We start from the raw sequence: 69,413 nt of genomic DNA on the forward strand, positions 1-69,413 counted from the left end.
GCCGGCAGTCAAAATATGCACTTTTTTTTGAAAGTCAGGCTTCCTACATGTCAGATATCCATTCAGACCTTAATGCCGATGGTTTTCCCGCCTCCAGTGAGTCTGAACTCGGCGTGGAAGGAGCTGGTGCAGCGCCGCCCTCCGTCCAGCCTGATCTCTGGCCAGCTGCTCTCCTCCGTTCTCACCCAGATCGTCACCTGCCTGCTCTTCCAGGTGACGACCTTCCTCCTGGTGAAGCAGCAGAGCTGGTACGAGACGTGGACGCCCCAGTCGGAGTGAGTCTTCCGGCTTCAGCCAGTCGTCTCAGCCTGCCGAGCTCCGTCCGTCGCTCCTTTGAAGGAACCTGAAAGTTACTTCCTCTTCTGTATTGTTCAGTTTCTCCCTTTAGGGGGAGCCACAGCAGATCGTTTGTCCCTTTCTCCCTTTCGTGACATCAACCATCTTCACGTCCTTCTCTGGATCCGAGAACTCTGCGGTTCTGCCTTTTTTTTCTCCTCCTGCCTGTCGCCTTCTCTGCATGCGCACGCCAACATTCTCTCCTCTCTCGCTTGATTTGAAAACCACCTTTAAACCACTGCCTGCATCTCAACTTGTCCTTTAGCTTCAGGGATTCAATTAAACATACTATCAAATTACATACAACTAAATTAATTACAATACAATTAAAAAGCAACATATTTCTTCATCAAGCAAGTTTTTATTTTTATTCCTGCTGTCAATTTGCGTATTTTTTGATGAACACAATCAGTCTAAAGGAGCATGTAGGGGAATGTGTGCCATTCTCTTATTTGCCTTGCCTATAGAAACCAACCTGGCCTGTGTATGATGATTTTTTTTTTCTTTCCATCTCTCTCCATCACCCCCCCCACCCCCCCCCCCCCCACCCCGCCCTTGTAGTGCCTGCAACATTTCCGGTCCCACGAGCAATGAGACCTATGTTGACCACAAGAACATCCGGAACTACGAGAACACCTCCCTCTTCTACGTCTCGGCCTTCCAGTATTTGGCCGTGGCCATCGTTTTCTCCAAGGGGAAGCCCTTCAGACAGCCCAGCTACAAGAGCTGTGAGTGTCGTTCGCTGGACCCAATAACGCTCTTCCCCCTCCTGATCCCGCTGCTTATTACACAAGAAGCAGGTCCTGCATTTTCCTCTTTTCAAATTATTTCCCAAAAACAATCTACAGTCTGTCTGTTCTCTGCAAGAATTCTCCAGAAATCAACAAGTTCTGAAACTCTTCATTTAGTAAGGTCACAAACAGCACTGATAGATCATTAGCATGTAGTTAATGACCTAACCCTCAGCCGGCTGTTTGCTCTGCCCCGTTTTGGTCTCCTTCCAAACATATTGAAGGTTCAGCACGGCGGCACTTTCAGCAGGAAGATGAAGTCAAAGGTCTTAATTATTTTGAATGAAAACACTGACGTTTCTTTTCTCTTTCATTTCAACAGGGCCATTCTTGGTCTTGTGCGTGTTTCTGTACACGTTCCTCCTCCTTGTACTCCTCGTCCCACTTGATGCTGTCGAGAACTTCCTGCAGGTCTCTTGATTCTGTTGTTAATTCAAGTGTTCTCACCTGTGACTGGACAAACAGTCACTGTCAGGAGATTGCATGATTGGAAAAGTGTGTGTGTGTGTGTGTGTGTGTTCCTCTGCCCTCTGTCAGATTGTGTGTGTTCCCCGCGACTGGCGCGTGACTCTGGTCCTCATTGTCCTCGGCAACACTGCTGTGTCTTTCATGCTGGAGGTGAGTCTAGCAGCCGTCACGCTCGTGTCTGAGTGACCTTCTCCTCATGCAGTGTGCACGTGTGTTCTTTTTCCTCTGCCACCGTCGTCGCTGCATCGCCGCCTTTTCAATGAAACCTCTGAATCTCCTGTTTTTCGCCCCAAGTGATTTTGTGCATTTGTGTGGCTGCAGCCCAATCGCACAATCAGCTGACTGACTTCCCCTCCCACTGAAATCTCCCCCTTAGATTGTGATTGTTGACATCATCTTGTGGAGGCTAGTTTTCAGAGACGATCCGGGGCTCCGTGGCCCCTCAGAGTCTCCTGCTGCTGGGGCACCGCAGGTTAGAGAGCTTCGCCTTCACTCTTTTCAACAACTTTCCACTCGCTGTCTGACTTCACAGATGGCAGGGGATGATTTTTTGATTGTCCGGCTTGTTGGCCTTTTTCTTCTTCTCAATTTGTGTCTTCTGTATGTCGGTAAATAATCAATTTAATGGAACTAGAGCACAAATCTCTTATTTAACTACATTTATTTGCTTGTTCTGATTTATCCTGTGTGTTTTCACCATTCATTTGCAGGCAACATCCTCATTAAAACAAACAAACATGCAAATACAGACAGAAAAGAGGAAAGAGGATATTAATAAAACATCTCTGCAAATACTGCAGTCTGACACTTTATTCCTGGTGTCGCCTGATTTTGTTGATGTTTTTCCAGTTGGCCAATGACCGCTGGGCCTCATCCTTCCTGTCCTGGTTGTTCTGCCAGAGGAGCAGGCCCCCCAGGGCGCGCTACATGCACCTGGACCTGGAGCTAAAGGAAGATGCCGACTGGCCCCCTCAACCTGCCACTGTCACCTACGCTGTTGATCCGCAATCTCACACAAACTCCTTTTGAGCCTGGTACGAGCAGCGACGCGTTGTTTCAGCTGCCCAGTTAATGCTAACAAGCGTCCTTCTTCTTAAATCAATGCTACTCATTATATGCCAAAGTGTGAAAATAACTTGGCCTTTTGTTGTCTTGCAGCCGCCGCTAGAAATCAGAGTTTCAGGCTTAACACAATGCTCAAAACTGAAAGAAAATCGTCACGATGATAATAATAATGATAATCATAGTGATAAAGCGTGCAAGATGTGAAACGACAGAGATGAGCTGCAGGTCTGTGTTGGACACGTCACTTTGCATGACGCGGCTGCACATTGAAGACAAGCCGGGTACCAGAGGAATCTTTCACTGTGACTTAGAACATTCGGCCTCCTGCTGCTGCTGAAATCTAGGGATGCATCAAGAGACGGAGCCGTGATTTTTCACAGCAGAGTGCAGCAGCTTGTGCTGTTTGTAAGGCTGAAGCTGCCTCGGCGGCCGCCTGTCTGCTGCTTTATGATCGAAACTCTTCCTGTGGAAGAAGGAAATAGAAAATGCTGCATCTCATGTTCCAGAATTGTGTTGTTGCATCCCGTGTGTGTGTGCCTGTGTCTGTGTGTGTGTGTGTGTGCAAGTGCGGTTAAAGAAAGCGTGGTTGTGTTGTAACTGCCTGTTGTCTTTTTGTTCTATTTTCTCATGACATGACTCTTAATGGATGAAATATTTTTAAAAGGGAATTAAAGGTCCTGTAAACAATTGATAACAGCTGCTTTTATTAATTAAATCAATCAGTGGTGAAAAATTCATGCTTTCCACTGTGATGCTTTATTTTTCTCTAACGTGTTGTACAGATTTTGTATTTGTATTTTTAAATGTCAACAATCTGACAGTTTTTGCGATTTAAACTCACTTTTTCTAACAGTGAGAATGTTCGGAAAATGTTTCTTGCAAAGGAAAGAAAGAAAATTTGCAACCCATCTTGTTTTCGTGCTCATTTCTCCTGCTAAGACAAAAGTGTTTCTGCTGCGCGGCTGTTTGCTCTGCAGAACTCCCCATTACATTCCCCAATAAATCAGTATATGGAGGCACTCTTGCGTGCTTCGTGGGGGGCTGACCCTGGTCACACTCGTTCGGCTGGGACTTACTGATCAATTACGGGCTTTCCCAGCCTCCTCGCTGCCTGGCATATGGGCGCTTAAAGGCGCAAGTGTGGTGGAGAAAGAAGGGTATCATTTCATGTGGAGATCAGGGCCTATAGGCAGTGAATAGCTGGATTTAGGGGGGACTGTGAATGAGCGGAGGGGCTCCTCGCTTGTACCCCGAAGAATGGGATCTCCCACAGATCAGGGAAGAGCCTTTTTGGGAATATTCATGATGAGGACGAGGTGGCATCATGAATACATGCGTGTCTCCCCGACTCGCACGGATCATCTTATCGGTAAACAGGGGATGTGCGCGCGGCTTGTTGGCTCTGCGTGTTTGCCGTGTCGTGTCGTGCCGTGTCGAGTCGTGGATAGTGTTGCCTCTCCACAAAGCAATATGGGTTTTTGTGTACACTCCGCTGTATTCCCATTGTACGGCGCGGAGCAACAGATGGAGGCTGGCGGAGAGACATAAAGACGCTAAAACACACAGCCTTTCTTCCTCACAGCCAGCACCTCGCTCCAAAAGATTTTCTCAAGCTTGCCCTCAGACGTGTGCTATTTCACACATTTCTGGACTCGCTCGCCTCTTTCTTTCACCCATACGTTTCTTTTACTCGGGGCTCTGAATCGCGCACTTTCAAAGTTCGACCCCGTTGCGCCCGCGCTTTTGTTTTGCGTTTCTTTATCCGGCAACGGTCCCCCCGCGACGGGAAGACCCAAGTCCGCTCGGAATAAATCGCGGACTTAACAACCGCGATTACACACCCTTCGTCGGCGCCAGAAGTTGTCGTTTTCGGCGCTGCTCTCAGCAAAAAAAACACGTTTTCACGCATATTCTTCGCTCGGCCGCCGCTTCTCTGAAGGGCCGCCGGACGCTGGATGAGGCCCTGATCTTGATTAATAGTCGGGACACAAGGCCCGACCTGATGCTCACTTGCGGTCGGCCTTATTTTACGGGAGACACAATGGCACCCACGTCTGCTGAAAGGTCCCTGACCCACCAGACGGTCACAAAGCCCTCTGTCCTCCCTTCTGTCCCCCGAGCATGGACTCCTTCCTCGGGGCCTCGGTGGCATCCGCGTCCCCCTCGTCCTTTATCAGCTCCTCCCCGGGCCTGAATGGGCTCTGTGGTTGGTCAATAAATTCAGTGATTCAGGGGGTGGACAGTTGCAGCCGTGTTAACGTTTGTTCACAGCCTTGTCGGAGGGACGGGCCCCGCCCTGCCGCTCTTTGTCTGCTGTGGTCCCTCAACAGGTTAGAAGTCAATGGATGGCCTTGTGCGGAGGTGGCGGGGGCATGGATGGAGCCGCCTCTCACACGGCGTTCACACAGGGGGAGGACGGGCCCGGATCACTGTGACACTTGTTAGTGTGGGGCCGCGCAGCGTTGCGTCTCCGGCTTCTCTGGTTCTTACCTTCCAGCGTGATATTCACTGCTCTTTTTCTTCTGGTTTCTTTCAAACTAAAGGTGGAGGCTGCCAGGTTTATCGCCAGGGGGTAAGACGATCTGCTAGCGGAGGCCTTGGGGCCGCAGCGCTGAAAGGAAGAGGAAACCCACAAGTGTATCGTACAATCTCAGTTTACAGATTCAAAGATTGACAATAAAATGGAGGTCAAGTTGTCGCCCAAAGGTAAAGCCAGGCCCCTCAAACGTGCTGCGCCGCGGGAGCTAACCTGGAGACGCCACACTGTTGCCGATCACGGGGGCCACAGCATGGGAACAGTCGCAGTGGGGAGAAGGGGGAAAAAAAGAGACACAGAGAGCCATAGATAGAGAAACACACAAACAGAGGAGGGCTTTAAGCAGACAGAGAGCAGCGGACAGAAAAAGACACACAGAGGCTGAGGAGGGACTTAGAGCGGCGGCTGAAGCCGAACTGTCATGAGAAGATGAGAGTTGCCATGGCCACCCAGGAGCCACCCGGCAAGCATGTGAGCAGGGGAGGTTTCGGGGGGCCAGAGGCCTGGGCTCGGCCTCGCTGGATCACATGCGCTAACCAGGGATTATGTGCATAAGTGATGAGCGCTAAGCCGGCAGGTGAAGAAGGGAGGCCCTGGGACAAGAAGCGCACCATCCCTCAGGACAGCTCCCCCTCGCAAAAAAAAAAAAAATCTGGGGGGAACTTTTTTTTTCTCTTCCCCCTTCCCAAGTGAGGCTGATCTGCCGTGTGAAGGGGACTCAGCCAGAGGTCCTCGAGTGCTGAAAGGGCATCCCCCAGGCTGCTTTCAGCGCCTAAGTGGCCAAAACGCCGGTCTTGTGAGTCATCTTGAGTGGCAAGAATGGGCCATCTTCACATTCATAAATCCCAGTGCAAACACACTTGTGGATATGGACTAAGCATGGATGAGGATGAGGACCACATGGCAGCATGTCAGCAGGACTCTTTTCTTTTCTTTTTTTTCTTTTTTTTTTTACAAGCTTCTGGCTCACCGCGGGAGTAAAAGCCAACTTTTTTTCCAAGCCCTGTTTTAACCTGTCGGGAAGCAAGAAAAAAAAATCTAGTTTAGCTGCTGCCCAAAGTTAACAACGCGGCATCTTTGTGCAGCGGAGCCTCATCGCTTGCGAGTGAAGGGATCAACAGGTTCCCGGGTTGTTTTTGCCACAAGGCACCGACGGCTCATAATGTCCGTGGCTTTACAGGAATGTGTTTGAACCCCGGACGGCACAAAAGAAATTCCCATGGTCAATGGACAGAAAGTACACAGTTAACCAGCAGCCTCCTGCCCCTCCCCGACACCTTTTCAAGACGATAGTATCCCTCCACATATTAACATGTAAATACACTTAGATACTCTGACAATGCACTGAAATGCATATAATCTACATGCTAACTAGTGCTTTAAAGCGCCTGGGCTGCTGAATGTGGCTCGGCGAACACTTTCATGTCGGGGGGTTTTAAAAATTAAATGTGAGGCCTCTCTTAGAAAACCTTAAAAGCCTCCACACACACACACACACACACACACACACACACACACACACACACACAAACACACACGCACCCTTTTTTTCAATTTGATGTGCAGGAAGGCGATGACTGGCTTTCCTTTTCAAAGTGCAGTGGACCTGGAGTTCAATAAGACTTTGCTCTCGTTGCCTTTGCGCTGCCCTCTATCTCTTTTTTTCGAGGTGACAGATGGCAGGTCGCCCCTCCCACCTCCACCCCCTCCCCCCACCCAGCCTGCTGGAGGTGTACTGACTCGGAATAGGCTTACTTGAAACCTCCTCAGGTTGTTGTTGACAAACACGAGCCCAGATGAGTCGGCTAATCCCCCCCCCCCCCCCCGTTACCCCCCCCTTGTCGCTGCATAAACAGGTCTGAATGCGCTAGGGGTGGCAAAAAAAACAAAACAACGAACCTCTGTCTCCAGCCGTCTCTCATCTCCAGCGGGGTTTAATCTGACGCCCGCCGTTCAAATTCAACCATATTTTTGATTCAGCTTGTCGCCATGGTTACCAGTTATTTCCCATCTTCGACCACCCCCCTTCCCTCACCCCCATCCCAGCCTCCCCCCATAGCTCCTCTTGCTCCATTGATACCCACAGCCCCCCCCCCCCCACACACACACACACACACACCCCTCACCCCTTCTCTCTCCCCCTTTCTTTTTGTCTCCCCCCCAAAAAAAAACAAAGCACGGAGTGAATGCGCTCTGAGGTAGGTAAATGTATTCAGTGACATCAGCCAGGACGAGTCTATTCTGCCGGATTCCTGTACCACTTGTTTCCAGCCTTGTCTGGGGGCCGGACACTCTGTTGGCTCCATTGTCCCGCGTGTATTCCACACAGGCCTGCAATTAATGGAGGCCTTGTCTAAGGCTCCTGGAGCAGAAACTGCTGTTGAGGAGGGGGACAAAAGGCGAGCAGAGCTGGGTAGTTGAGAAGGGGGGGGGCGTAGGAGTTGCTATGGGAGGAGGGACACCCCCTCCACCCATCACCCCCCCATCTCAAAAAGACGGAGGGAGGAAGGGAGAGATGGAGGGATGGAGAAAGTGAGCCGAGGGCTGGATGAGATGTTTTAAGTGATCCCTTCTGTCTGCGCCCTCCCCTCCGTTCCCGGGACGTTGTTTTCAGAGGAGCCAGTTGAAAGGGAAGCCTCGTACCGTTTGATGACCACGGGCCGCTGATGGTCATTTCACTGCCTGCGCCACCGAGGAGACGGCCGGCTAGATAGAGGGGGATGGAGGCGGAGAGCAGCGCTCAGGCCAGGTGAAGCAGCAACCAGAGGAAATGAGAACGCTACGTCTGAGAGGCGTTACTACGTTATAAAAGTGCAGGAGCAGATAAAGCATTGGGGAAAAAAAACAGAATGTCTCTTGATTCATAGATTTCAGTGATGGATTGTCACTGACTCTGAACCCCTGCTGGCTGCCTAAAGCCTCCGTGCCTTGAGTTGCCTGCCCAGCACTTTTTGCACACCTCTTCAGTTCAGCTCCATAAGTCCTGTATCATTACATCCATACATAATAACTTCCATTTATATAGCGCCTTTCAAGGAAGCCAAGGTCGCTTTACAAGGTAAAGTAAAAAAACAAACAAAAAACAACAACAACAAAACAAAACTTAGCAAAACAGGAAGGGACCTAAGCTCATCATTTCTTGAGGTAAAGCCAGGGAGAAAAGCTTTTTGAGTTGGACTTGAAACTGTCCAGAGTCGGGGAGTTACGGACTGATGGCGCTGTGCCTGCAGATGTTCCCCAAAAAGAGGATTTTTGCCACCATCCCCATCAAGGGTCTCTTCGTTTTGGTGGTAACTTTGGAAGGGAAGACTCAATGTTCTCTGCCACCAGCTGCATGTGGCTGCTGACAAATATCACAAGTCAAACATCTCAACGGGCTCCCACAGTCGGCAGCCATCACACAGATGCACATCTGTGTGGGTTTTTTTTTTGGTCAGAATTCATGCAAGTGCAGAATGGCTCCGACAAAATTGGGAAACCAAGTCTGTTGTCACATAAGTCCCCCTAAGCTGCTGTCTTTTATTCACTTAGGTCACATCTGCTTGAATGATAAATAATCAAATCTAATCTTCCTTCATCTTACACTTTAAACAATTTTTTTGTTTTACTTTACAATACATAAATAGCTTGAACTAGTCTTTGAAATGATTTGTTTTTCAGTCTCAGCTCCCGATAAATAATCTCTTCCACCCCCTTTCACTGCTGTTCAGTTTCTTTTCTGGTGCCTCAAAAATGATTCAACTTCTCCTTATTTAATGTTCTTTATTATTGCATTTAGTGTTATTATTACATTTGCATTTAGGAAATGCAACGATGAACATCCTTTTACCACAATGTGTTGTTTTGAACTTTCTTTCATTTTGCACCATTTTTTTCAGTTTCTTCTCCTGCTCTTTTTTCCCCCTCTTTCTCAGTTTTTCCTTATCAGTCACATGCTGGACTTTGATAGCTCTCCAAGCCGCCCTTCTCCTCTCACTCCCTTCCCCGCATTCCCACACTGATAGAGATCAGGGTCGAGCTATAAACCTCATGTCCTCATCGCGTTGCCCACAATAAAGGGTTGTTTGTGGCAGAGCAGCAGGCTCTCTGAAAACACTGCTGATAGGATGTAATTTATTGTTGGATGGCCTCTTTCTGCAGAGACGCTGCTGTGAGCGCAACCTCAGGCTCTCTAAAAGGAGCGTCTTGTTAGAATCCATTCCGTCCAGTTGGAAGATTAACGGACGACGGTCAAGAGGTCTGCTTGAGACAGGAAGAGCATTTATTAGATTGAAGCTAATAAAGAAGTGAAGAAAATTAAAAGTCAAAGGGAGAAAAGCCTGGGCTAAGAAGTCAAATTTGTTTTGGGCTGCATTTTAACGTTGATTTCGCTGGTGCTTGAAGTCGTCTTCATGTGGAGAGAAAAAAATACTGACCTTGCTTCTGGGGTCATTTCACCTCAGAGGATTTAGGAGCTTTACTGAAAGCATCTGAAGTCTATCAGGGAGGATAGAGGCATCCTCTGGTCAACCTGGAGCAGACTGGGGTGTCAGTCAGTATGTACAAATCAATCTAGCAGGCAGGGCCAAGCATAAAGGTGAATCTTAAAGTCTCTACCTAGATGTAATTTTTGTTTTAATGTAAAAGAGCTTAAGCTTAGTGTAAAACTGTGAAATGGATAGTAAAAAAAAAAACGGCAATCTGGAAAAATAAATAAGTCACAAGACCTGAAAATGTATAAACATCTATGACATAAAAAACAAAAACATTTTTTTCAAGATCCATACATGCGTTATACTTTGTTGCTCATATTCAAAACACCTTATACATAGTACTTACCACATTGCTCATAAGGTAAAGAACAAAATAATGCTTTGAATAAATACTTTTTCATGAAAAAAAAACTATATACGACTATATACAGATGTCTATATACAGCAAAAAAATCTTTACAGTGGACTGCTGTAGTTTCACTTTACATTTTTGCATTTTTACTTTTTATTGTAATCACCTTTATTTGTTTCAGTTAAAGTAGTGAAAGGAATGTGGACTGTAACCGAGGCCAAAGCGATGAACCACATCCAATTTCTGCTTGAAAAAGCAGAGTTCATAATGTTTTTTTGTCAATGGAAATACGATTTTGTTTCCATAGAATAAAAACATTGTTGTAAAAACTAGCGCAAATGTAAAATTTTGAGTTAAGGAAGCGTGCCTTCTTAATCCATCTTGAAAACAACAATTTGGTGTGTGAATGAACTCTTTTAAATCCGTTTTCTCCCTCATCTTGCTGAGACGCTCAGAGGTAATCTGAGTTCAAGGCACAACGTCACGGTGCATCTGAAATTTTCCTCTTCAGTGGACATGAGGCCTGGAGTCAGTCAGTGGAGCGATGCAGCACACCCGACCCCTGAAGAGGTGAGTGTCTGCGTCTCACTTCTATCAATTGTTTTTGTGCATTAACATTTTTTGCCGTCACAGTTCATTTGCATGGTGACCATTTAAAACAAATAAGTAAAAAAAACAAAAAACGGATTTACGTTTATTTATATGAAGGAATGAATCTGAAAAATGTAAGTAAAGGGATAAAATTATGATAATTATTGTTTAAATTAAATATTGTTGTTGTTGTTATAAATTATCCGTCAAACTCCAAATTGCACAACTTGTCAAAGACCTGCTGCATGGCTTCGCCTTTCTTTTCTTCTCTTTTCTTTTTTTCTTTTCTTTACTTGCCTCTTCTTCTTTCTTTTTTTTCCACTGTGACCGCTCCGCGCGGTTCTGTTTTGTCTTTCCAAGCGCCTCCGGTCGTCCTCACGTCGTAGCCAATGAGAGCGCCGCTCCGTGCCATCTTCCCGCCCCTCGAACCGTCTACCGCGGTGCCATTGGCCAAGCGAACTGACGCCTCTGGAAACTCGCCCACGAGCCGCTCGCGTGCAGCTCTGTCCCACGCATAAAAGTGAGAAGCTGGCGCGAGGGCCGAAGAGAGCGTCTCGGCGGGAGGGAGAGAGAGGGAGCAGGTCACATGACCATTGACGGCTGCTCGCAGCACCGCACTGGAATTATTGCCGTTATCATTGTTTTTTGTATAATCGCGGGTCCTGCGTTTAATTTATGAACCCTGCTTGTAGGGATTCCTTTTTAATTGTGACGCATTGACGTGAAGATGCCCGCCGGAACTGTTGAGAGAGCTTCCCCATCCGCCGTGGCCGCCACCCCGGCAGCTGGGGAGTCCGCACCGCAGAGACCCCGCACAATGACAGAAAGCAGAAAGGTGAGCAATTCAAATCAATAAATACAAATATATAAATGATGGACAGACAGACAGATAGATAAAGTGAATTGCTATTTTGCCATTTTAATAACTAGATGTTGATATTGTCCAAATAACTAATTAACTTTAAATAACTAAACTAAACTTCTGTTCCGTTTCAGTCCTCCAAACCCATCATGGAGAAGCGGAGACGTGCGCGCATCAACGAGAGCCTGGGCCAGCTGAAGACTCTCATCATGGATGCACTCAAGAAAGATGTAAGGATACAACACATCTCCAACACAACAACTAATTCAAAAGAAAGGACCTAGAATTCCTGGTAAAGTTTCAGACAAGACTTGAATGACTTTTTGTTGTTGTCGTTCTGCTAGAGCTCAAGGCACTCAAAGCTGGAAAAGGCCGACATCCTGGAGATGACCGTGAAGCACCTGAGGAACCTGCAGAGGCTTCAGATGACTGGTGAGGGAATTAAAATGATGATGATGTATACTTTTCATGTTGCATACTTGCTGAAAATCACACTTAGATAGATAGATAGATAGACAGATAGATAGATAGACAGATAGACAGACAGACAGATAGATAGACAGATAGACAGATAGACAGACAGACAGATAGATAGATAGATAGATAGATAGATAGATAGATAGATAGATACTTCATTGATCTCCAGGAGAAAATCAAAGATGGTTCACAAAACAAACTAATGAGGGCAAACAGAACAACAAACACAACCAAACTGAAACTGATGCTGATGCACTGGTGATCATATTTGGATCTCCAGCTTTCAAGTTCCCACGGCCTGACGTCCTCCACCACCATCTCACAGAACATCCACCAAACATTGTCTTTTTTTTTGTTGTGTTGCTCAGCAAAATGATTTCTTTTCCATCTTTGCAGCGGCCGTGAGCGTGGACCCGTCCTTCCTGAGCAAATACAGAGCCGGGTTCAGCGAGTGTGCGGGAGAGGTCACCCGCTTCCTGTCCACGTGCGACGGCGTCAACTTGGACACCAGGACTCGCCTCCTCAGCCACCTGGCGGCCTGTGTCACCCAGATCAGCGGCGCCAACCTCTACACGCCTCACCCGGCCCAGAGCGGCACCCGGGTCCCAGCGGCCTGCCCTCCTCCACCACAGGGGCCTCGCAAAAGCGGCTCGGCGGTGCACTTCTCCTCCTCCTCCTGCTCCTCCTCCTCCACACTGGACGCCGTCAAGCCCTACAATACCGCCGCCGGCTTCCAGGTCGTCCCCACGCCCGACGGACACTTTGCGTTTCTGGTCCCCAGCGCGGCTCTGGTGCCGCTGGGCGGCCACAACGGCCCTCACACGTCCCCTCTGGTGGCCCCTCTGGTGGCCTCGGACTCCGTGTGGAGGCCGTGGTGAAGGAGGCCGAGCTCCACGAGACTCCGAACTGTTGCACCGCGATTTTTTTGTACATTTTGTAAATGTTTGATAACTTGAAGGGGGACCTTGTCTTCTCTGTGTGTTTGTACAAGATTGTTGCATCGCTGGGATTTTTTTCTTCCACTGGAAAAACTGAAGAGAAAGCCTTAAAAAGCACTGTATTTTTTGAGATTAATAAAGCATTTTTTTTTTTAAAAAAATGATGCTCAAAGGAACATTTGCTGCAGTGCCTTTCTTTCTTTTGTCAGGCTGACTTCAATTGTGAGAGATTGTATTTCAACTCAGATGTTGACTAACGTATAAGAAAGAAAAAACAAGTGAGTAAAATTAGCCCTAGTTCCTGTTCGTCCCAACCATCTGCTCATCCCCTTTAAAATGACAACAGACCTACTGTCTCCCAGGATGTGAATATTCCAGTAGCGATGGGAGAGACCTCAGAGACCAAGTGAGCAGCTTGTGTAGAGATGACTTGACTACTGCCACACAGTCACAGTCTTCTGCAAGACGATGTTGCGAGGTAAAGCTAAGAGCAGGCAGACAGCTTGAATAACAACAACACAACTATAGATTAAAGGCCACATGAGATGATTTAGTGGAGTTCAATTCTCAAGACATATATATGTGTGTGTGTATACAGGTATATACATATTGCTAATCCTTGTTTGAATGAAGGATTCATTCTTGTATTAATCTGTGTTCTCTGGTGTCCAGCTTGACTCCTCCTCTATGAGGCGACATGACACGTCCACACTTTCTAGCTGGTTTTGTGAATATAAATGCCCCTCCCCCTTCCCATCACCCCACCTCCCAATCTATTCTGACTTCATCAAACTCAAAACACACATATGTATTCATGTCATGTCATGGCATTCCAAGTCATGCCACCGGATCCATTTAAAAACTCTGCACGCTGGTCCTTTAAATTCCCGTACGTGTGAAAAGTGTGACGAATCGCAAAGCGACCCTCGATGACAGAAGCGCTCGTTGTGCACAAAGGCCCGTCAGCAGCGGCGGCGTAGAGTCAGCGCGGGCCAGCATGCGTCCTGAGCGTGGTGCTCGCCCAGCAGGACGCCAGCAGAGCGTGACCAGAGGTCACAGGTGCCTCTCTTTCACACTCTGCAGCCCCAGCAGCGTGTTGCCTCCAATCTGGCAACCCGTCAACAGAACCTGGCAGCCCGTCAGCGGAAGACGGGGCCTCCCTTTGACGGCGTCACACAGTGGCACCTCCAGAGGCTAACACACCCACACAGTCCTTAACTAGTGGGTTGATCTTAATTTAATATTCATGGAATTTGCAAGATTAGGTCTGAAATAAGCGCAGAAATGAGAGCAGCAGAAGCCACATTGTTATTGTTGTTGTCATTGTTTTTTTCCAGGCTTCTGCTGAGAGAGAGTGTGATTAATCGCTGCTTCAGCACATGCTCATTTTTTTTCCCGTAGCTCTGCGAGGAGAAAAACACCAAACACGTTTTTTCGCTTGTGCCGTGTGTAAGAGGAATCACAGGATGGCCCACTCTAAAACGTATTAATTCTCCTCGCTTTGTGCAAATGATACAGTCAATTAAGTTTACATCTCTGTTTTGGCACAGCCAAGAGTGGCCTGGCAGCGAGGACGAACGTGAAACAAAGACAGACCCCCCCACCCCTCCTCCTGCGGGCGCATCCTCTAAGAAGAGCCCCCGAAACATAAAAACAAAGCCGGGCCCCTTGGAGGCTCAATGGCTCCTCTCTTTGTGCCACTCTCCATCTTCATAAAGGGCCTTCCCCTTGTTTATCCAGGAAGAGGTTTAATGGCAGGGGGGGTTGGTGGTGAGGTGCCAGTGCTGGGGGACCATGCTGTCACATTCACCGTGTCTAAAGAAGGCTTATTGTTGGCTCCGTTCCCAAAGGTCCTGCTCTTAAAGGCTTTCTGGAGAACTCCTCTGACCGGGCCGCTCTCTCTTTGGAGACGAGGGGCTGTGAAGTGCTAACAGGTTGTTTATCACCGATGGAGAATTTGGCTCCAATGCAGAAGTGGCAAACAGAAGACAGTCGGTGTGCTCCAGATCGCAGAATTAGTTTTGCATCTTGACGCGGCACATTTTAGTGCCGCACACCTAGACTCTCAGCAGGGCCTAGAGCTGCTGCTGCTTCTAAACCCACTTTCGCCTCCCCATCTTCTTCTTCTTCTTCTTCTTCTTCTTCTTCTTCTTCTTCTTCTTCTGATTGAACTTTATTGATCACAAATTGGGAAACTACACTGTTGCAGCAGTCAAAAATCAATACAAAAAGTAAAATAAAATAAACTATACAGTAGTTACAGTTTACAGTTAAAAGTGGTTAAACTATACAGTAGTTACAAGAAATACAATAAAATATAAAAAATCCAATCGATCAATGTACAACAAATCAGGGGCAGATGTGCAAAAGACAGTCAAAGATGTGCAAAGGCTGGGATAAGCCAGGCTTTATAAACCATTTGTGCATTATTTGCCATTGAGTCCAGTTAAAAAGTCCAGAATGCTATCTGTCACAGAGGGGGGAAGAGTTGTACAAGGTGATGGCTCTCGGTAGGAAGGATCTTCTGAAGCGATCCTTCATACAACGCAGCTACCTCAGTCTTTTGGAGAAGACGCTCCGCTGTCTGTCAAGAGTGTGGTGGAGACCACCACCGCCTCAAAGGTCTCCTGACTGCAGCCAATGACAGAGCCAGCTTTCTTGATACGTTTGTTCAGTCTGCCAGTGTCACTGGCTGAGATGCTGCCACCCCAGCAGAATACAGAAGAGAAGAGAGTGCTGGCCATGACAGACTGGTAAAAGATCTCCAGCATCTTGCTGCACACATTGAAGGATCTCAGTTTCCTCAGGAAATAGAGTCTGCTGCAACCCTTCTTCTACACAGCCGTGCTGTTGACCCTCCAGTTCAGTTGGTTGTCGATGGTCACACCCAGGTATTTGTACTCCTCAACCAACTCCACATGCCTGTCCCAGATGCGCAGGGGTTTCAGAGTTTTTCCCTTCCTCCGGAAGTCAATCACCATCTCCTTGGTCTTTTCCACGTTAAGCAGCAGGTGATTGTCCCCAGTCCACTCCACAAATCTATCCGCCAGCCCTCTGTACTCCTCCTCCTGTCCACCATTAATACAGCCAACAACAGCAGAGTCATCAAAAAACTTCTGGAGATAGCATGACTCTGTGTTGTACTTGAAGCCACTAGTGTATTTGGGGTCTTTGGCACCAACATCATGCAATATTCAAAGTCACTTAAATAGCCTTACTTCCTCATTTTGATGCTCAGTTTGAACTTAAACCAGTAGTGCTAACTGTGTAAGCCTGTACTTGCAGTAAAATGCAGTTTTATCATGTATAGGCAACTGAGTTGCTGCCATGTGCCTGGCTACCTGTGTATTTGCAATAACATACAGTTGAACAGGTGTACCTAATGAGATGGCCAGTGAGTGTGTTCTTTTATGCACAGTGACAATTCACTTCAAATGTATGAATGTTCTGTAAACTGAAATATGTAATAGCCTTATTGTAAATGAAAATGTCCATCTTTGGGATCTTCTTCTTCCTCTTCTCTACTACCACTATTACAAAAATTTTCACAGCAAAGATGACGATTTGTCACATTCAAACCAAACGTACACCATGTTAGCTTTCCCGCGAACGTTATCAAACTGAATTGATAATGGCCATTTGTTTGTTTATACCGGGGTTGCTTAAAGATTTAAAAAAATATATATATAACAAATTGATAATGAACTCTGCCACCATTTGGATGTTTGGATATTTGCTAGGTCTGCATCAACAAGTTGCTAAAGGAGGAGCTTAAAAAATCCATGCAAAGTCCTTGGCCTGTTTTGAGCGCACGGGTTTTCCGGTGCATTGTTACACTCCAATCACCCACCCAAAATAATAAGCCAACATTTTTGCTTGGAAGCTGTAACACACTCTGTGACAAAGTGCTTACGCAATCTGGAGCACACCTAAAATGTGCTGCTGCTCCTGCTGCTGTAAACCACAATGACCCTCCTCCTCTTCCTCCTCCTTCCGGATGGAAGCCCCACTTTGATGCCATGTTTTCCCAAACCTTGCAGAGCACAGAGCCGTAAACAGGGAGCAGGGCAGGGCCTTGGTCTGATTGATGGCCTCCCCTCACAAACATTAGTGACGGCGCTGACAGGTGCCCCCCCCTGCCCCCCCCAAGGCCCCCTTGGCACCCTCTCGCACCCCCTCCGAAGCTCCCCAACACAAAGTCCCTCTCACCGGAAACGTTCACCGCCTCCGCCTCTGCGGGTGAATCGTCGTGGTATTGTTCCTGGAGGTTGTTGTTGTGCTGGACGGGGGAAGCGGTGGGTGTGGTGGTGGTGGTGGTGGTGGGGGGGGTTCCGAGTGGTCGGCGGTGGCGGTTCACATCAAGGCTAATGAATGGATCATGCACTCAACATCACTGGTGAATGGACAATGCTCGGGGTGCCTTCACTCTTTGATTTAGCTGGTTGTTTGTGCAAAACTGTGCAAGGCGCGCCGGTGGAAGTGCAGCTTCCGGGGGAGGGGACGCCGTACAGGCGTGTCACCCTAACAGTAGAAGAGGAGGATTTACGCTTTTGGGACACACAGAGGGAGATAATGGTGTGGTCATTAAAAGCCGACAACTCTGCCGGGGCAGCGTCGCGAGTCCTCGCGCCTCAAAGGGTGTGTTGTCTTAACCGGCGAGGCCTTGAATCCAGCGCTTGTTTCCTTTGAGGTGATCGGCCATATGCTTCTGAGAAGCCTGCAGAAAACACTTTTTTACCACAGGTGTCTGTTGGTTGTTTACCAAAATGAGCCCATTTAAAGGCAACATCTTGACTCATGAAGTCTGTTGCTAATAAGAGCGTGGTGAGGGGAGATAACTGTGTGTGTGTGTGCTGACCAAAATATTTGAAAATGGTCGTTTTCGAATTTGGAATTTGGAATTTGGAAGTTTAGAGAGAAAAAGAAATTGCCCTTCCACCAGAGGTGGCAAAAGTATTCCCATTCTGTACTGTAAGTAAAAGTACAATATATAGTATTGTAGTATACAATATATACTATATTAGTATAAAAAATAAATACAAAAATCAGAGAACTGATAATTGACTGAAACGTAATAAAAAGCTGTCAGAAAAAGAAACACTGAAGTAAAGTACAGATACCTAAAGGATCTATTTAAGTACAGTAACAAAGTATTTGTACGTCGTTACATCCCACCTCTTCCTGCCGCCATGTGGATGGTTAGTTATTTGCATCAGTCGCGACCAACATCATACTAAGTTCTTGGACTATTTTGAGTGCATGGGTTTTACAGCGCAACTCAATCATGTTGTTGTCTATCAAAATGACCCCATTTAAGGCAATGTTTTGGCCTGATAAGATCAATTCTACAATTCAACCTAAAGCAACAACAGCTACTTGAGGGGAGATAAATGTATGAATCTTGAATACTGAAAATAGTTTTAGCCAAAAACGTCAAATTTAGAAAGTTCCTGGTTTTTTCATCTTTAACATAGAGTTTGATCTTTCAACCACTTTCCTCGCTTATTCATAAACTTGGACTTGTCGCACTTTGACTCAATTCTCTAGATTCGGCATGTGAATGATGCTGCTCGGCGTCTGTGTTTTACTCAGCCACTGCTTGTTAACGCCACTTAAGCAGCCTCTATCGCAACACAATGGCCTCTTGAGATATTATTTCTTTCACCCCGGCGTTTTAAGTGTGAGAGTTCCCCCCCTTCAATTGCCTTGCATCGAGAAACTGGTGGGATTTGTGCTCACGCCTTGTGCAGAATGAAGAGCTTGCATGCATAATAATAATAAAAAAAATCCCTGAAAAACAAAAGGAGAAGCACTCCATGGGAGACCCGCAGCGCCGTGGGTCCTCATTCGCCCTCCATAATTGTCAAGTGATGATAAGGAGCTTATAGCCTCTTGTTATCCACCGACTGGAACAAGCAAAACAAAAGCCGGCCGATGGTGACGTGAAAAAGATTACCATTCCTGTGACACCTCCGCGTCCACTTAACACCCACGTCAGGTCAGCTGTTCATAATTTGGTCAGCAACACCAATTTGGCCTCCACCCAGGGGTCTGGGTGCGCTCAGGGGTAAATATTGACCCTTGTTTGTAAGCAAGACTCTTATTTTGAACGCACAAAATGGCCCATTTGTGTTGTAGAGTTGTTTGGGTCATTGTGTCATGGAGGATGGATGTCGCCCCCTCGCCGGCTCCGAGGGGGGATCTAATAGACACCTGTCAGCTTCACCACAGCCACTGCTGCTCGTTGCTTAACGAGGGACCGCATTTGTTTCAAGGTCCCACATCACACCCAGTTTGATTTTATGTTTTCCATGTCTGGTAGAGCTCTTTTGCACTATTTATTATCAGAAAAAATATAGGTCTACAGAAGGAAGCATAATTAGCTCTCTGTTTACAGCCCCCCATTAAAATGCTTTGTGTGCCTCCTGCTGAGTCTGGTGCTGCGTGGAACCGTTGACATGGTTGGAAGGGGGCAAAAATAAAGAAATCTGGTCTCAGAGGCAGGCTGGGGCGTTTGTTGTTACTAAGCTGGGAGGAACTGTTGTCTGCCCTGTGTGACATCACAAAGGGTACTCGTTTCCAGAACAGCGTGTTTCACCAATCTCCTGATAAATGTAGTGAGCAAAAGAAGGATGGACTTTTCTCATTTCTGTGTGATATAGAGGATGTATGATTCGCGACAGCGCTGGTGCTTGTGTGCTTAATCTGCGGGATGGTCCAAAATGATTTAACATCTTCGGATCAGAGCTCTGCTCTTGAATTCTCACCCCAGGCACTGGGTCTTCCATGACCTCTAGTCTTTGTCCCGTTTGTGCGTGACCTGCCCTCAGCACCGCCTTCCTCACCGTCCCATCTAAACTCTGTGGGAACACCACCACCACCACCAGGGCTTTGTGTTGTCTTGGGCATTTTGTGCGCCAGCAGATAATGTCTGCTCCCCTCCTACTTTGGCTTTCCCCCATCCTACTGCAGCGTGTCTGTTGTTAGCAGTCGGGTGAGATGTGACAGTGGTGGTGGTGTCGAGTCTCCTCATGGTACCTGAGTCACACCGTGCTGCTGTTAGTTTGCTGTTTTGATTTTTTTCTTTGGGCACTCATTGGCGGTGATGGATGCTGAAAGGCCATCTGTGTTGTAGATAACTCTATTAACTGTGGAGATGCTGCCCTGGTGGTGCTCATATCTGCAGACAGGTCAATGGGACTGGTCAGTGCTAAAATTAAAAATAAATAAATAAAATGACAAAAAAGAAACATTGCTTCAGATAAAAATACTATTATTGGTGTGGCAAAAATACAAAAAAGCTCCAGAAAGTACTTTTAACTCTGTATGAAAAAGAAATTAATTTAAACTGTGAAAAACAAATCCCTCTAAGTTTATAGATCCAGAATTTCATAAATTGTGTTTTTACACTGCTGTAATTTGTTTGTGTTTAAGTTGTTCTAGTCTCTGAAAAGCTACCAGATAACACAAGTAAACAATTTAGAAACTAATTTAATACTCATTTAATTTAAATTAGAATGTAGTTGTGCGGTGCTGTAATCAAACAAGTAGTCACTTAACAACTTCCATATGCCTCAGCGATTGTTCGCTAACAGTCTCGTCACAGGAAAGAGTCCTTCCCGTGGTTCTGGTCAAGTGAGGATTACCTCCAAAATGAGGACATCCCTCCAAACTTTGGAAGTAAGACTTTTTTTGTCATGTGCATTGTGACAGACTCGGACAGAAGACCCAATCGACCCCCTGCCCTTTGCCCCTTATTAACCCCGGGTTAGAGTGCTGTATTCAAGGTGTAGCCATCTGTGTGCCTGGCTGTGTCAAGGCTTCCCTCCTCCCTCACTCTTTATCATCCTTGCCAGTGTTCCGGGGCGCTCAACTGATCAGTGCAGGACTTTTAAATCCCTGACATGGCAGAACAGCTCAACACCACCACCATCCTCCACATATTTAATACCTATATTTGCTTTGTTTTCTTCCTTTTTTTTAAAACCTATGTTGGATTTATTCACCTTTACCTTTACAGCGGGGGCCTTTTCCTTGAGTGCCTTCAAGGAAATATCGATGAGGACTTGTTTAAAATGGCAAAATATAAATAAATCACAATCTGATATATAAAAGTACATATACTATATTAATTAGGCATGCATATTTGTATTTGCATAAGCAGACAACATTGTATTAAAGTTTGTCTATCAGAACACTGGGTGTGAAATCTCTCTTACTGACAGCCTGGCCACTGTGTTCTGAGTGGCTTCTTCTGTGAAGAGTCAGATCTTTTGGCTCTTTGTTTTACCACTTCCAACTTCTCTAATTCTGTTCTTTAACTTGTCATTTGTGTGTGCGCACACAAATCACTTTAATCATTTGACATATTCGCAACACTGAAGAGTAACAGAACTTTTTTTTTCCAGTCGGCCTACTACTAAATTGCTTTTGCTAATTGTGTTCATTGCATTTACAGCATTGACCATTGTTATCTATGTCTCTACGATATCTACATAGTGGAGAGAGATATCTTAATCTAATGAAATAAATTTAAAATGTGAGTAGATCTTGGTGTTCATCGCAGCCTCACCGCTCTTAATGAAAACAGTATTATGTTTTGTAATTCCTTCTCTCCTGGAAGGTGTTTCACTCCTGAGTCGTCAGCAGGTGGTGATCAAACAGAGAGAGGTCATGTGACTCGTGACAGATTTTTCAGATGGGAGATGATTTGTGATGTTCCACCCTTTCTATCGTAGTGACCAGCCAAAGACAGTCCATGCCACGCCACGATCAAATGTTTTGTTGGCATAATTTCCAGCGCAGGCAGATTTCCAGGAGTGTGACTTTGAGCGCACAATGTGTGGAAAGTGGTAGAGAGAATTTTGTTAAACTTGGGACAATGTTTTTATGGGAGGTTTACTTCTGGCCTTGAAGCCGTTTTACAACCCTGCCCTGAAGACTGGCCTCCCTGTCCAGTCAACCAGTCAGCAGAACAGTCAGCAGCAGCTTGATTGGCAGGTCAGTCAAACGCACGCTAGGATACATTTCCTTCTGCCACAGAATTTCACAAATATTCCTGAAGAGAACCGCTTCAGTTATTTCTTTTTAAAGGTGTAATGTCATCGAGCGTTTTATCGTAAATATCTGCCTGCCTCTGTTCCTGTTTTCCACCTTTGCCTATCAGTCCGAGGTCAATTGAACCCTCTAAATTGTCCGTAGGTGTGCATGTGAGTGTGAATGGTCGTCTGTGTCTATGTGGCCCTGCGATGAACTGGCGACTTGTCCAGGGTGTCACCCTGCCTTCACCCTAAGACAGCTGGGATAGGCTCCAGCAGACCCCGTGACCCTGAGCTCAGGAAGAAGAGGGTATAGAAAATGAATTAATGAATTAATGAATGCCTATGAGTCCCCTCTAGCGGCAGAGCAGCGGAACTGCAATGTTCTCACGTCAATACAGAAGTGAAGCCTAGATTCGACACACTTATGTAAACGAATCACAACATTAATCGAAAAGTATATATTAACATTTCAAATATTTGACCATCATTAGTAAAAAAAAGAAAACAACAATTTTATCGTTGTCAGCGCACTTTTAGTAACGATGAATCGAATTTATATTTGTGTTGAATCTGCTTCACACCAGGTGGCAACTATTTAAAAACCCTGCCAAAAACGCATAGGAAAAGTTAAGCTAGTGGAGACGTATAGGAGACGTCAGTGGAAGCAGGGAAGGAAACCAACAGAGGTCACATCAGTTTATGGCTTTTCATCAAATAAAAAGCCATCATATCGGTTTCTGTTTATATAATAGTAAAATAATTAGATATCAAGCAAGATGTTTTTAATTTAAGTCATATATTCATATCATTGAAACAATTATTTATCTATTGTGCGTTCAATATCAATTTTTATTTTTTTTTATTTTTTATTTTTTAAAAAGCACATAGCCCTTCACTCATTGCAGTAGTTAAGGTTTTCCAATCTTTTCATTTCAGTTTGGAACCAACACCCCTGTCAGTGAGCTATCCCACCAGGCCACCAAGCCCTTCGCTCTTGGTTTTCTAATGATGGTGGATTTATCTTTGAATTTTGGCTGATGGACTTTAAATATTGTGTGAGAGTGCAACCCTTTTATTGAATCACACCCAGTCCGTCAACTCCCTGAGTTACTGATGCTGACACAGCAATGGCTTTGTTTTGTGGTCTTCTCTCTTTTGTTGACTTTAAAACATAACGTTATGAAAAACGTTACATAACATTTTACATGTACATATACATAAAATTGATCTAATTCTCAAAAGCAACAAAATACCAAAAATTGTTAGGAAAAGACTAAGCAACCTGTGACATGAAGCAGCTAGCCAGGGAAAATGTGGGTTTGACCCACGTTTTGGCAAATATTTGCCCTGGAACACAAACGTTCTGAACTTTGTCATTTAAAGGGGAGGAAAAAAACATTTGGTGTTGAGTAGGAGGTTTGTTTACATTATCGGCAGTGAGAAGAGATAATATAAAGGATGAAGGATTGATTTGTACAGGGAACAAAGTCTGCTGAGCAAAGATGTGTCACTCGGCGGAAGTCTCATGTTTTGCCTGATTGTTGCAGTTGGAAAGCTCCTTTTGCACGACATGCTCGTGCACTTGGCCGTCCTCCTGCAGGAACTGCACCCTCACAGTCGTGGGAGAGCCCTTCCCCACCCTGCACTTGACAGTTAGGGTGTCGTTGTGAATTTCTTGCCTGCAGTGGCCGAGATCAGGCGCCTGCTCACCGGACTGCCAGCAGACCAGCTGGTCCGTAGTGACAGAGGCCACTGGCCGTCTGCGCAGGAACAGCGGCCTCTCGCACAGCATCCTGTCCAGCATCTCCACGCTGTGGCTGTTCTTCAGCACCCAGTCATGCAAATACCGCAGGTGGCAGTCGCATCGCCACGGGTTCCCATGCAGCCTGATCGTGTGCTGGACGGCCAGGGGGTCGAAGAGACCCTCAGGCAGGCTCTCCAACCGGTTGTCGGACAGGTAGAGCTGCTGAAGGAGCGACTGGCCCTCAAACTGCCGGGGCTCCAGTCTGCTCAGGTTGTTCTTGTGAAGGTGAATGGCCACGATCCCTGTCAAGTCAATGAATAGCATCTCGGGCAGCAGGGTGAGCTTGTTTTCTGAGAGGTCGAGGTAATCCAAAAAGAGCATGTCTCTAAAAACGTCTTGGGGCAGCTCGTGCAGCTGGTTGGAGGACAAGAGGAGAGTGGAGAGCGACGTAAGACGGCCCAGCAACAACACTTCCTTCAGCCTGTTGCCGCTCAGGTTGAGCTCCGTCAAGTTGGAGGCCTCCTGACCAAAGACTCTGTCACTGAACGTTGTGAGAAGGTTCCTGCGGAGGTTCAGCACCTTCAGCTTGGTTAGTGCAAACATGTCATTGGCCAGCTCTGAGATTCTGTTTCCCTCCAGGTGAATCTCGGTCAGCTCGGAGGTGTTCCAGAATGTGTCTGAGGGAAGGGTGGCAACGAGGTTGTTGTTTATTCTCAGGACCTCCAGCCCCGTGAGGCCGGCGAAGGTCTCCTCTCTCAGCGCTCTCATCTTGTTCAGGGACAAATCCAGGACGCGCAGGTCTTGCAGATTGCGAAACAGAAACTTGGGCACTTCCGAGATATTGTTCCCCTTCAGCTGCAGGAACTCCAGCTTTACCAGAGAGTCGAAGACGTCGGGAAGCAGCGTCTCTAAATTGTTGTAGTTGAGCATCAGTGTGGTCAGGTTTCCCTGCTTGGCAAAGGTCTCCGGGAGCAGCCGGACCAGCATCGGGTTCCCGCTGATCTCCAGCTCCTTCAGCTCCACCAAGAGTTCGAAGGCCTGCGAGTGGATGCTGCGAAGGTTGTTGTTCAGGAAGACGAGCTTGGTGAGGTGGGGGCTGTTTGGTAGAGAATGGGAGAAGAGGTAGTGCAGCTCCGAGGAGATGATCACAAACTCCCGGATCTTGCTGGACGTGTTCCTGGGTAAGTAGGGCAACCCTCCATCGGTGCACAGCACCTGCAGCGGGGTGAAACACTGGCACCTCAGCGGGCAGGAAATTTGTGAGTCTGTGTTGGCCTCGGGACAGCAGTGAAGCAGCAGCAGCAGCAGGAGCAAAGGCAGAATCGAGGATGCCCCCATGTTTTACTGACAAAACACAAAACAACAATAAATAAAAACAGGAAATGTTTCAGAAGCAAGGAGATTTCAAATTCACTGACTCACCACAGGGCGACAAATCACTAATGTTTTTCTTGTTTGACGTTGTGATATTCAGTGCACCTCCGCACACAGGTCCTCTGCTGGCTCTGTTAGCTGGTTTACTGGAAGTGGCAGCAGCAGCTTTGGATTGGGAAAGACTAAACCTTTGGTCAGCATCCAGCACCGGCCATGATTTCATTTGCTCTACACACACACCCACGCATGCGCACACACGCACGCACACACACACACACACACACACACACACACACACACACACACACACACACAAAGAAACTCTCTGTTGTTACTTGTACAGAAACATGATAGTCAACTCCAAAACAGCAGAATGTGGTTTGAATTTAATTGTGCTGTTTTTCAGAACTTTATTAGAGTTTGAGAGTGATTTTATTTTCTCATTACATTTGAAGTTTTTTTTTATTGTTGATTTGGTTTGATTTTTGTATCAAATACAAACACAGCACTGTGTAAATAATGTTTACATTTTTTTCTAATTCGGAAATGTAACATTAAGTTGTTTGAAGCTTGACACAGATTTTTTGGTACAGATTTTTACATTATTTTTCGAGGTAATAGTGAATCACTGATTGTTATCACCAAACAAATCGATGAGTATCCCAGTGCTGGGAACGTTTGTCCATCTTAACTCTCTTATTTTAAGTGCATCAGAAAACCAAACTTTCCATTTCCCTCTGTGCTCTCTGCTAAAAACTACTAAATAATTCTGATTTAGTAAATAATCCAAAATAAAACAATCAGACTGAATATTACAGAAGAACCATTGAGAAGATGTGGCTGGTTAAAGAATTATCTCAGCAGTACTTCATGTTGAGCCGCCACTGTAAATTGCAGGAGGCCTTCAGCTCCACTAGAGGTCCTCCTGCATCTTCTCAGCCTAGATGTGCTGGTCTTCCTGGATCCTCCCTGTCCTCTAGGGACGGTTGATGGTGATATACAGGTAGACACAGCTGTAGGGAACTCACAGCTCCCCCCACACAGGAGCCACAGCAGCAACCTTTTTTGGCTGAGGGGCTGGTTTATTTATAATTTCTGACATTACCTTTAACTTTTCTACAATGGCCAACGCAGGCATCCAGCTCCTGGGATTCACGTTGGCCTTCCTGGGTTTCATTGGCTCCATAATTTCTACCATCATGGTGGAGTGGAAGGCTTCGTCCTACGCGGGAGACAACATCATCACGGCCCAGGCCATGTATGAAGGACTGTGGAAGACCTGCGTGTATCAGAGCACCGGGCAGATGCAGTGTAAACAATACGATTCGCTGCTCCAGTTGCCAGGTGAGTGTTTTCACATGGTAGCACGGCAGAAAACACTTCTGCCCTTTGTATCTGAACTTTTACTCAGCAAAAACACAGATTTGGAGAAGGCATCTGGGAAGTCAATGTGTGTTGGGAAGGTGATGTGGTGGTGAATGTGCAGGTCACAACTTGTCCACCAAATTGTTTTGGAATTGTTGTTTTGCGTACTTGATGACTTTCTGGGCCCATGGATCTTAACACAACAGCCACTGATAATTAAAGGGAATGCCACTACAAAAATGGCTATCAAGGTTATTTGGCAATAGGCCAAAATGCTGAACAACCCTGTTTAAATTTGGATCTAAAAACTGCGCAAACTTTGTGAAACTATTTGTCTCCATTCAAGGGAAGACCCTTCACAAGTTTGAAAAGGTGTCCAACTCCCTGCGTGCAGAGACATGTCAGCCAAATACCAGCAGCACAGAGGATCCTTTCGCCTCCTGTTGGGGGAAAATCTACACAAGTCACAGCGAGCCTCTGATTTATGAAAAAGAAATGGCAAATGACACACCATGTTGTGTAGAGACTTGAAAAAGCTTGACCAGATTAGAGGAAACATTGCTTTCAGACCACAAGGATCCATTGTGGACCTGCAGTTTGTGAACTTCCCTAACCATTGTGTGTGTGTGTGTGTGTGTGTGTGTGTGTGTGTGTGTGTGTGTGTGTGTGTGTGTGTATCTTCAGCGATCGTCCAGGGCACCAGGGGCCTGATGTTGTCTGCCGCCTTGCTGGGCTTCATCGCCATCCTGGTGGAAATGGTGGGCATGAGGTGCACCACCTGCTTGGCAGGGGAACCCCAGCAGAAGGACAAAGTCGCCCTGGTCGGAGGAGTCATCTTCCTCATCTCTGGTCAGAGCCTGTTTGAGTTTAGGCACACAACAGTGGTGTTTGGGGCATCAAGATGTTTCCTCTAACGGGGTGCTGTGTGTGAGTTGCGGTTCTCCTCACACCCGGCAGATGTTGCTCCACACTTGTCTCACTCTGACTGCAGCACTGCAGACTGCTGAGTGACATGACAGTGACATATTCTGCCTCTGCTTGCGACACTCCAGGTCTGCTGGCTCTGGTGGGGACGTCGTGGTACGGCCACAGGATCGCAAAGGAATTCTACGACCCATTCACTCCCACTAATTCCAGGTGTGTTGAAGTCTGAAATTAGCACGATTGTCCCCGCGGTCGTGGCTGTTGACGTGTTTCCTAGGTGAGCAAAACATTGTGTTGTATTAGTAAAATCAAAAATAGCTTGGAATTCCCATATGATGCAACAGCCACTTTGCAATAAGTTCCAACAATGGCGAGTGAACTCCCCAAAAATACGCAGCGAGAAGTCGGTCCTGCGCTCATTTTGCGAGAGAGTGTTTGCTATAGTTTTGGAAAGGAGCCCTTTGTGATGTGACGCATCTCGTAGCTTAGCGACCACACCTGCATATTGCAGGCAGGAGGGCTACACTTGACTTTTCACGGTGATCTGGAGAGTCTGGATTAATCAATGATACAAAGCTGATCTACAGGAGTTTTGTTCAGAATAATAAATGGTAAAATGTTTTTAATTCTGGACTTATAACTGCTGAATTTTAATAGTTTCTGATCACACATTTTGTTCACAAGATCTGCAAATTATCTGCAAATCTACAAATAACTAGTATCCAAATGCATAAAGCCATCACTGAAAGTGTGAAAATCTTTAGCAATTAAAAATTGAGTAATTTTGAAAAGCAAAAGCACTTAATCAGTGTTCCTGGGCAGTCAGAAAACAACCACAGCACCATGCTGAAAATAAACAACTCATCCAAGCTGTTAGGTCAGTTCAGTGTTGCCAGAAACTGCCGGGGGAACCTTGTGTGTGAGTTGCACAATATTCACATGACACATCTTCTTACTAGAATTCTCACCGTAGCAGAGCTTGTTTTGCAAGCTGTGTAAAGTGTGATACTCCCCCCCAGGTATGAGTTTGGAAGCGCGCTGTACCTGGGATGGGGTGCAGCCTGCCTCACCATCATAGGGGGCGGCTTCCTCTGCTGCCACTGTTCCAGCGACGGCCAGAGCAAGTCTCCGCGCTACCCACCGTCCCGCTCTGCAGGACAGCCGGGGAAGGACTACGTCTAAGCAGCTTCCTGCCGTCTTTCACACGTGTTGGCTTCAAGTGTACTTTGATGAGGTGTTGTCTGTGCTGTATGTGTGTTTTTATATATTGAGAGACGTATCCCCCTGCTCGTTCAAATAAACAAAAAAGAAAGAAAAGAAAACAACGTGTCACTTGCAGTTATGAAGAACACGTTGATACTCAGAAGGGGGAAAATGTCACTCCTCCACTACAACTTATGTCCCTTTACTTTCAACCTGATAACATGGGCGCTTTTGCCGTTTTCTGTATTATTTAATATTACCAATATGGTTGCAGTTACATTTTTGTTTGCGCACAATTATGATCACATTTCTTGGTTAAATAAAAGAAAAACAAACGAAGAAATAAAGCAATATTTATTCCTGCATTTTAACAAAAAATACATCGTTCTTTGGCAGTACTCTGAGTTCACCTCTATTTGCACTGCACTGCAAACGTGTTGAACTTATTCTAATCATTTATTTATTTGAAAATCATAAAACCTTACTATTAAGTATCACAAGTGAGTAAAATAATTCACTCCAAATTGCGTATATAATTCTTGATCAGTCTTAAGTACATGTTTTAAATAGGTTGTATACATGTTGTATCATGTTAGATGAAAAATCTCATCTGGCTCACTCGTCACAGGAGCTGCTGCGGTGTTTTCTTGCATCAGCAATGGCTCCTGCAGAATTCGTGGCCGCAGGGCAGGCAAAGCAGAGCTCATATGATTCCCCCTGACTCCTGTCCTGACATGTCCACTGCACCAGCACAAGAGCCCTTCACCGCTCACAGGAACCGGACCAGGATTCCAAAGTAGTGACACCGCCTACAAGGTTTCCTTTAGTCTGGAGGAGGAACTACTACACATAGGTTGACCCCCCCCCCTCACACACACACACACACACACACACACACACACACACACACACACACACACACGCTACTGTTTTTTTTACCCTTCTGACTGAGCTTGGGTCACCTTAAACACAAAGGGCAGAGAGCGCCCCCGCCTGGTGAATGAAATGCACGCAGGTCAAAACCCTCAAGGGTTTTGAAATATGAAGTTGAGCTGACATGTACCAAGTATACGGTAATTAAGGCCACCATTTAGCTATAACACTAATGAGAGTAAAAATGAAAAAAGCAAAGTGTGAACAGTGAGCAGAGAGGAGATGAATGAAAACATACAAAAGGAAGCAGAATAACAAGGGAGTGAACTTGAACGAAACATAGCAAAACAGAAAAATGAACAAACAGAATGTTACATTTATATTTTGTCATTTATATGATTGATTATTAATATTTGAATGAATGCATCGAGTTTAATTTCCCAAGTCTCCGTCATTTGTTTTTACAGTCAATCTCACATGAAAAAAATACCAAATAATTATTTTATTCTTCAGCTGTTTTTTGTCTTTTCATTGTTGTGCTGCCTAAATCTCTAATGTACTATGTTGGGCCATGCGTCTGTGCAGAGGTTGTTTGGTCTCACCACTTTGTTCAGTTTTGTTTCAGTCTTGGTGTTTTGTCCTTTGTCTGAGGGTGTTGCAAGGTCTGAAATGAACCGGAATGGCATGTTTGGGAAAAAAAAAAAATTTCTTACTTCCATTAATTACAACAAAAGAGCAGTAAGCATTACATAAACTGCGCATTGTAAAAAGTTGATTACAGTGACATAAGTGGTCACTAGGGGGAGACATGGACCCAAAGGCGCAGACGGGTTGGACAGGAATCAAAAAGAAAAAAAAATGTCAGCGGTGACGGAGAAATTTTTACGTCACAGAAAACGCAAAGATTTATTTTATTTTATTTTGAAGAGGTTTGTTTGCAAGGCTGTTAGTAGGCAAACGCACACTTCACCCATCAAGTGTGTCATGATGTCAATATTTACAGAATAGAATAGCAGAGCTTGAGAGGCCCAGGGCGTAGTAGCATTTCTAAAGGCAAGTAGTGCACATAAATCTGTATGTTGTTTGGTGGATAGAACTATGAGCTATGAACTATTTTTGTTTTACTCGCTACAAATAAGCATGTCTGCATAAACAGCATGTGTGCTCAAATACATACATACATTAATAAATTAATAAATGAAATAAACATGAAAAGCAATAATATTGTCCAAATAAATCAAATGTCATAAATGACTGAAAGCACTCAAATATGTGTAAAAACGTGCAAACTGTCACATTGCACTTTTAGATTTTAGCACTTAAAATAACATTCCCACCAACTGCTATTTGTGCTGGTTAGAAAAACAACAACAACAACAACAACAAAGAAAGAAAAGGTCATCATAGGGCAAACAAGGACACTCTGAGTCATTCTGGGTGACAGAGATTGCGGTTATAGACAATAACCGTAGTGACCTACAACATGAGAACAGACTCTGAGCCCCATCTGCACCTGATCCTCTGACAGCTCTAAGACCGGCCTCAAATGAAGCTAACTGACCAAATCCTATTACATGAAAAGTGTTAAGGCCTCAAAAGCAGCTTTGTATTTAATCTAATCCTGTAATAACACTTTTCTAATATGTGACACAGAGTTTCATCCACAATTAATTTTTCCCTTTTTTAAAAGATTGTTGTGCCACGTGTTTTTGCTAACACAGCTGTTAGCAGTCACTTTGGACACTTAAAAATTAATAATGAGTGACGAACCAAACCATCGGAGTCATTTCTGGTCTCATGAACACCCCCCATTACTTTCCTGGAGGGCAAAACCAAGGAAATGTACTGAATGTATCTGTCAGTAACACCACAGCAAGACCACAAGTGCTTACACACTCATTTAAGCCTCACACAGTCCAGGATTCTGAACAGGAGGTTCTGGTCGCCAGAACGTGCACAGGTCTATTACTGTGTTTTCCTTCTAAATAATCAGCTAACAGACTTAGAAAGCGATACAATAACCTTAGCATTGCCAAATAGATTATGAGCTCAGTGATATAATGTCTTGTTCACAACTGCTCTGTCGTCAAAACCCATTTTCAACTTCAGTTCCAACTGCAGTTGGAACTAAAAAATACCTTTGGAAAAACAAACCCCTCAAATGACTGCATTTTAAAACTTAGTTTCAGAGGAATGGCCAGGCATTGCTACATAACACACACTGAATAAGTAAATCTGCTCATACACTTACAGCATTAATTAATTGGATGACATAATCAGAACAACTAACAACAGCCATTAAAAAACACACTGAGTTGTTGTTTTCATGTGAAATACATGAAATAAAAGAGTGGAACAATATACAGTTGCCATTTACTAGACACTCTATTTTATGGAAGAACATATTGTAATAAAAAATAATAAAAGAAGTTTATTATTGCTCCAAACTTTATGAAACAAAAAGATACAAGAATTCCCATGTCTTGTATCCTTACAGTCACTGTGTGCTGAAACCTGTAATAAGTCTCAAGCTTTAGTTTAAACAATAATAGCAAATGAAGCAACTGTTCTGGCTGGTTGCCATGGTAAATTCTAAAAGGTCCCTGATACTATAATAATAATAATAATAATAATAATAATAATAATAATAATAATAATAATAATAATTATTATTATTATTATTATTATTATTATTATTATAATTATTATTATTATTATTACTAGTATTATAGTATCAGGGACCTTTTAGAATCAGCATAATAACAATAATAATAATAATAATAATAATAATTATTATTATTATTATTATTATTATTATTATTATTATTATTATTATTATTGTTATTATTATTATTATTATTATTATTATTATTATTACTACAATATGATTATGATCCCTGAAAAATCCCAGAACGGCAGCTCCCACCACTGCCTACTATCACAGTGTAGGTTCTTCTGTATGCTGAGATACAGATTCAGCAGTGACCCCTGATCTGGATTGACAGCCCTGGCTGTCGGCTGTATAACGCGGCAATCCCTGTGACTAGCAAGGCAGAGGGATAAACCCCAGATCAAAACTACAGGATCCGAACTGCTACTTAGCTTTTTCCTGGGGAGTTGAGACGGAATCCTGATTCACCTGCTCAGAAGTTGCAAGCTATCAATGTCACTGACATGCTTTCAAAAAAGTGATGAATTGTGGATCAGTGAGCAATTCTGTGCTGCCTTGTAAAATACCTGTTGGACTGTGATAAGTTCTTGATTTGGGTATGCGATCTGGTTTAGACACACACACACACACACACACACACACACACACACACACACACACACACACACACACACACGTATGATTATGTGTAAAGTTCAAGTGGAGCTGTCTGGGCTGGGTGCTGGCCGGGGCTTGAACCCCCAGCCGCCTCCACTGTAGCCTGTTGTTTAGACTACTGGGCCACACGCTTCACTTTGATCTGCATAAGTACATAAGCAACACTATTTGTATAATTTAACATTGGACAGTCATTTCTGCAAAGGGAAAAACTCTGAACCATGAATCATTTTCAAGCAAAAACAAAACAAAACAAAACAAAACAAAAAACGACTGGATCGTTTGGATTTTTGCGCATGTTGTGATTTTAAATTGGTCTTTTTCATGTGTGTTTTAGGCTGATCTGAGCCCTTACATTTTTTGGCACCTGAAAATGTTAAGATGTTGTGTTCTTTCCTGCTTTTTCATGCCAAACTTTCATCTTCCCTGCGTGTTTTGGACTGATCTGGGGCTTTCGGGAATTTATTGTGTTGTTGATGGTTACTGTTTGGGGCAACTGGAATTTATCAAAGATGTTGTGGCTCTTCTACGCATGACTAAAGTACTTATATACCTCTGTTGTCCTCAATCAAAAGGGGTGTATACCTCACTGGGCTAAACCCTTAGTTGATCGGATAGCCTATTGGGTTAGACTGCTGACTGTGGTGTGGGAGACCTGGATTCAATTCCTTTTTTAGGCAACTGAAATTTACCCATTATTTTATTCCTATGTATGTATGTATGGTTGAGGTACTACCTCTGCAGTCATGTGACAAGAAGGGTGGATAACTTAGTGGGATAAACCACTGACTGTCATGTGGGAGAGCATGGGTTTGATACTTGCTCGAGGTGAGTGAACTTCTCCCGACCAAAAATTTACCAGCGTCTGTTTTCTTTTTTCCAGAGGTTCTTGTAAACTTCTAAACTGTTTGCATCGAAGCAGCCAGGACTGCTCATTTGGCTAGATGTCTGACTGTGGTGCAGGGCACCTGGGTTCAATTCCTGGTTGCATCAACTGCAGTTCACCAACAATTTTATTCCCATATATTTAAGCTTGAGGTACTTATATACCTCTGCAGTCCAATGTCAGCAGGGGTGGGTAGCTCAGGGGGTTAGACCACTGATAGTTATGTGGATCACCCTGGTTTGATTCCTGATCCAAGTATCAGACTGTCTTCTATTTTCCATTGTCTTTTTTTTCAGAGGAACTTGTAAATGCATAACCCATTTACACTGAAGCATACAGGGTTTCTCATTGGGTTAGACTGAAGACTATGGTACAGTAGACCTTGAATCAGTTCCAGCTTGAGGCAAAAGGAAATTACCCAAGATTTTATTACCATCTATATGTATGCTTGATGTACTTGTATAACTCGATAGTAATCTGTCAAAAGGGGTGGGGAAGCTATCACTGTCAGATCTGCATGTTTTGGAAAGTCATGGTCATGAAACATTTTAAAAAGAAAAAAAAAAACATACTACAGAGTAGCATGAATGCATCTGGACTACAGAGGTATGTATGCATGTTAGTAACCTTGTTTATAGGCAGGTTTGGGCTAGATTTGGGGTTGGGATCAACGTCTGGGGTTAGGATTGGGGTAAGGGTTTGTCCTGGGATCAGGGTCTGGGATAGGGTAAGGGTTGGGTTTGGGCTGGGATTAGGGTTAGGGTCGGAATTAGGGTTGGGGTTAGGGTTGGTATCAGGGACTGGGGTTAGGGTTAGGGCTGAGGTTAGGGTCTGGCCTTGGGTTGGCATTAGCGTTAAGGTTGGCGTTAGGGTTGGGGTTAAAGTTGGGATTTGGGTAGAATTAGGGTTAGGGTTAGGGTTATGGTTTCCTTTCCTTTTAACAGAGGTAAAGAATTCAATCAGATTGAATCCAGTGTAAAGATCAACAGCAGATAGGTACAATGAAATACAAATACAAAAAATCTCTTTGTACTGCTTGTCTTCCATACAAATGACCTGCAACCTCAGCCAACACATTTGACCCAGAACAACAACCTCTAAAGATCTGGAAAAAGATACCATGACTCCTAGCTGCTACTTGTAACAGTGTTTTTGCAACACTGTGAAACTCCAGAATGGTTACGTCCATTTGATGATGTCACCAGATTAAATTTCCTGTTTAGACTGGTTGATGCCCATGCACTAGAACACTCTCACTAAAAATCCTCACTTTACTTTCATGCACCATCTCCATCCTCCAGGACTTGGGCCTCCTCCTGATGAAGGTTTCTTTTCTTGTGCATTTATGGTCCCAATTATCCTCTTGATCTCGTGTTTCTCTCATAACTGGGTACGTGGTAAAAAAGTAAAGAGGCACATGGTCACAGGTGGAAAGGGGGTGGTATTAATTTAGAAGGCACAGCTAAAGGCACACACACATACACACCAGGACAGATATACACATCAAACCGCATAATCCTCCAAGCCTTAACTAATGAGATCACCTCCACACAGAGGTCACTGATTCAACATGGCAGGAAGTCCAGTTGTGAGGGTTTCCTGTTCAGTCTGAGCTCTTTATAGCGCACAAACCGTTCAATTCCCATGTCTTTGTGTCTTATCAACTTCATCAGGCATCACAACCGGCCAATCAGACTCGGCTGGCCTCCGGCAATGCCACAAACTGTGGTCTGCACGTAGCAAATGTACACGCTCTGCCTGCGCTGTCTGTGTAGTAGGACGGAGAGGGACGCAGTGTATGTGATGCATGTGATGCGTCCTTTGGTTCGCTTGTACTTATAAAGGTAGTAGGAGTGGGAAAGTAATAATTGGCGGGATTCAGCCAGCAAGGCCAGCCCATCCCGTCAGACGGTTTACAAATTTTCCTGGAACTAGTGAACCTTTTGAAAAAACTGGCTGGACTGGCTCTGCTTTGGGGTCTGGACTGGATGTGGAAGTGAATGATTCAAGCGCAGCCACTCAGTCGACCCATGAAACTCCACTGTGACCCGTCGCCTCCTCCGGTCTGAAGGAGAGCAGGAGTCACATGAGATGAAATTCTATCATCATGTTACCCAAAGATTTGGTGCCATTAAGGAACACGTTTTTACTTATATACACACACGCACAATGACATACTACATACTGACATACTGATAGGAGATAATTTAGTATATTTGTATGTACGTGGGTATATGTGTACATATATATATATATATGTATATGTATATATATATATATATATATATATATATATATGTATATGTATATATATATGTATATATATGTATATATATATATATATATATATATATATATATATATATATATATACATGTATATATATATATATATATATATATATATATATATATATATATATATACATACATATATATACACACACACATAAATATATACACACATATACATGTACATATATACGTACGTCTTCAACGTACATATATGAGAAGGCATACAAGACTGAGAAGGCATCATTCTTGTCTGAAAGGTAAACTGTTTTTGTTGCTTTGCTTGTAAACGCTTCTGTTAATAAAATACATACAAAGGTCGATTGTTCAGTTTGTACCAAAATAAGATACTGATCGCTGCCGAATGGATTAAAACCGACAGCATGTTTTCCCATTAACTTCATTTTGTCTTCATTATAACTGGTGTCCCATGAGTCCACTTTTGGATTCGTCCCTCGTCATTCATCAGTATTTTTAACCCCCATCCCACTTTTGCATCAACTTCAGAAGTTAGCCTGGAGTAATGAAAAGGTTCTCATGCAACGTTTAAATACGTGAATCTTCACCTTGCAAACCCTAAACCATACTTTCACTGCTCCGATCTGACACTCAGTGCTCTCATCGTGCATCACAACATCTCCAATAGCTACGTTCCAGTGTTGAGTTTCATCTCTTCAACTTTTGTCCTTGCAGACTCGAGTGGCTCTGGTTCTTCACCCTCGTGGCGAGCACATGGCTCTGATCTTCCAGACGGTCAGTCAGCCAGGGCCGAACTGGAGCTCCACGGACCGCCAGCGAACCCGGTGATTTACAGCCTCACTTCTCAATCCCTGCACGCAATTATATTATAACTATTTATTATAATATATCACTTATATTAATATATTATTAACATACATTATATATAAGCGCCCACAACAATATTAGAATTATCTGGTTTATCCTGAGCTGTGCACCCTTGCAGGTGGCCTATGATGGGGAACCTCAGCCACCAGATGGTATCCGGGATTACGTTTGTGGGGGACTTTATCAATTTCGCTTGAATGTTTGCAGCTATGCTTCCAAGTGTGGAATGAAAAGCTACTGGTCGCAAAATATCAGGTGAATAAGTTAGAAGAATGAAGTTGGTTTTTGCATTTCCTGCATGTACCAATTTATAAGTGGATTCAACAAGTGAATTCATGCATGGGTTACAGTGAATTCATGAAAGAGTTGCCATGAGTTCACGTCATCATGAACGCATCTGGACTACTTAAGATTTGGTTAGTGTGTGAGATAAATAGGTCAGGTAGTCGTTGCTGTCTGCGGTTGATGACATATCATAACTAATATTTGACCCCTCGTGTAACAAATTTCAGACAACAAAGCTCGACACTATTGACCCGTCACTCTTCACGTGGAAGCTAATTGACTCTTTTACGCCTTACTGAGCATCACAGACTTAAGCTGAAAACCATGCTAATTCTTTCACAGTTGTGTGTGTCAGTAAATGATATAATCTGGGCAGCTTTGTCCTGGAGCCTACGAAAGAAACCCTAAAGCCTCACGAGACCCGCAAACAATGGAGGTTTTTTAAGGGAAAATGACATTTTGGAGCGAAAAGCGAAAAGCTAAAAACACTGCAGCTGTGTTAGCACCGCACGGCTGAAAGCAAGCAGTAAAGGAGTCATGAGAAGTTCATAGATCTAATTTAAAGCTGGGCACAGTGTATGTGTGCAATATTTCAGTCTGATTCAATTTGGAGGGAACATGTGAGTGTCGCCCAAAGGACAAGCCGCAGTCATTCAGCTTGTCTTCACTATTTATTTAGGGCCTGCGGCTCTTGTTCGCATAACCCCTTTTAAACGGAGGCTTGTTTCCTGTCGGCTGTCAATGACATTGCCAGTTTCTTGCCTCTAGCTTGCTTGTTGTTTATTGCCACCATTGACCACAATTTATTGGATTGTTTTGGTTCACTCCGTCCTCCGGCTGCTGTTTGTCTGGTTTTTGCCATTGTTTAAAATCTAAATAAATAAATTGGCAAATCTCAAAACCAGGCTCACAGGATGGCAAAATTTTATGCAGGTACAGTACATACATTCACACACACACTTGCACTCGGACAGACAGACAGACAGACAGACACACACACACACACACAAAACGAGGACGAAGAGGACAGAACAGCAGAGACAAGCTGTCTATTCAGTTCCTTAATGAGCTCTGAAGCACTTTGAACTTGGGTTTATCAGCAAATCTAAAGTCCAGTTCAATGATGCAATGCACAATATGACGCTGAGAGCTGACCTTGCATCAATTCATTTTCTGACATTTTTTATATAATACAATATTGTATCTATTTTATAATACACTTTATATATATGTATATATTGATAATAAAAACACTGTATAAAAATGTATGATCGTGTCAGGATAATCCAAATTTTAAATGTAAAAACTGAAAGATGCAGCAACCGTCTTCATAATCATCTTCATCTTCATCTTCATCCTCAATTACATTATGCGGCAGCAGCGGCTGCATGCCTGCTGTAATTAGATCATTACACTGTGAAAATCAGATACAGCCGTAATGAGCTCTTAGTGGTTTCGGACAATTTTCATGATTTCATGATTTCATCATGACCATCCCAACATTCCTGGTAGGGATTTATCATTTTGTTAACAGCTTCTGAATTCAGTGTGGCCATGTTGGTCCCGATGCTGCCAGCTGCACCAAAAAAAAAAAAAAAAAAAAAAAAAAAAAAAAAAGCCTCTTGACATCTTACACCCGTACCCGTAAAGAAGAACAAAAAGTGAAAGGCCATGGATGCTGGAAACTTGCGTGATTGTAAAATAAATTAGTCTGCCTAAACATCAGATGAAACATTAAAACAGCATGTTTTCACTTCTCTCTTGAAATTAGTTTGGCGAGGTTTGACGAGATCTGCTTTTAGCGCAGAGGTGTCAAAACCACAGTGCGTTAAAGTGCCACGTTCACCATTGGCTGGCGAATGTGGCACAGTGACAAATCTAATTGGCCCCGCTTGAATGTGACAGACAGAGGGTTTACCCACTTACCCTCCATGTTGTGCTTCTTCTGTCCAACGGCTTCATTCTATTAAGGGCACATCAGACAAATCCAGAGGAATTTTGGCTGAACATTCCATCTAATGTGTCCTGTTGCTTTGAAAACTGGTTACCTACCAAAATCTGACTACCCCTGTGAAACATCTGGCCACATTTGATTGAGGTAGATAGAGGACTTCAGAAGGCTTTGAGTGCATTTACACATGGGGGTTTGGATTATCCAAACAGTTTCGTATAATGACGGACTTTGTCGGATTAGAATGGAAAAATGGAAATAAAACAAGTCAATAAATTTGGAGAAAAAAATACCACAGAGTGAGCCATTTAATGAGATGTCTATGTAGAAAAATTGACACAGAGACATTTGCCACTGGTTGAGAGCTAAAACACACAAGAGAGGTTTCACTTGTGAAGAACTTGCCCTCTGATAACTGCAGCGTAAGCCTTCCAAAACAGCCGCAGCCAGTGATAATTAAGGTCAGTGAACTTCCAGTCAGGCCCAGACCCTTCAGAGCTTTGTATAGCTCTTAGAGGGCCGACTAAAATCTACTCTTAATGTTACGAGAAGCACAGCTAGACCAGCTGACACTGGACTAATGTGCATTTTTAACCCTCTAAACAAGATCTCCTGAAAGCAGCTTGTCTGTGCGGCCATCTGCATGAAGGCAAAAGGGGATCCAGTGTCAAAGACGATAACCTGCTTGGAAGCGTTTAGCGCAGTGGGTTAAATAGGTCACTGCAGTACCAAATTAAAGCAACACTCACAAATGCCGACAAGGAGATTTAACTCTCAAATTGCCAGCAGGGTGCGCAAACAATAGGATGAGGCAGCGCACACTTGCACTTTGTCTTCAACGTAGCTTCAATGTAGGCAGTGCAAAGCAATGCAATGCACAAAGTCAAACATAAAGGAAATGAGTGCAAAAACAACAACATCTAAAACACAACGAGGTTTCCATAAGCAGCTCTTTGAAAACTGCACACAGCTGTGATCTCAACTTTCAACTTTAAAAATTCCCAAATCATGCTAAATTCACTCTGTAAATGTTTTCAAATGTTTTGTAAACAATGATGTGTCTTTAGTCTGCTCTTGAACTCTGCTCTAGAAAGATGGAAACTCAGCCGCTGGTTTGTTTCTTTGCTTCACTTTGCAGAATGTATGTGCTTCAATGCCAAGCTCTGGAAATTAGACCTTTGTGTCGATTCCTCCAGGTTGAGGGACGACTCACCCCGCCAGGTGCATGTTTGCATGTGCATGTTTTCATGTCTCTTTGCCACATGTAGCTGAAGGATGTTTCTTCTTCTGCTTGTTTTTGAGAATATTTGTCTGTTGCCTCCATCATTAAGTGTGTTTTCAGCTACATGGTGAAATATCATTACAGAGAGAACGACTAAGGAATTTGTCAGCAGCACTATTGACTCTTCTTCCCTCCATATTTCTTGCTCGCTGTGTGGTTTTAATAAGAAGAAAGGAATTACCACTAATCATCACATGCTTTGGAAAAATTGAATAAAACATAATTAAGGCAAGATGCTTGTCTCTACCAAGCTCTTTTCCAAAGTAGGAGGATCGTTTCCCAAAACCTTTTAACCCTCATTCAGTGTCAAACCATAATCTTTTTTTATGAATGACCGAAAGAAAATCGAAAAGCATTCCACGTGAACAGCATAATTGAAATATTGTCAACATGTGACAGACGGAAGACTTGTCCCCACTTATTTTTGTGTGTAGGGTTGTGAGACAAAATAGTTTGGCATCTCATCAATAGTTTAAATCATACATGAATTGCTTGATTGCTTAGATACAAAATCTCGTTTGACACAAATCACAATGTGGAATTCTGGAACAAACAATCACTGGAGCAGCAAAAACAGGGTAATAAACAGGGTTAGAATAAAGAAGGAGTCTGCTAAGTTTAATGTGGGTGACTCAAAGTTTTTCCCCTTTGTATCTTCAAATATAAGTATGTTTAGGGACGGAAAACAAAAAAAGAGAGATAGTCAACAATCTATATGTTATAAATATATTACTACTACTAGTGGGCTAAAATGTTGAGCTGATGTGTGGAGATATTGGTTTATGTTTGGACGTCAGCCTGCCGAGATCCATCTGCTCTGAAAGTGAACCGCCTAGTGATTAAATAACCCTCAAGCACAACATTCTTTTTATTTTAATGTCTTTGGGGAGCGAGCCTGAGGAGATGCTTTGATGTAGTGTTTTTGGCCATTTAGTTTAATATGATTTGCATTAGTCTCATTCATTCATTCATTCATTTTCCATACCCGCTTAGTCCCGAGCTCAGGGTCACGGGGGTCTGCTGGAGCCTATCCCAGCTGTCATAGGGCGAAGGCAGGGGACACCCTGGACAAGTCGCCAGTTCATCGCAGGGCCACATAGAGACAAACAACCATTCACACTCACATGCACACCTACGGACAATTTAGAGTCTTCAATTGACCTCACATGCATGTTTTTGGAGTGTGGGAGGAAGCCGGAGAACCCGGAGAGAACCCACGCAGACACAGGGAGAACAGGCAAACTCCACACAGAAAGGTCCCAGGCCCGGAATCGAACCCACAACCTTCTTGCTGTGAGGCGGCATCAGTCTCAATCAATGCATTTTCCTTCCTAACTAGATTTGCTGATATCAACCAGTAGTTTACTCATCACATTCAATGTTTCCTCAATCTGCTGCATTTATTCCACTTATAAATCCTTTAGAGGGCCAGTAGGGAGAACCTATTCCAAAGAAACTTGCTAGGCGAGTGAGTGAACGGTCATTTTCTGCCCATTTAGCCAGTAGCAACATCTTAAGGCGATCCCATTGGTGCAGGAGGCAGCAGAGGCAGCTCCTTCACAGGCAGCTGTGTTCAACTAAACTAAAAGATAATAAGAGCCTTCAGTGTTGTTGTTGTTGTTGTTGTTGTTGTTGTTGTTGTTGTTGTTGTTCTTCTTCTTCTTCTTCTTCTTCTTCTTCTTCTTCTTCTTCTTCTTAATGAGATATAATCCATTAAGATTTGATACAAGCATCTGACGTCACTTTCAGCATTTCGTCTGCCTAAACTAGACCTGTTTCTTGCTTTTGACAATACTAAAGTTAAAGCTAACTAGTCATGATAGACCAAGATGAGTGGAAACACTTTGGACTGGAGTTTGGCTAGATTTAAGGGATAAAATGACTGTGTGTGCCGCCCAAGGCTGCTTGGATCAAAAAAGTTTTCAATTGACATCCACTAACAGAGTACTATAATAAAATACTCACAATTTTGTATTTTTTTGCTTAATTAATAAAGAATAGGTGAGTGAATCAATTCACTTTTTTTTTAGCCCAAATAATTTTATGACATAAATATAGTTGAGACTTCTCTTCAATGTTTTTTTTTTGTTTTTTTATCAACTCGTGTGATATGAATTGTTTCAAGAAAAGAACTGGATCCAGCCAGGACAGCTGTGCTGTCTGGCATGAGATTAAACTTCTGTTCACACGTGTTTGATCGGAAATCAGTCGCCTGACGATAGTGCAGAGTCACTTTTTGAACTCAAAACAGATATTTCTTATGGTCAGATAAAACACATTGTCCACGTTTGGATTTTATACACCCCTGAAGACTTTCTTCAACACTGAGGTGACACCAGTCATGTTCTATGGTTATGGTATAGTCTGATAGGGGAGCAGCCTTGCAACAGCTGGTAGGAGGAGGCTTGAGAAACTGATCAGGAAGTCCAACTTTGCCCGGTACTGTACTGGGAAACTGTGGAGGTGGTGGGGGAGGGGAGGAAGGCGGGAACAACATGAGGAACAGCATCTCCCATCCCCTCCACCACACTCACACTTCGCTGAGCAGCTCCATCAGTGACACAATGCTACATCACAAGTGTGTGAAGGGGAGCTACTGCAGGGAGCTGCTCCCAGTTAACCAGACTCAATAAAAAGTGCATCGGACACAAGTATATATGGCCATTGCATATTATTATTATTATTATTATTATTATTATTATTGTTCATTTTTACCATATGATTATGATTTATTATTTTAGATTCAAGGTCCAGATCAGAAGATTAAAAAGCAGACAAACCCACAATTTCTGCTCTTTTTTTTTTTTTGACTTGGGTGTGTTTTGAGGATAAAAACGTCCATTTAGCCCCCCCAACAAAAACATCTCCCAGCCGATGCCCCGCCCCCTGCTGCTAGGGGCGCTCCATGTGACAGACATGTGGAATGCAGATAAAAAGGCGCACGTGACATGCTTCACAACTTTTTTTGGCCGAAAACCCCCAGGCTTGGTGTGGAAAGATAAAGACATACTTGCCAGAGGTCAAAGGTCAATGTCACTGCAGACCATTCAGCACGTTCCCCCAACCGATCGGTCTGCCGTCAAAGGTCGGGGAAACTTAGCCAACGTGTCCCACCAGTTGTGAGGAACTGCTTCACCAACTCTTCTGTCCTCCTCCTCCAGACAAGAGGCAGCCACAGGCTGGAGCTTGTGGTGCAGAGGTCAACAGGGCCAACATTGAAATTTATTGAAATAAATCCAGATACAACAGTGAACCTTTTTATATGGACCCAAACAAGATTTTTCTTCAGTTTCAGTTTGGGTTTATTTATTTTTCTCGATCCTACAACGATACAATGACATAAAATACAGATCGCTACAATAAAAAGCAAACAACAACAAAAAACAAGAATGGTCGAGGAGGGACAGGAGGAAGCAAAGCTTATCATGTCCTGCCCCTTTTTCAATTACAAAATTCATATAAGCATATTAAAAGGAAAAAAAATTGAAACAAGCAAAGCTTAATCCTATATAAAAAAATGACTTCATATTGCACACATGCAAAATCGAGTTTCAATTAAAAAAAACAAAATTCATCAAATTAAATAAAATGTAAATAAAATTGGATGCCTCTTCTTTTTTATTTGCAACCTTCTGATTTAAATTTCAACCATAACCTTTTTCCACGGACTAATAAAAAGTGTGAAAATAAAATAACAACAATAAACCAATTAAGTCATAATAATATCCTTCAAAGAACGTCCTGTCCTGATTGACATGCCAAAATACCAGCAGAGAATTCTGGGATTTGTAATAATAATAATAATAATAATGTTTTGTATTTATAAAGCGCTTTAACAGGTGCTCAAAGTCGCTTTACAGGTAAAATAACAATATAAAACAATGTGAGAGATCAAGATAATACATAAATAAACGATTAAAATAGATGTAACACAAGAATAAAATCAGTTAAAAAACAGACAGGGTTGAGAGGGCAAATATGGGCTGGGAGGTGTGGTGGGTAGGAGGGTTCAGGTAGGGTAGGCAAGTCTGAAGAGGTGGCTTTTGAGGGCAGACTTGAATTTGTTGAGCTCCGTGCAGTTGCGGATGTGTTTGGGGAGGGAGTTCCAGAGGGTGGGGGCGGAGACACTGAAGGCCCGGTCCCCCAGGGTTCGGTGCTTGGTTATGGCAAGGGGTGAGAGGAGGTTTGCGTCAGCTGAACGAAGGGGACGGTTTGGGGTGTGACGGACAATGAGGTCAGACAAGTAGGGAGGGGCCAGGTTGTGGAGTGACTTGAAGGTGAGGAGGAGGATCTTGAATTGGATACGGTGGACAACAGGAAGCCAATGGAGTTGGTGGAGGATGGGGGTGATGTGGTCATAGGGGCGGGAACCGGTGAGAAGTCTGGCGGCGGAGTTCTGGATGTATTGAAGTTTGTTGAGGGTGGAGGATGGGAGGCCGTAGAAAAGGCTGTTGCAGTAGTCCAGTCGGGCGGTAATGAAGGCGTGTGTGAGGGTTTCAGCAGCAGAGGGAGTGAGGAAGGGACGAAGTCTGGCAATGTTTTTCAGGTGAAAGAAGGCGTAGCGGGCAAGTTGGGAGATATGGTGGTCGAAGCTGAGGTTGGGGCCGAGGTGGATTCCGATGTTTAATGACTTAACATTGATGTTCCAGTTCCACATCCACCAGTTCCAGTCTACCTCATTTTTTTGAGCCTCCGGGCATCAAGGTCATGTCATGTGACCCAGCTCCCTGACACTCAGACTGTCACCAGGCAGGGGAGGGTCAGCTTCAAGTCAAACAGATAATCTTATTGGTCATGGATAACAAGAACCTTGTGATGTTTCTTTTCTCTCTCCACATCCAAGAACCCAATTGTGTGTTTGTGATTTTGCTTCATCTGTCGAATTTTCCATGTGCATGAACACGACTGGTGCACATTGAGACAGGATGCAGATGGGAAAACAATTTTCCTTGTATGTAAATGGATTTTTCTCTTACTAGAAATGTACACAAGTTGCATTCTTTAGATCTGTTTCAGAACCTGGTCTTTATCTTGCTTCCCCCCGTCCTGCTAAAACTGATCCTTCCCTAGATCCTCCATGTTTTCCTTGCAACAAAAACACAACGGTCTCAGAAGGAGGTACCAATACCTAGCAGGGGGTGTGGTCACTGACCTGGGAGAGGCATCATGTAGTCACCACTTTTCACTGATTCAGAGGCAGAACAAGCAAAACACCTAAAATACGGGCTATCATCATGTGTGCGAGGTCGACAGATTTGTGTTGATAAACTAAATACTGCCAAGTAAATTGGACATAACTCTTCATTTAAGTGACCAACAGATCCAGTACATGTGTGTCTCTACATTCCCTTCATGTCTGGTATAATCCCAGACTTGAGGCATGGAAATCGTAAATATTTTATCTTTAATTGAAAAAAAGCATCCAGTCCTATTTGTGCGAAAGACAAACAGCACACAACAGTAGTGATTCAGAACCACTGAGTGGTACTGTAGCACTGTGCACGGTGCTACATGCCGTGTGACGAACTGCTTGTGTGTTCATCCCGCCTGAAGAGAAGAAGTTGCGTAATCCTGCCATGTGGTTCGCCGCTTCTACCCGAGGAGGCCTCTAAAAAACAACATCTGCGGGCTTCGTCAGAGCGGCTCGAGCTGGTGGTGTCGGGCCAATCTTGGAGCAGAGCGACCCGGGTCACGTGATGCACCGGCAGGCTAGCGTGTCACCTGCCAGTGTCGAATGCATGCCGTGTAGAGTCGGGCAGCTCCTGCCGTCATCCAAATAACCCCTGAAGACGGGTCTCGTCCGCGGTGCCGCCTCTTTTCACGCCTCGTTCTCACTCCCGTGTCAAGCAGTTGTTTACCTCGGGATCGAGTTACACTTGCGGTTCAGCCTAGGCGAGTCTTGTGAAACCAAAGATGTGACCTGGAATTCTATCCTCCGAACCCTGTCTGAGGAGGAGGAGAAGAAGAAGGGGGAGAAAAAACGTGTTTACGATGAGGCTGCGGTCACATGATTCTGCCCTGACTGCAAGAGTCGTAAAGAGCTCATCTATACGCCTGGAAGAGGCAAACTTTCCCCTCCTCTCCTCTAAGATACAAGTCCACCCTTTGACACTTTGGTCAAAGATGTTGCTGTAGATTAACCAGTGCGGCCAGCACATAATCTTCTCCTTCATGCGGTTTGTCTTCGAAGCACATCCAGCGGTGCAGCATCAGGGTCGCACAGTGGCAACGTTGGCAGACAGACAGGATTTCATTCAGAAACAGAGTGGGGAGTGTTGCCGAGGCATGAAATAGCCTGTTGTGGCAGCTCCATAGGGAGAACGAACACTGACAGGAAAGCAACAAGTGGAGCGGTTGTGACTGAAATAGACGGTCGCAACATAAATAGATATAAATTTGTTCACATGCTCCTGTGCCGCGAAGCTGCCATGTGTGAATGGAGATTTCATAATAGGGGAATTGATTGAACCGCATACGTGGGGGGGGGGAGGAACCCACTGAATCCAATAGATTTTAAATGCAGATTTTATCTTCAAATTAAAATGATTATATGAAATGGATTGTAAATTAGACGATAATAGCAACAGTTCTCCTTCCTTGGCTTGAGTTCCGCCACGTCGAGGTTTAAAAGTTCTCAAGTCAGTTCCTCTGATTTATCTCTTTGTATCCTGTGGCCTCATCCTTGTCAGATTCCTATTGGTATTTTGGGCCAAGAATGCAACCTTGCTTGAAACTGTTTAGTCAAGTGCAAAGCAATAAATCACAACAATAACTAAGTGGTTTTTGACCCGTTGCAATAAAATGCACTGCAAATACTTTTTTTTGTTTTTTAACACTCCAGACAGCAGTGGAGCAGCCTCTCGAAATTAATGATCCCAAAATAGAACAGAAAACAGCCTATCTAGCCTTCTGTTTCCAGCCTTCTGCTAAATTGGATGCTTTATTGGACCTTTTTAATGTTTGAAGAGGGACAAAACGAGACGTTGGGGTATCACAAAGAACTGATCTCCACAATTGTATTAGTTACTAGTGGATCAAGCAAAGCGTTAAAATATGACTTCATCTTGAGACACTACATCATGTTTTAACCAGCAGAAGATATGGTAAATACAGTGGAACATTTCCTAATACAGCAGGACAATCTTCATCTTTCAGTGTCAGACAGAGGCCTGTGTGTGGATCTGCTCTGTTTCACTGCACTCACTCTCTTTACAACAAGACGGAATTTGAAAACAGGACTCGTGGTAGGTATGCATAGCATCCCAGCGCTGAAACATCAGACACCCACGTGGGCGTGCAGTATGGATGCCTCAAAAAAAAAAGTAGCGGGCTGGAACGATCTCTCCACTTTTTTCCCCCGTTTTTTTGTCGTGTTGCTGCAACATTCCTGAAACAAAAATAACACATATGGAGCATTTCAAATGTCAGGGCCGACAAACACGCCGCAGCCAAACGATCAGCAAGGCGTGCTCGTCTGCTGGCGGCCTGGATCCTGTTTTCTGAGCGTCACTTTGTTATGTAAAAGAAAACACTCACCTGTCCACCATTAACATGGTTATATATTAACCTGCTTTTTAAATAGCACAGGCCTTTGTGCTCATTCCCTCGCCTGGTTTCTCAGGCGCAGATGTTCCCCTCTACAGCCGGCAGTAAATCAAAAGTAGCTGGAGCAACCTCAAAGGCCTCCAGACCACACAACTCATATTCCAAGCATTCTTTCCAGGCAGGGGAAGAGGGCAGCACTGCAAATTTAGGAGACTTAAAACAAAAACTATAAAATAAAATAAACTGTCAACATTTTAAAAAAGTGCCGGAGCGGTAGGTTAAAAATGTTGATTTTCAACCACCTGAAGAACACGTGCACACAGCAGCCGAGTCCAACAGAGAGATGGACGTGGCTCAGAAACAGCCGTACGTGATGCATTAGCACGGCGCTGAGGTCATCACCGAGAGACACCCGGCGGCAGCCATCACAGGGATGCTGCGGGCACCAGTCACGTGAACCAGCGCGTAATGTTCTCCGTCTGGTTACTCGCGGGCGGGCAGGGACAACAGGAAGACGGATGAGCGACTGAAAGCATCACAGAGCGGGAAATCAAACGGCTATCACTACTTTTTAGAGGGTTTTTTTTTGCTCGACTCATCAGCCTCCTATGAATATCAGTCATAACACCACAGGCGGCTTCACCCTCCTAAATACCAGATACTTCCAATTTTCCCCAACTTTCTTTGCACAGCTCACCTCTTTCTGTGAGTGGAAGTCAATCATTTCAACAAATCAGACTGTTAGGTCATACAGAACAGGACATTTGAAAACCGTTTCACTGCCCTACACTAGATAAAATATGACAAGAGAAACCAAACAGAACTAAACAAAAACACAAAATATCAGCTCATATGTTTTCTTTTTCTCAAAGTCTTTTGAATAATTTCCAAAGAATTTGCATCAACACCTTGGTTCCACTACATAAGAACACACAGAGCCCTTAAAATGTGTGTTGTATAAACTGTAAATCTGCCATGAAATGCTTTTTTTCCCCTCAGGGGAACCTCTCGGGAGGTCAAAACTGTTACGCAATTCACACGTTGCGTCTGAACTCGTCACTGCCGATTGGCTGTCTACGGCCAATTAACTCAGTGGCTGCAGCTGACTGCCAGACCACGGCTAATAGCATTAGCACCGGGCACACAGTGTGCTTTGCCTCCTAACCTGAGAAGTACTGGTTCCAGCAACTCATTTCCCGGATGAATGAGTTGTTTGTTTTTTCATGCAGAAACGCAACGCTGTATCATCTTCATTTATAAGCTCATCTTTTTTTTTTATTATCATAACTATGTCAACATCGTCCAACTTAAATATGATAATATTATAAAAATGTCCATATAGATGTGGGTGTGTTTGTGTTTAAATATTCACAAATGTCTTCAAAGAGAAAAAACATTTGAGCAAAGTTAAACCAGGAAGAGTGGCTGTGGTTAATTCCTATCAGTAAAAGGCAATAAAAGCACTACTGAAGGAAGATACACGGCCCTTCATTCTGTGAAAACTAGTGGAATTTTGTTAAGAAACTCCTCAGAAAAGAGAAAAGTTCACATTTTCAGAAATTACGAGAAATAACACGCCTCAGTTCAAGAACATTTACAGGTCCATTGTGATGTCAGGCATAGCGCCTCTCGTGAGGTCAGTGACATCACTGTGACACCCTCTGAGACCGGCTGTTTTTTTTGGGTTGGGGTTTTTCTAAACTTACTCCTGTGGCAAGGTCCAAGAAAGCATTAGCGAGAAGCAAACAGAAGGAGGCTGTAAACAGAGGGGTAAATATGCTGTTTACTGGGCAGTTATTGAGGTTTTATGGATAATTAATCATTTAAGGCCACTTCACTGCAATATGGGGTGAAAAATTAAGATGTAAAATTGGGTAAAACATTAGTTGTGGCCCAAACCAGAAACATCCATGCACATATAAACTTCTGTATACCTATGCCAATATTATATATTACATATTCTGTATACCTATGTATATGTTTCTGTAGACGTGCCAGAACCTTTAATGGAACACAGTTCAGACCTTTCAGGGGCAGACTGCAGCACACCTCACAGCAGAACGAGATGCCAACAAAGATTTACATGAAAAAAAAAAAAAAAAAACTATTCACAGCTTTCATTCATTCATTTGTACAACGGTCGTGGTGTGTTTCTCTGTAACTGTCTGTGTGAAGCTCTGAGTTGTGTTTTCTGCCCTCATTCATCTTGTTCCCATCCAAATCTTCCCAGCTGTGTTGTTGGTTCCCCGAGTTGTAAAGTCAAACTAGTGAAGAGATGTCCTGCGTTGCATCGGCACACACAACACACACTCTCTTACTCACTCACTCACACACACACACACTCACTCACACACACACACACACACACACACACACACACACACACACACACACACACACACACACTGTTTGTTCATGAGCGGCCCCTCCTCCTTCCCCTTATCCCTGGCTTTGCCATAAAACAACAGGGGAATCTTCAATGGAGACACAATGTTCTCTGGTACTTTTCCCTGCCGATAACATGGCGCTGGAGGCAGAGGGTGTTGCGACAGGAGTTCATATTGACTCTGCACCTTTATTTCCACACTGACCATGTAGATAAAGCAAGGCTACATGCTAAACACTTGCAGCCCTGCAGCTGTTTTGGTCCCGTTTTTCTTTGGGTTTTTTTTTTTGTTTTTGTTTTTCCATTTCAACACATGCTCGTCAGCTTCACGCAGCAGGGTCCACACACAGTGGCCTTGTGAACAAATGAAGAATGGAGAAACACCAGATGGGGGCAAAAATCATTTGACTGCGGCTATATTCACGAGGTTGAACAAATCCGGTCCAGGTCATCCATTTTTCATTAACACCATCTGTAAAGTGCACATGAGCCGAGTGCTGTGCACATGGTCTTGGACAGAGACGTGTCACTGTGCGGCGCCGTCTTCTTCACAGATGACATCCTCCCTCTGCAGAGAGCAATCAGTTCAGGCACATATGACTGGGATGATGCATTCTTGGCTTTTTGGCGACAACAAAGCCGCCATTCATGTTGTCCTTCTGTGCACTTATTTCAGTGATGGACCACTGGCAAATGATTCATTGTCCTTAAATGACCTGAGAGCAGCGACTATCATCCAAGTAATGGAGCACTTTGGACACTTTGGCTTTTCTGCACAATGAGATTGTTGTTACTTTAAAGTATCTTTCACCAAAGCGAGAAGCAGGAAGTGAACTGGCAATCAGAAATACAAACATTACACCATGCTGCTGTTTTGTGTTTCAATGATATGCTGGCACATTGCCATTAACTTTGAATTAAAACACCAGTGGGAATATTCCTAAAAATAACACATCTGTTTAAAAAATTCCATCTATGAAACTCTTTTTTTACACATGCACAAATCAGACACTGACAGACTGTCCTTGATTTATTCATTTTAGTAGGATTGAAGGCTGACGTTTTTTTAAGAAAATATTTTTCAGTTTGTGTTCAACTTCTTCACCGTGAGAGAGAATGGAGTGAGAGTGGGAGGGGCAAGGTGCCACCAAGCAGCCAATGAGACCTCAGTTGAGTCGGGGACAAACCGCTGCTGTGTAATCAGCGCACTGAGACAAAAGGTTTTCCTCACCTGGACCGTATTTACTTATCCATGGTCAGATGAGAAAAAAAGGATGGAGGCTGACCATGAGACAACATCACATTGGAATCTTGTCACCCTTGATGTCAGCATGTGAAGTGACGTGTGCCCTCCTCTGAAGCCAGCCCCACTGCCGGGTGTTGGCATCCGGGCTCAGACAACAGCTGACCAGATGACTGATTACGCTCAAACACGTTGTTTCACATTTTCATTGTATTCAAATGTGCTGCTTTGACCCACTTTCACAGCTCAGTTGTTTTTGCCTGAAGGAGCGTCACTCTGTGAATAATAATAAAATAAAAAAAAAAGCTCTACAGCTCTCCAGGAAAACAAAACAAAAACAATTATCCATCTGTTTACAGCCTCCCAGAATTTTCTAATGAGCTTCCTGCTCAGGCGGCATTATGAAACACTAGTCAAAAAAAGAAATGCTTCTACTAGTGCTACTGGTGCATTAAAAAAAAAACAAAAAAAAAACACTGAATTAAGAAAATAAATCCTAAAAGCCAAAGAACATTTCAACTTTGTGGCATCCAGCCCGGCACTATCACCACTGCTGATCTGAACTCCAAGAACCAACACGGCCTCAAGTGCTGCTCTCTTCTCAGGGCACCTGGACTGAACTTACTTATCTCTGCGGGATGAGGCACTTCTTCTTTTTCTTCCCCCCAAAGCAGGCTCAGTTGATTTTCAAGAGTTATTCTACAAAGACTGCAACACACGTGCGGAACCCATCCCTTCCTGATCGGACAGAACGGCAACAGTCAAAAGTTCAAGTTTCATCATTTCCAGCGTCGTCGCAGCTGGTTGTGCACAGTCGTGCATCATTTGCACTAAAACTATTGAGTAAGGGTTGTTTCTTTTTGCGTTTCAGTGACTTTCAGTATCTTTAAAAGAAAAGAAAACACCAATATATTCCGCAGCCGTCAAAACTTCAAGTGCACGCTGCTGCTGAACTGCCAGATGCCTGGTTCACCCTCCCCCCGACTAACACGTGTCCCGGGATGGCTTAACACATTTTCTGAGACTGTCGTGGCCTTTGATCCCTGTCAGGCAACCATGCGCCTGGGTCATGTTGTGGAACAGGCGCACTCATATTTGTCTGTGTCACGGGCCCTCGCACGGGGTCAGCTGAGTTCACAACCGCGGGGGAGGAGGGTCCACAGCCACGGCGCCGTGCCGGGATTGGCTGATCAAAAAAAAAGAAGAAAAGCCCTCTCCACTCTGCGTTGTTTTTCATTCCTACGATGGGTCCCGCTGACGACGGCATGAGAAGTTTGATATATGTGAAACAGACCAGGCGCAACTGTTGTGCCTGGTCCCCCAGATGAGTGGGAGAACGTGAGTTTTCTAAGCTTGTGCAACACTTAGGCACACAGCAAATACTTTTCGCAAACAAAGGAGATTTTCTCTATACAATCTGCTGGCTGCCGGTGTAGCGGCCGGCACGCAGCCTTGCCTCACAATTAGAAGGTCACGGGTGCGATCCCGACCCAGGGCCCTTCTGCGTGGAGGTTGCCTGTTTCTCCCTGCGTCATCACGGGTTCCATCCTGGGATCCAATTCCCTCACAAAAAAACATGCCTGTCGAATTAACTGGCAATGAAATTCTAGGTGTGAGCGTGGATGGTTGTCTATCTGTCTGTCTGGCTGTGCTGGAAGTGCACAGAATGAACTGGCAACTTGACCAAGGTTACAACCCCACCTTCATCCTGAGACAGCTGGAGTAGACTGCAGGAAACCCTGTGACCGTGAGTGCAGGACAGGCAGCGGTGAAAGATGGATAAGAGGATGAATTTCATAGGTGAGAATGGTGTGCATAGGCTGTTAAAAAAAAAGTCTCTTGAAAAAAGTCCTTCAGTAAATGATTATTATGATAACACCAACTGAACAGACTCATGGTGAGACAGCTTTGAGGTTTCGGGTTACTCAAAGATCGTTCATTTTTAGCATTTTTAATTAAACATTTCCAGCTTTATGGGAGGCTGCTTTTGAGACCTTGCTTGATGATGCATATGGGATGTAAGCAGTACTGTAGCCATGACAACAGTACAGCAGAAGTCTCATATTATCCAAAATTCACATAACCTGGGATCTCCTCAGGAATTAGGAAAGTTCATCCTTTTCTTTTCTTTTCCTCTGTCCACAAATGTGCAATTTGTGATGTCGCAGATAGAGGGTACTGAAAGCTCTCCAGGGCTGGAAGCTCTCCTGACTGTTCTCATCCTCTGGTTTAGAGGCTACAGTGATTATTTTGGCTTCAAATGCAATGTTGATGTTTGATTCAAATGGTCACATTCAGCTTCACTTCATTTATTTTGTTGCTTTTATTGGTGGAACTCTTTCAGGCCATGACACTTTGCAACCGGGTTGCATGATTTAGATAATATTTAGAGAATGTCAGTGGAACCTGAAGTTACAAAATCGTGAGAAACCAAATGGATGACATTTTCTAATGTGCATATCCCTGAGACCAAATGAAACTTTTTAACTCTACACAAATATTGAGTATCTACCTGAGGCCAGTTATATAACCCTGCAGAGTTAGACTGCTGAGCCAGTCTCATAAACCTTGTGATTTATTTAAGAGTGTTATTTATATGATAATGCTTTTTTTTTTTTTTGGTCTATTGACACAAAGTGTTCAGTAAACACACATCCGCAGCTATAATTCCGCATCTGATGACTTATCTACACAGCAGCAAGGTCCTCACGTGATGCTGCACAGATACGAGAGAGCCCGATCACTTCAGCGCCAGTACAGCCCGTTTTCTTCTGCAGAATTAACTGCTAAACCAGGAAACCAGATGCTGGTTTCCTGTCAGGGACGTCGTGCCCGGTGAACAACTTTTGTTTCATCTCATTCAGACAGGAACATGTCACCTCGGTGGAAGGATGTGAAGGTGAACAGCCCACAGGAACACAGTGACAACCGCAGGGGAAAAACATCTTGAGTAAAAACATTAACTTGAAATAGAACTCTATGTTGCCATAGCCACCTGAGCGCCTGTAATTTAGGAGTTGCTCTACACTTTTTTTCTTTGGGGGTTGGAGCGGCTGGGGACTGATGTGTGGGCTGGAGGATGTGGAGATTGTTCAGCCATTGACAGGATGTTTGTCTGCATTTGATTTTCCTTGTATTCAGCAGCGCTTAATGAGATTTATGGGCTCATTAATGGGGTACAGCAGCAATATGAACACTACACCAAGACACGATAGTTGATACCGGGCGAAAAGGGCCACAAACAAAAAAATGAAATATTAAAAAGAACACAATTACGGATAAATTGTTTTTCCTTTTTTTCAACTTGGTGTGAATTCATCAGAAAAATATATTATAGACTTGATTAGCTGAATAGAATAAACCTAAACTTAATAGATTTTTTAGATAGATTTTCATTATGCTTATATTATATTACATTATTTTTAGACTGAGCTATGTCCTCATTATTTATGTATAATCATGTTCATACAACACAAGGTTTATGTTGTAGAAAGGGAACGTTTTTGTGAGTTGCTGTGAGCCACAATTGTTCATTATTGGTTTAGGTATTTATTTTTTATTTGTAAAAATATATTTAGCCCATTGAAAAATTAACCCTGCAACGAGACCCTGGCAAGACGCTCTGGAACGCAAGTGAGCCTTCAAAAAGGTTAAGGACACACACAAACACACACACACACACACACACACACACACACACACACACACACACACACACACACACACACACGCACGCACGCACGCACACATACACATTACGAATGCGGTGTTGCAGGCAGGGGCTGCTGCAACAACAGCCACATGTGCAGTCCAGACCACAGAACAGGCTCGGCAGATCTCTGTTCTCAGATCAGTATTTTTTTTTCTTTCCTTTTTTTTAAGTACATGTTTTATGAGGTCAAGTTGGCCAGTGTTTTAACGTTTCATGAGTTGCAAGTATAGCTATTTTAAAAAAACAATATAAATTAAATTAAATTAAACAAAATGTAACTTTATTAAAACAACACTGTGAAGGCATAGTGTGTAAGAGTGAGCAGCACTTTATGGTAGGAAAACAAACACAGTTTGTTTCTGGTGTCTAGCTTGAGCTTACATCTTTCTAATGTCAGTTCTGATGTGAGGGTACGGTCGCAAAAACCCGCAGATATGCACTGTGGATCAATAACTGGGTGGTTTGGTGTCCATGGTGCCTCCATTCAAGTAAATCCACTTTTATGGAAATATACATTTAGTTTTTATTATATATTGCTTATTACATGATTATTGCTTATTATATTACAAACCCAAACAATTTCAGTGTATTTTAATGTCTAGAACATACATCTTGCAGTAGAAGTATGTTCAGTTCAATTTCACACTGACGGATACCTTCAAAGTGTATGCGCTAGGCTTTAATCAAGAAGTCAAATGGAATGGTCATATTTTTGGGGCGAGACACCGCTACTCTTATTGTACTGTGGATTGGTGATGGTACGTCGGCTATGTAAGAACTATAGACAGTGGAATTAGAACACAGAGTAATTGAATGCATGCGGTATAGACGGGTGGACGGTGGACGTCATGTTTATTCTAAGGGGGCAAATCATTTTCTTAACTTTTCCAAAGTCTTGGCAGCGGCAGGCAGGTTTCAAACAACAACAGCGGCAGCACTTCAGTCTCATATTCCCCACAGTATTTATAACTCGGTCAGCTGACCTTGCACTTGGAGCCGTCCACCGCACCGGTGCACCGGAGTCGCCACGTAACAAACAAAACCAATGAAGAACGCAAACCAGGTCAACTCGCCCGCATCTCAGCATCAGCCCTGATGGTCTCCACCGTCAGTGAAACTCTCGTTACTGTGTTGGAGGACAACGAAAGCAGAGAGCTGGAAAAAATGAGCTTGTGGCGCCGAGCGACTCCCCCGCGTCGGACACGATGGTACGGCCCGATGTTGAAATTCCGAGAATTGAGCCGCTGTGTTTCTTAGAACTGGATTCTCAGAAGCGGCGATGCACCGAGTTTCGAGGAAACTTTTACAAGGTGATTTTTTTTTTTTCCTCCTTCCTATTTTCTCGGCGTTAGGGTCAGAGGGAAGCAGGCGATGCTCCCACGGCTGCACGGTCCGCTACGGGGCTCTTTAACATCATGATTACTCTGCTCTTGTCTTAAAGTAGAGGTTTAAAGAAACTGATTTGAGGAGTGGGCAAAGTGTGGCGGCGTTGTAGTTTGCGGACGGTTCACACGGGGTTGTGCTGTCGATGGAAGAGTTGGCTTGGCGGATTGTGTTTGTTTAGGGGTTTTTCCTCATCACCTGCGCTTCTTGTTGACCAAAGTGCGGCTGCGGCAAGCTTTCAACGGCTGGCGTCTGTGCCTCGTTGACGTGAACTTCTTTTAAGACGCTTCTTAGGCCGATAGTGAGAGAAGTGGCGCAACAGGATCGCTCGGACTGATGTGGTCACGTCTTATTTGTTAGTGCGCAATTCTTTTTCTTTTTCCTTTTTTACATGTTCTAAAGACTAGTAACATTTACTTTTCACTTCGTATCATCTACATTCTAGGGGCAGCAATTGTTTGAATTTAATAATAATAATAATAATAATAATAATAATAGTATAAAAATGTGTAAATGTGTAAAATTAATATTAGTTTTAATGCAGGTCGAACAGTTATAAACTTTGAAGGATTTGTGCTGACCTGCTAGGTGGTTCCAACCACTCCTTTTTAAAACGAAGCAAAACTTAACATTTCAGGTAAAATTTCACACGCTCTCAGTTTATTTTTATTGATTAAGTATTTATTCTTTGAAAAAAACCATGTGGTGTCGGTGAGTTGCACTGCTGGCGAGCAACAGGCAAAGCCTCTGCCTGTTGGAAAAGCTTGTTTGCGCGCACTGGCGACCTAATCTGAGCCGCCGGGACGGAATGTGCTCAACGCTAAACACGTCCACAGCTGCAGGCTCTTCGCCGCACGTTGTGAAACGGCATGGAGCCTCGTCAGCCAGGGCTGCTGTACCCTCAACCGGCCGCTCGATGTCAGCATTGTGTGACTTGTGCGCGCCAAAGTTTTCTTTCTTTCCTTTTTTTTGTGGCGAGTGCGTTCAAATCGCAGCAAAATTTGTGTCGCGTCGCACAGTTGTCGTTTAATAACGTGTTGGGTTTAAAGAGTTTGGCGGAGTTCTGCCCGAATCTCTGCCCCGTTATCTTGACAATGGCGCCCTCTCCTGCTGGGGAACTGTCAAGACAGCTGTTTGGCACGGTGAATCCCAGAGTGAAGGCGCGGCGCCATGCGGGTTTACCACAGGTGATGGTATGAAAGAGAGCGGACTTGGACTGTGATGTTTATTAAAAATAAATAAATAAATAAAAAATCCCACGTGTTCATGAAAACTTAATTAGAAAAGTTACCCAGTGCATTTGGCAAAAGATGGGAAATGAGTTTTGCTGGTAACAATGTTGTAAATGTGCCTTGTGTGTTATGCCTCACTTACAAACACTGCATTTTGTATAGAATTGAGTCACTAAAGATCTCACATTATGTCAATTTTCACAAAGGCATTGCACATCTGGCTTCCTAAGTACACTTCATCGCTCTGCAGAAAGATGTGCATTTAGTTCTGTGTTTACAGCAATATGCAAAAATACTTCACAAAGTTTACATCTACACAGATGTGTTTGTTTTTAGTATAGACTTCACGGAAAGTTGACAGTGCAACAGGAATTAATTAGCATTTTCCTTAACCCACTAATAGGGACACATTATTATTCACTGTCTGGGTCATTTTTGCACCATATGGAATCCTTTAAAGAGTCCTTGTATATATGCAACAAACCAACCCTTTTCACTTTGGCACTTTTTTCTCAGATTTCGACAGAATGGCCATGACCGCTGATGGCTGCATTCAGTTCACGCGCCATGCTGGTGACGTCCTGCTGAATTTCAACCGCCTCCGCAGCAGGAACATTCTGACCGACGTCACCATCCAGATGGAGGAGCAGCAGTTCCACGCGCACAAGGCCGTTCTGGTGGCTTGCAGGTACGGGCCGCCTCTGACACATCACCCAAAAGACCCGATTGTGGGACAGAATTTTTTTGAACCCGAATTGATTATGATGACACGACGTCTGAACCGTGCGTGGGTGCATTTCTCTTGCAGTGGCTTCTTCTATTCTGTGTTCATGAACCCTGACAACGCAAACCTCAGTGCCATCAGCTTGGACCCCAAAGTGGACCCCAAGGGTTTCTCCATCTTGCTGGACTTTATGTACACCTCCTGTCTCAACCTAACTAACAGCCTAGTCCTGGCCACCCTAAACACAGCCAATTACCTCCAGATGGAACACGTGGCAGACACCTGCCACAAGTTCATCAAGTCCAGGTAATGACAAAAGAAAGACAAAATTCCACAGGAAAAACTTTGGTGGCGTATTAAAAAAGGTATTAACTTTACTTTTTTTTCCTCAGACATCTGCCTTTGAGCACAGAAGAGGTTCACGGCAACGCACCGCACCTGACCACAGAGATTCCGCCGCTGAGGCTCGTCCATGAGCAGAAGCCAGACATCAACGTGAACTACAAGTCCCCCTTGTCCCCTCCTCACGAGCGTAGGGATTACATCCCCAACGGGTTCAGGGGGATCAACACGTCGGGCTCATCTCTTGTCTGTGAGGAATTCTCTGTCCCTGCAGGGCAACTGGAAGGTTCCCACAAGGTGGGTGACCTTCCCAGAGGAGGGGCCTTGTTGTCCCTGAAACAATACTCGCACATAGCAAGCGCCAACATGGCTCATGTGCAGGCCTCGACCATCAAGTCTCACCCTGTGCCATGCCACGTCAGCTACCCCACCCCTGTCCTCCGAGCAGCAGGAGCTAACGGGAGCCTGAAAAGGCCTGGGAGTCCCGCCGAGGAGGACGGCGGCATCCAGCATCCGCACGCCGGCTGCCTGAGACTTTCCACCGGCTTGATCAAAGGTGTCATCTGCAGCCCCCAGAGCCCCCTGAGATCTGACTGCCAGCCCAACTCCCCCACCGAGTCCAACAGCAGCAAAAACGCCACGCTGAGTCTCAAACAGCACTCAGACTGTCCCAAAGAAGCCAAAGCCCGCAACTGGAAGAAATACAAGTTGATCCTCATGAACCAGCCTCCGGAGGAGAAGGAGAGGGAGGCCCAGGGGGGCGCCGCTGAGGCCACAGCCACCTCTCCGACACCCAGGGTCCTGGCTGACGTCCAGGCAGAGGAGGGCACCGGCAAGCTGAGGGAGGAAGTTCTGATGGGCCACAGCTGCAGCAGCACCTGCAGCAGCACCTGCAGCAGCACCTGCAGCAGCATCAGGTAGGCCTTCCACCTTGGCAACTTTGAAGCCAGTGTCTGAGGTGGCACCAAGCTTCCCACTCAGCCGCCGATGTTCTTCTCTGTGTGCGCAGCAACCGCAACTGCTCCTCCTGCGGCTGTGACAGTGCCCAGTGTTTGGAAACGGGTCACCTCTCTCCCGACTCGTACGGCAGGGACGCCGCCGCCAGGCTCCACGCAGAGTACCCGTCGCCCGGCTATGGTAGGCATACGACCGAGCCGCGAGCATCCAAGTGTTGGAACAGTTGGTCCGCCAGGAATGACAGCAAAGAGTTGTTGTTGATTGTATGGCTGTTTTTTTCCTTTACCCTCAGACAACAACGGCTACTTCTGCAATGGCTGCGACTCCAAGTTCATGGAGGAGGACTCTTTGAAAGACCACATGGCCCAGGTGCACAGCGACAAGCCATACAAGTGTGACTACTGCCAGGCCGCCTTCCGCTATAAGGGCAACCTGGCCAGCCACAAAACCGTTCACACTGGTACGCCTGAATTGTTATCTTCTTTTTCTGTGTTTCTGTTAGCTACAGAAAAATCAGGTTTGTGTCCAGATGTGGGAAGAAACAAAGTACAAGTGCTTTCTTTCTGTACTTGAGTAGATTTTTCAGGTATCTGTACTTTGCTTGAGTACTTCTTCTTCTGCCAACTTACTTTTACTCCCTACAATTGTACACAAATATCAGCCCTTTTTATTTTATTTATTTTGAACATTGCTGTTGTGCAGTTCAAGATAATAGTGGATCCTATTTGAGTACCTTGGCTTTGGGGTCACTGTTCAGTACGTTTTTAGTACAGAGAAAAATTAAAATGTAGAAAACAACATTGATTATCGTTATTTAAAGTGTAAACATGTATGTAACAACAAATGTATTGCTTCATTAATTGCAGATCAATAATTTAGTTGATCAGATCAATAATAGATCAATAATAAGTTAATTCCAGAACCTGTAATTTCTTACTTTCACTTGAGTAAATTAGTCGAAGCAGTACGTTCACTTTTACCAAAGTATTCTTTTACGCAAGTATCCGTATTATTACTTAAGTACAGAAGGTGTATACCTTTGCCACCTATGTGCATGTCCATCATGTCCATGGATGCATGATTGTATGCTGACTCTCGCCCTCTGCTCCAGGTGCAAAACCCTACCATTGCAACATCTGCGGCGCCCAGTTCAACCGACCGGCCAACCTCAAAACGCACACCCGCATCCACTCTGGGGAAAAGCCGTACAAGTGTGAGACCTGCGGCTCCAGATTTGTCCAGGTTAGAGGAGTTGTGAAAACTGGAGTTTGGGAACTCGTCCAACCGTAACCGCGGTGGTCTCGTTCTACTAATTCTTTATCTTTCTGATTGCCGTCGCTGTCATTCCCATCAGGTGGCCCACTTGCGCGCCCACGTGCTCATCCACACCGGAGAGAAGCCGTACCCCTGCGAGATCTGCGGCACGCACTTCCGCCACCTGCAGACGCTCAAGAGCCACATGCGCATTCATACGGGAGAGAAGCCCTATCATGTAAGCTTCCTAGACCAGCATTATTCAACTAAGGAGATGATCCCACAAGCCTGCACACAGTGGTAAAACCCTGAGGGGCAGCCAGAGTCTAGATTCTAGGGGCTGAAGTCAACACTGATTTTTAACCTGGTGACTCTTTTAACTTATTGACTTATTTACTTTTAAATTGTATGATTTTTTTATTCTAACAAAATCACTGAAAGCAAAATACAGTGTACAAATTGGACAGAGTTGGCAACTCCCCCCATGAAAGCACAAACCGTGTTAATCGTGTTAACTGAAATCATGTCACAAAAAGGGGGAAAAAAAAGAGAGAAAGAGAGAGTCTAGACCAGGTCAGAAAAACAACACTGATGGGTTTTTTTTCCCTACCACCATTGTAAAGTGATTTTTTTTTTCTCCTCCCTTTAGTGTGAAAAGTGTGACCTCCACTTCAGACACAAAAGCCAGCTGAGGCTTCACCTCCGACAGAAGCACGGCGCAGTCACCAACACCAAGGCTCAGTACCGTCGGACCCCAGCGACGTCCACTGCGAGCTCCTGCTGAGCCTCGCTGCCTGTCGGTCATCATGCGGACGACAAAAGATATATTTGATTGTATTGTTTTTATTTTTACTTTTTTGTTAACAAAAGATTTTTCTCTACCTGTTTTGTATTTGATGCCTGTAGCGTCATGTAGGCTCCTCTTGGTGTTTTTAAGATTTAAGATTGTACAAGGTGGCGCTTTGGCTGTGAATGTCGAACGAGAAGAATGTACATTTTGCAAAATGTGAATTTCAGCTCTTGTTTCTGAAGAGAATCCCTGTTACAGTTCCTCTTCAAACTGAATGAGCTGAATTTGTCTGGCAATGCAGTTGCAGCCAATGTTGTAATTTTCACTTGAGTAGTGGTTGGTAGAGAGTGCCATCTGCTGGCAGGTCATGAGTATCTTTATTTTTCCACCTCCACTGTTGGTAACTTCAGGGCCACTCTATTTTGCCTTGTAACTGTGTGTGCTATATTTGTTATGTAAAATATGTTCTTCTGTTATTTCAAGGCTTCTGCTGGTATTTTGCACAAACTAATTTTGCTGTAATTAATATATTTTCTTATGGGTTACATTTAAATGTTTCTACTTAGAATGACCCACCTGCATCCCAGGTACGCAACACTTGCTACACATTTATTTATATGTGAAACTTTTACTTGCTTGGTCTTATATATGTTTGGTGCTGCAATGAGATAATGTCTACAGATGGCTCATGAAGTGTGATTGTTTATTTTTTTTATCACAACACAATGAGTGACAGCTCACTAGTATGAACTAGCTAATACGAAGTGCCTTGTACTAGAACTCTATTCAGACGTTTCCCTGGCTATCATTGTACAAGTTCCCTGGTAGTCACAAACTGCTATGGTGATGCATTTTACATTTGGTACATTGGCCTGGTGTGTGCGCCCGCATGTGTATGTGTGTCTTGGTTTGAGAGCTGATATTCTGCTGTGTGTGTATCCCTGTTAATATGGAGGTGCAACAGGCATCAAGCTTAAACTGCTCAGGAATTTTATTAACGTGTTAAGCAAGTGTCTTTGTTACTGCAGATGTCTGTTAATCATTCTGTGTACGTCTATCTCTACATATGTTTGTACATATATGTATATTAAAATAAAAAAAATGTACATTATGTAGCTTAAAACAAGAATTGCGTGCAGTCACTTTTTCCACACATGTAAATTTTACTTTGAATTGCTGTTTCTTTTCTGCCTATGTCACACTTCCTGTGTCTAGCAACAGTGACAATGACGCCAACGAGAAATGCATGGACCCCTAATAGTATCCCTTTATTTTATTCCTTATATTATCTATCCCTCAGCTGTTCTATTAAGGGGGTGCATGCATTTCTCGTCAGGGTCATAGTCACTTGTTGCAGAGAGATGCATGCAACCCCTAATGTTATTTAGTAACACTTCATGGTGAAAAGTTTAGTGCTGGTATTTTGACTTCTGACTACACACATCCATCAGTCTGCCGGTACAGAAAAGCCGTGCATTTATTTCTTGGTAGGGCCAAAAGACCTCACTCAGTATGCGTTCCATTTTAGAAAGCAATTACTGTCATTTTATGTGTTAATTGAATGTTATTAAAAAATATGGTAAATGATAAATTAAGTCAAGCACCACCTATTGGTTGCTGGGGATAGCGCTACATTTATTTCAATGGACCACGTGAGCAACGACTGATTAGATAAATTGAAAGATTTTTAGTTTCTGAACAAAACTTGACATCAAATAGAACATAAATGAGAATTAAAATGTTTAATTGCTGTTTTATCATCATCCTTCACTGATACAGTACAGATTCAATAGAATGTTCATGTTCTTCTCTATTTTGTTCTTTACATCTTGCCAGTGCCAGTTGTGGTGTCAGAGAGAAATGTTCTTCATCACAACATGGTCCACTAGAAGCTGACAGTTCCACAAGTGCTTTTCAGTTTAAATAAGACGAGTGTCGGGATTCCCTTCCCCCACCCATTTACCTTGGAATCCAGAGGTTGTTTCATCAAGTGCGCCATCATTACATCAAACAATTATTTGGTCTGGATGAGTTGAGCTACTTCCAGTGATGTGGTTTGCCATGCTAGCAGAGAAATCCAGAACAGGGTGTCTTTGACCAGAAAGTGCTTTGAGGCTAATGATCCTTTTTGTTCCAATGCAAAATCCTCTAACTATGACGAAAAATAGTGCCGCTGTGTATTCTGAATTCATACAAGTTGTACGCATTCATCACATAAACTTACACACACACATACACACGCACAAAGCACACCCAAACAGTGCAGCATTTAAGAGAAAAAAAATTAAAAGGTGACCAAACGTAAAAAGTCATGTGAGTGGAAGTCATAGTGTACTTGCTGTTGGTTAAAAATAAACAAACAAACAAAAAACTAAACGTATTGTGTTGGCATCAGCAGAAAGTCAACCCTCCTTTTCAAGGATGGTCTTGACCTCTGTAAACACCTGCAAAAGAAAAGAAATACACTTCACACACGTGTTATGTTTCCTTTGAGTTGAGAAGAAAAAGAGAAAACCTTTTTTTTTTTTCCACCACCGTGAATAAATTAAATTCACAATTGCAGATGTGGGGCTAACGCATGACTCAAAACACTGTTGCTTTAACTGTCAGCAATGAAGGAGAGGAAGAAAACATCCATGCAGCGAGAGAGAGTGCGGTCCTGGGAGTCTTGGTGCCATTGCTTCAACTTTGCCACCAGGATCAGGACGAGGACTGGATTTCATGGCAGATCATGGACCATTACGGACTCTTTCCCTCCCAAACATAAACAAGCGCATTCTACATGGACAGCAAACACAGACTAACACACTCTACATGGACAGCGGCTGTACCACCCCGCCACTCAACATTTGGGCCTATCTAGATTCTAGAATGTTTTGATGTATATAAATGATGTATGCTCGAGGTTTCTTCCCACAGGGGAGTTTTTCCTGCCCACTGTCGCACTTTGCTTGCTCTGGGGACTCAGTTGGTTCCTTTTTCTCTGATAGCACAAAGCGCTTTGAGACGTCTTTGGATGTGATTTAGCGCTGTACAAATAAGAGTTGATTGATTGATGCTTTTATAGCAGCTATTTGCCGAAATGTCTCTAAAGCAGGTTGAAGCAGCAGTTTGGGGTCAGGAGCTCAAGAAAAACCAGTTCACTAGAGTGTGACCAAAAAAAACCCTGCATAGTTCTGACAAGAACACATGTCATCAGTGTCAGATTTGGGACAACAAACCAAGGTCATTGTGTGGAAAAAAGACAGATTGCAGGGTTTTTTTTTTCAGTGTTAAGCCATGCAATACGACACAAAATGTGAATCTACTGAAAAGGAAAAGCAAAAATATGAAAAAGGCAAAATCTATTTTTTTGTTCTAGAAGTGAACGAATGCGTTGAATTTCATACAAAGAGCTTTGTCAATTTTGCCGCCATCCAGCACTAAGAGTAGAACCACAGAATGCTATTTTCTTACCTCATCGACGTTGCGCGAGGCGTCCACAGTGCGTACCTTTCCCTCTTTCTTATATTGCTCAATGATTGGTGTTGTGGAATTGAGGTACGTTTGAATTCTGCATATAAAGGAAAAGCACACACAGGGTTACAAAGGGTCAGGTGACTCCAACCAGACACATCTAAGTCAGAAAAAACAAATATGCAGTAATTTCACAGTCAGCAAACAAGTTCAGACAAATCTATAATCTCTGTCCATCCGTCTGTCTGTCTGTCTGGTCAATAAGTTACATCAATTAAATGTGCAACAAAAATAAAGAGGATTTTGTGACTTGGATTTTTACCTCTTTTCCAAGCTGTCTCTGTTGTCGTCTGTGCGCCCACTGTCCCTGCCCCTATCTAAACATCTCTGAATGCAGACCTGTGGACAAAGGCAGTGCAGATCACAAACATGGCATAAGAGCGAGCCAGGAGTGCAGTGTGTCAAAGTCAGAGCGGTGGTTGGTTTGCATGACGCACCTCATTGGTGCAGTCAAAGAAAAGCACAAACTTCACATCTGCCTTCCCGTCCATTTCCTTGTTCCAACCCTCAAGGTTGTCCGCGTTGCGAGGGAAGCCATCGATGAGGAAACGAAATTTTTGACCATCCTTCTTAATGGTTTCCTCCATGGCCTGACAAAACAGACACAAGATTAAACCTCAAGCATCCAACTCATTTTGTGTGGTCATCGGGGAAAACACAGCAAACAAAACAGAGGCGCAGAGCTCTGCTCAGAGGTCACGGCACCACCCTGAGAGTGTGATTTCACATTTACAACACATAATGTAAATAGACTAGGAGAGATTATGGCTCATATTCATATCTAACTCATTTCAGTGCATTACAGTTATATTAATTGAACATTTCCCAACAAACTGATAATAAATTGCATTCTGCCTCGTTTGCATGTTTAATTTCAAAATGGTATTTGTGTCACACCTTTTGCAGTAGTTTGATGGTGATCTGCACTGGCACAATCTTCCCTTCCTTGATATGAGTGGCGATGAGGTGGCCATATTCTGAACCCTCTCTGGCTCGCTCCTCCCTCAGCAAGTCGCCGGCTGATAAGTGAGTATAACTATACTCCTGCAACAGAACAAACACCCAATAAGATGAGACATTAAGTAAAATGAGACGTCAAGTTGAATTTTGGTTCAAAGCAAAAGACAGTGCTTTTCTGAGGTGACGTCAGCTTTTGAAATACATGTAGATTGCCGTTGACGCAGGGGGTAAAAAGTTCCTTTCAATGGAGTCTAAGTTCTTCAACCTCAGAGTGGAGGGAAAAGTCAGTGGTTCTATCGAATGAAAGGGGCCACTATTCAGAGCCACCGACCAGGCCAAGCCTCCATCCTTGAGGCACTGCAGGCAACGCCCATCGACATCCGTGAACAGAACACAGAATGTCTTAGTCAAACAGACACAACGATTAAACAGCATTCATGTCTGCCAGTGGGGCCACAAGGCAAATATTAAAAATGCAGCAAAAGGAAAATATTTTGAGTAAATACAACATTTCACGGGTCATTTCGTCTTGACTTCAGCTTTAATCATTTTCCCCCAACACAATTCTTAAAACATTTTTTGTTCTCAAATACAAATTTGTTTTTTCTCATTAAAAGGAAAAAAGGTAAATATTACCCAACTAACTTAAAAAAAAAAAAATCAACTAAACATTGTACATAATTTAGTAATTTTAGTTATGTACATTTTCCAAATAAATAGATGTTAACAACATGCTCTTATCAAACTTTGCACAACCTCTCTAGGGTAGAGGCAACTCACTGTGAGAGTTACATAATGGCGAAACAAATGTCAAGGGGAGTTTGCCACGTTGTGCACAGGAGAGCAAACATAAAACTGATCTCTTTAATTTAACTATTGGTTTCCAGCGAAGATGATGGAATAAAATGTTTCTAAAAACGCCCACAGAGAGAGGGGGAGAGAGAGAGTGAGAGAGAGAGAGAGAAAGAAGCAATTCAGTACAATTTTGTCAGTAAAACAATAAGACAAACATACCTACGTCTAATCGTTTCACATTTGTCGTTAAGAATTACCGTAAAATCACAGTTTGACACCAAGTCAGCAAGTTTAATGCAAAGAGGATTAAAAACATTAAAGACACTGGATTTTTTTTTTTTTTTTCCCCATGACGTTTCTTTCATCCCGGAGAAAATGACGTAATTGCTCTGAGTTCAAAGAGGTGCATAACCAAATAAACAAAGACGGACAACTGATCGACCACTTTGTTTAAGGGTTAAACAAAAAACTTTCGAATAATTGCTCGTCGCAGCTTCTGTGTACGGGCAGGAAAATCTGGTCCCGCAAATGTTGTGAGGCTAGCAAGCTAACAGGCTAAGGCAGGTTCGTTTTAGAGGACAACCGGAAGTCGCAGTGCTTAAAACATTACGCTGTATAAACTGCGCAATTAAGGGGAAATGTGAAGCGCAATGATACATTTACACGTTAAATTCTGAAAATTAAATTCTGACGTACGCGCGCCCCCTTTTCCAATTGTCTTTCAGAGCCGTCTACGTACCTCCACTATCTTCAAGCACTGGGTCCCTTTGCCGGCGCCAGGCCCCCCCAGCACGAACACAACCTGCGGCTTCATTGTCCGTGGCCACTGGTACAACAAGCTCGGCACCTTCTGCAAAGCGTTACCGAACAAACGGCTGATCATAAACCGGCTCGGGAAGCCACTGACGGGGTGGGGACCGAAATGGCAAAATGAACAGGCCGGTGAATGCGTGTCAGCCTCCGCGGGTAGGAAGTCGGCGAGCCAGAGCAGCCAAGCGACATTACTTCCGGTGTTTTCTATGGAGACCAATGGGGACTCACGTCGTTGCTGACGCAACCCAAAGCCGCGCCCACACGCACTAGCTCCCCCCCCTTCTCGTCTTTTCTTTTCTTTTTTTTCTTTCAATGCAGAGGTCGGGTGACGCCCCTCCCCAGTCTCTCCAGCATCAGCACCTCCAAGCCCAGCTAGGCGACCCGCGGCCGGGGGAAAACGATGCTCTCTGGACCGCCGCCGTCTCTGGTTCGCGAAAAGCCGAGGATGGAACGGAGGGGCGCACAAGCCGCCGGGTACAGTCTCTGCTTTCGACACATTTCTGCAGCCTGGCTGCCTCCATTCATGATGCACCATTCATGTATCACCAAGAATGGGAGCGCACCGCGAGGAAAACATTAAAACAGCCGGTCGGTGGCGGCGGCGCTACCCTGCTCGCTCATAAGGCCGACCCTGGCGCGTTTTTGACGGAGCTCATTTTCATGTAGGTCAAGGTGGTGGTGGTGGTGGTGATGATGATGATGGTGGTGGTGGTGGTGGTGACGGTGAAGAAGCGCTCGGCGATTTCGTGTTTTCGGGGCGCTGCGCGAATGTAGGGCTAAACACAGCGACGAACAACAAGCGAGAGAGAGAAGGCATCCAAACAAAAGGCATCCAGCCCACTCCGACGCACCTGGCTGCCCTGTCGCCGCTTGACATGACAGCGCAGCGCCGGCAGCAGGGCAGCAGGATCAAGGGGCACCGACGTGCAGCCGGACGTGTGGACGCTATAAGGAACAGGGGAGCCTCCGGGAACACGGAGGAGGACAAGCAGCATCAGCATCAGCAGCTCGAGAGAGGCCGGATTGCAGTTTCTGGGGACGAGCGCCAAGGGCAGTGCGGCAGTCAGCAGGCAGACCGGGGGGAGGAGGAGGCTGCGGAGGTCTGTGATGCGTCCCCGCTAGGCCCCACTGGCTCCCCACCTCCACATCCCCGTGAAAATATGAATGTGTCCATGTTCGATCAGTGGTGGTGACTGTCAAACTGCCCCCGGCACCCCTCCACTCCTTATTTTTCTTACCCCCCATCCCTCCTCCCTCCCAGCCAACTGAGTGGCCATGGGCAGTTAAAAAACAAAACAAAAACAAATCCAATCTGCTCTTCAGGCAAGAGTGGAACCCGGAGGGAGACTGATGTACAAACTGGCCAGGTATCATTTGCTCCCTTCTTGTCTGGTTTTGCTCGTCCTGTTCGCCGCCTGCACTATGGGCTGTCTTCAGAGCATCGCTTGCAAACCCCGCATCAGACGGGAGAACATTGTGG

At 44.3% G+C, this 69,413-nt stretch overlaps 7 protein-coding genes across 9 annotated transcripts in view; 5 read left to right on the plus strand and 2 right to left on the minus strand.

The window, feature by feature from the left end:
* LOC142884857 (polyamine-transporting ATPase 13A3-like) overlaps nt 1-3,568 on the plus strand; it is a 17,529-nt gene extending 13,961 nt beyond the window's left edge. Inside the window, exons 29-34 of the mRNA XM_076020807.1 lie at nt 98-275; nt 898-1,064; nt 1,450-1,538; nt 1,665-1,745; nt 1,972-2,067; nt 2,445-3,568. Coding sequence (XP_075876922.1) covers nt 98-275; nt 898-1,064; nt 1,450-1,538; nt 1,665-1,745; nt 1,972-2,067; nt 2,445-2,624 — 791 coding nt within the window. The 3' untranslated portion in view covers nt 2,625-3,568. The remainder of the gene's footprint in view (nt 1-97; nt 276-897; nt 1,065-1,449; nt 1,539-1,664; nt 1,746-1,971; nt 2,068-2,444) is intronic.
* A 7,588-nt stretch (nt 3,569-11,156) lies between these two features.
* Nucleotides 11,157-13,058, plus strand: LOC142884206 (transcription factor HES-1-A-like). Its single transcript, XM_076019723.1, has 4 exons — nt 11,157-11,446; nt 11,608-11,703; nt 11,818-11,905; nt 12,347-13,058. Exons 1-4 carry the CDS (start codon nt 11,339-11,341, stop codon nt 12,826-12,828), a joined length of 774 nt encoding a protein of 257 aa, XP_075875838.1. The 5' UTR covers nt 11,157-11,338; the 3' UTR covers nt 12,829-13,058.
* A 9,922-nt stretch (nt 13,059-22,980) lies between these two features.
* On the minus strand, nt 22,981-25,251 carry LOC142884858 (uncharacterized). The gene is made up of 2 exons (XM_076020808.1): nt 25,096-25,251; nt 22,981-25,017 (listed from the first exon to the last, which is right to left on the minus strand). The coding sequence occupies exon 2, from the start codon at nt 25,009-25,011 to the stop codon at nt 23,437-23,439; it is 1,575 nt and encodes a 524-aa protein (XP_075876923.1). The 5' UTR covers nt 25,012-25,017; nt 25,096-25,251; the 3' UTR covers nt 22,981-23,436.
* A 438-nt stretch (nt 25,252-25,689) lies between these two features.
* Nucleotides 25,690-28,674, plus strand: cldn1 (claudin 1). 2 transcript variants are annotated; one of them, XM_076020811.1, is made up of 5 exons: nt 25,690-26,050; nt 26,182-26,391; nt 27,097-27,261; nt 27,465-27,549; nt 28,356-28,674. In XM_076020811.1, exons 2-5 carry the CDS (start codon nt 26,247-26,249, stop codon nt 28,516-28,518), a joined length of 558 nt encoding a protein of 185 aa, XP_075876926.1. In that variant the 5' UTR covers nt 25,690-26,050; nt 26,182-26,246; the 3' UTR covers nt 28,519-28,674. The 2 variants fall into 2 exon arrangements, with proteins under 2 accessions (XP_075876926.1, XP_075876924.1); XM_076020809.1 differs by lacking the exon at nt 25,690-26,050 and having other exon boundaries at nt 26,062-26,391.
* Nucleotides 28,675-56,215: 27,541 nt separating this feature from the next.
* Nucleotides 56,216-62,536, plus strand: bcl6ab (BCL6A transcription repressor b). Of its 2 annotated transcripts, none has more exons than XM_076020820.1 (9): nt 56,216-56,477; nt 58,299-58,470; nt 58,591-58,812; nt 58,899-59,765; nt 59,858-59,985; nt 60,098-60,265; nt 60,917-61,047; nt 61,160-61,297; nt 61,709-62,536. In XM_076020820.1, the coding sequence occupies exons 1-9, from the start codon at nt 56,447-56,449 to the stop codon at nt 61,841-61,843; spliced, it is 1,992 nt and encodes a 663-aa protein (XP_075876935.1). In that variant the 5' UTR covers nt 56,216-56,446; the 3' UTR covers nt 61,844-62,536. The 2 variants fall into 2 exon arrangements, with proteins under 2 accessions (XP_075876935.1, XP_075876936.1); XM_076020821.1 differs by lacking the exon at nt 56,216-56,477 and adding an exon at nt 57,065-57,737.
* Nucleotides 62,537-62,822: 286 nt separating this feature from the next.
* cmpk (cytidylate kinase) lies at nt 62,823-68,035 on the minus strand. The gene is made up of 6 exons (XM_076020867.1): nt 67,860-68,035; nt 66,263-66,409; nt 65,803-65,955; nt 65,628-65,704; nt 65,306-65,402; nt 62,823-64,293 (listed from the first exon to the last, which is right to left on the minus strand). The coding sequence occupies exons 1-6, from the start codon at nt 68,001-68,003 to the stop codon at nt 64,252-64,254; spliced, it is 660 nt and encodes a 219-aa protein (XP_075876982.1). The 5' UTR covers nt 68,004-68,035; the 3' UTR covers nt 62,823-64,251.
* A 314-nt stretch (nt 68,036-68,349) lies between these two features.
* The window catches only part of fam78ba (family with sequence similarity 78 member Ba), a 3,093-nt gene continuing 2,029 nt past the window's right edge, over nt 68,350-69,413 (plus strand). Inside the window, exon 1 of the mRNA XM_076020854.1 lies at nt 68,350-69,413. This exon is cut by the window's right edge and continues 205 nt beyond it. Within this exon, the coding sequence (XP_075876969.1) occupies nt 69,284-69,413 (130 nt within the window). The 5' untranslated portion in view covers nt 68,350-69,283.

This window comes from Nelusetta ayraudi, unplaced genomic scaffold (genome assembly GCF_046127955.1).
Source record: "Nelusetta ayraudi isolate G7.1 ecotype Tasmania unplaced genomic scaffold, CSIRO-AGI_Nayr_v1 ptg000011l, whole genome shotgun sequence".
NCBI classification, from domain to species: domain Eukaryota; kingdom Metazoa; phylum Chordata; class Actinopteri; order Tetraodontiformes; family Monacanthidae; genus Nelusetta; species Nelusetta ayraudi.

Coding starts and splice junctions, on each gene's coding strand:
- LOC142884206 (XM_076019723.1), top strand. CDS start 11,339: ATGCCCGCCGGAACTGTTGAGAGAGCTTCCCCATCCGCCGTGGCCGCC. Junction 11,704..11,817: donor TGGATGCACTCAAGAAAGAT/GTAAGGATACAA, acceptor TCGTTCTGCTAG/AGCTCAAGGCACTCAAAGCT. Junction 11,906..12,346: donor GCAGAGGCTTCAGATGACTG/GTGAGGGAATTA, acceptor CCATCTTTGCAG/CGGCCGTGAGCGTGGACCCG.
- LOC142884858 (XM_076020808.1), bottom strand. CDS start 25,011: ATGGGGGCATCCTCGATTCTGCCTTTGCTCCTGCTGCTGCTGCTGCTT.
- cldn1 (XM_076020809.1), top strand. CDS start 26,169: ATGGCCAACGCAGGCATCCAGCTCCTGGGATTCACGTTGGCCTTCCTG. Junction 26,392..27,096: donor TTCGCTGCTCCAGTTGCCAG/GTGAGTGTTTTC, acceptor GTGTATCTTCAG/CGATCGTCCAGGGCACCAGG. Junction 27,262..27,464: donor AGTCATCTTCCTCATCTCTG/GTCAGAGCCTGT, acceptor GCGACACTCCAG/GTCTGCTGGCTCTGGTGGGG.
- bcl6ab (XM_076020820.1), top strand. CDS start 56,447: ATGCACCGAGTTTCGAGGAAACTTTTACAAG. Junction 58,471..58,590: donor GCCGTTCTGGTGGCTTGCAG/GTACGGGCCGCC, acceptor TTTCTCTTGCAG/TGGCTTCTTCTATTCTGTGT. Junction 61,048..61,159: donor GCGGCTCCAGATTTGTCCAG/GTTAGAGGAGTT, acceptor CATTCCCATCAG/GTGGCCCACTTGCGCGCCCA.
- cmpk (XM_076020867.1), bottom strand. CDS start 68,003: ATGATCAGCCGTTTGTTCGGTAACGCTTTGCAGAAGGTGCCGAGCTTG. Junction 65,403..65,627: donor AGAGACAGCTTGGAAAAGAG/GTAAAAATCCAA, acceptor CTTTATATGCAG/AATTCAAACGTACCTCAATT. Junction 64,294..65,305: donor CCTCGCGCAACGTCGATGAG/GTAAGAAAATAG, acceptor TTTCTTTTGCAG/GTGTTTACAGAGGTCAAGAC.